General features: G+C 42.9%; 1 pseudogene; it reads right to left on the bottom strand.

The window, feature by feature from the left end:
• Nucleotides 1-33,159: 33,159 nt before the first annotated feature.
• LOC125747774 (contactin-3-like) lies at nt 33,160-68,502 on the bottom strand (annotated as a pseudogene).
• Between the last annotated feature and the right edge of the window lie 3,587 nt (nt 68,503-72,089).

The following is a 72,089-nucleotide window of genomic DNA, read 5'->3' as shown; positions in this document are numbered from 1 at the left end:
CATGAATTAATCATCATTTGTTTAGTAAGTCTACAGTATAACTATAGTGAGCAAGTATCACTGTCCACATGATGACTTTGACTTTTCAAAGCATTGTTTTGCTATGCTTGGTAAATTAGGATAATTTACTATTTAACACCATAGGTATTATTTTCAGCTGCTACAATCTGTTTGATTACAGCAGTGTTATGAAATTACCTCTAGTTAATTAGAAACTAAAAACTCATTTTGAAAAGCTATTAAACATTAATCCTTGATAACAAAATTGTAAATATTTTAAATTTAGTACAAAGCTGGAAATCCTGGAATACATTATTTTTCACTTGGCCATCCGAGAAGCTATCATGCCACATCACTACAGATCACTGATATCCCAAAAGCTATCATGCGATATTACTACAGATCACTGATATATAATAAGAATCATATCCTGATGAATATAGATGTACTGTATATGGGAAAATGCAACAAGCATTTTAAAAAAGAAACAAAAAAAACATTTAAATATTTATGGGGCTGCATATACTGTACTAGCTGAATCTAATGACTGGGCTTGACAACATTTAAAAAGTAAAGCATTCAGCAAAGTTTCTTCTTTCAATTTATTCTAGGTCCTACTGCTATAAATTACATTTTAAATATAACATTAAATAAGTAGACTAACCTAACCATATTTTAACCATAAAGGCAAGAGATGAGGCAGCTAAGGATAAGAATCAAAGATTAATGACATTATATGAAAGAATAGGTACAACATCGTACCAGTGTGTCCAGGAAAGCAGCATTTATGAACTATTGTCCAGCGACAGTTTTTCTTCTTTGTAAATCAAGTTTGAAAACATGTATTGCTGATTTGCTGCTTCCCATTCAATTTACAGCATAAATACATCAGAAAGCTCACTAGAGTGGATAAAGAATGCAGATGGACTCCATTCTGTCATATGAAAATATGAAATATGAAATTTAAGTGTGCTTTCTGTCTGCTCGGAATCCTATTGGAAAATTGCTTAAAATAACTGACTTTGAGTTTGCTATTTTATAATATTTCAAGCTGGGGTTTCCTTTGGCTTATTTTATATATTTCATGTAGTCTGGAAATCCTAGACCAGCGTGACGATGTGTAGGGGGGCATCCTTCTGAATGACTCCTGCTAGTATAGCTTGTTGCTTGCCGACAGTTTAAGGCCTCTCATCCTCTCCATTCTGCTTCCTGTCCTTTTATCTGCAGTGATACGCTACGCCATTCTCAGTACTTTTCTATAGCTTTATCTGTGAACAGTTTATGACGTTTTCGAAGATGAAAAGTAGCTAGGAATTCTGGGCCCCTTGATAAAATGTCACCTTGGACCCCTTTGCCCCCACCTTGGTCTGGCATCCAAGACCCAAGCGGTAGATTGTGGGGCCCCTATACCCTGCTGGACTCCCTGAATCTGCCAGGGTATCCATGCCCCTCTGACATCCCTTATGAAAAGACATGTACACAGACAACATAGCTAATCTGGGAGCAAGAGAATGACATAAATTGCCATCGGTTTACGTTCATATATTTATACATAGTTTACACATTTTGACAGATTCCTGTGACAATAATTGTCTGGCATACATAAAATGATGAAAAACCTCATTTCTAGAATAGGGCTTTATTATATTTATTGTAAAGTGGTTTCTCATCTGTGCAGTGATTAGCACTGTTGCCTCACACCTCTGGGACCCGGGTTCGAGTCTCCGACTGGGTCACATGTGTGTGGAGTTTGCATGTTCTCCCCATGTCGTCGTGGGGTTTCCTCTGGGTACTCCGGTTTCCCCTCACAGTCCAAAAACATGCTGAGGCTAATTGGACTTGCTAAATTGCCCGTAGGTGTGCATGTGTGCGTGACTGGTGTGTGAGTGTGCCCTGCGATGGGCTGGCCCCCCATCCTGGGTTGTTCCCTGCCTCTTGCCCATTAATTTCGGGATAGGCTCCAGACCCCCCGTGACCCAGTAGGATAAGTGGTTTGGAAAATGGATGGATGGATGGTTTCTCATCTTTTTAGTGTTTAGGATGTGCTTGCATATATTTGAGGGACTGGAATCTATACATTTTAGCAGCTCCTTCAGGGGCTGCTTATGCTAAGAGTAAAACTGTGACCTTTCACACTGGAGTCAACGACTCACAGGCCCCTTTGCAAGGTTACACAGGTCACTATAATATGAATGTGTGAAGGGTTAGTCTAAGTGTACTGTGAATTCTAGATGCTTCTTTACTTTCGTCACTCATCTGCTTGTCCAGTGACAGTTTATTTTTGTGTGTTAGATTTTTATGATCAAATTATCTTATTGCATCGTAGTGAAATTAACTCATTGCTAGGCTAGTTGATAACTGCTTGTGTACGTTGACCGATAAATGAAAATCAAAAATCACATGCAAAATACACTTTTTTTATTATGTGATAGAAAAAGCACTCAACAAGCACAAACAAGCATTTTTGTAATGCAATTTAATAAAGCAAATAATGATTTTTGTTTCAAATTTTTGATCACATAAGAAAACACACAAATATCCAGGTTAATGGATTGATGGACTCGTGTCCCATCCACTGTGTATCCCCTTCTTGTGCTCCGTGCAGTATATAAAGAAGGAAATATTTATACGTAAATGGCAGTGTAAAATAACCGTGAATCCTTGTACTGTTCTGTGTACCGTACGCACACACTCTGACTTACGAGGGATATTACATGCTGTGAAATAGGTTTAAGCAAAAAACACCTTTGCAATAGCTCACATGAGGGAATCTGTGAGCTGGAGTACCTTCACAGTCATACGCTTAGTAGATCTATGCGGAAAACAGACACAGGACAATTTCTTTGGCCTATCTGATGCTCCTCTAAACCATTTCCAAAATAAATTGGACTCCATCGATACAAGGAAACATTGCGAGCATCATAAATCCAATTTTATCTCTGGCTTTGTATGATTTTTTTCAGTAGGCTGCAGATTGTATTTCCTTGAACAAAATAGCTGTGACTTGGTTGGATATATTTGCTCAGCAATGCTTCAACAGCATTTACTGCAATCCCAGGTGAGTGCTCTGCTGTTTCCGAGATGAAGACTGTCAGAATAAGCTGCTCCGTAGACTAACAGCACATTTCAGAGCCGTGAGCTGTCTTGGCGTCTGCTATACATCAGCAATGGCGTAACGTCAGAAAGAGTACTTCTTAAACAACACTAGGACAGAAAATCACCACAATCAACAAAAGATTGAAGTGAAATGGAAGAATCCTACAGTAGCAGTCCAGCATAGAATATTACTCTAAATTGAATTTTCTTGTATGTTATTATCTACCCTGTATACAGGAGAAGTCTGCAACTTTAGCATTTCAAAATACAATGAAACGACATAGCGTTGACCTAAGACCTTAAAAACAGCTTTACACAGAACCTGATACAATAAATATACCACGATAATGAATGAATGAATATATAAACAAATGAACCGATCGTAAATAAGTCGCTAACAGCGTATTCAGTATCTCAGACCAAAGAGCAATTACCTAGTTAAGAGTCAATGTGCTAGAAGGCATCACTTTATACCATGTGGTGATTATGCCTTTCTTGTAATGGAAAGTGATATAACATATGTATATATAATTTGACAAGACTGTTAAATGAACTGGCATGGTTGAACCAAAGACCAAAACTGCTCTTAATCTATTCACAATGTGGAAACTTCAGAAGGTCAGAGTAGGTGACAATAACAGCAGACCTGTTGTGGAAGCGCTATTTTTCTGTGATTTTGTGATCTCACAGCAAAAGCACATATTTTATCTACGACACATGCAGCATTATAGCCGTCGACGTTCAAGCGAGCCGGCAGTGTATTGGATGGAGACCGATGACTAACATGGGACCCGCTTTGAGCCTTGGCCAGCGAAGCAGAATGAGCTGTAATCTACACCCCCTGGAAGTCGTACAGAACCCAAAAATCTGACAGAGGGTATCCTTTCATTTCCCTCATACTGTAGATGTCCTCAGATATTACAGCTGGGCAGCAGCGACTTGCGTTATCTTTAACTCATTACTGAGTAATAGCTATGGCTTATAAAGCAAATTTTATGGGCTTTGTGGTCATCAGGAATACACAGGACCCCGAAACAATAGACAGCAGCATTAATTGAGGTCAAGCCACTGCAGTGCATGTTCTGCTAAGGACAATATCCCTGGTGAGAATGGCTGGGAAGGTGCCGGAATGAGCTTATTTTGCTCTGGAGGAATGTAGTGGTCTTTGGGAAAACCAGAATCATCACATCAAACCAAAGACATGTTTACAGTCTGCGTGCGTCTTTTCCCTGTTTGTCAAAACAAAGGAGGGGGGGGGGGCAGATTTGAAATCCCGTTAATTTCCTGACAAGTTCTAGCTAATTTTCTCAAAAGGTTGATATTCACCGTGTGACGATTTCCTTCGTACCTACAGATAGTTTTTCACCATTAAATAGAGCTTTCGGTCCGTTCATAAATGTTCATAATTGTCTATCGTCTACTGATCAATAAAGACTAATATCATAAATGCTGTTTTATGTTAATTTCCTTTTTGATGGATTTTTTTATATGGCTGCTTTATTAGGTATGTGAGATATGTATAATACATTTATGACTAGCAGTTAATTTGATGAATACACTTAAGAGTACTGCTTTGCATACAATAACTTGCACAGAATACAGTATTATGGTACCATTTAGTGTGTATTTACATAAATAATACAAATGACAAAATCAAGGTTATTTAAATATCAGAAGTGCAAATAAAGTTTAGGTAGTTAAAATATATGTGGCATATATGTGTATATATAAAACTTTATGTATAACACTTTGAATTTATTTTTACTAGTACTTATATTTTAATTACTTCTTTGTCATGTTACCTGCATATAGCAAGTGGCTATGGAAAATGGCTGTCATTATTGCTTAGATTGCCATGTATTTTACTGCAAATTAGATATTAGATAAGGTTAGATAAATACAGGTTTTTTCCCCCCACATTTACAAAGGAGCATTGTGTGGTTCATGGGGTTAGGAGATCATGTCTGCTATTCGAAAGTTGTTGGTTCAAATCCCAGCCACAACTGAGTGGTTTCACCACTGGGCCTGAAAGCAAGACCCCCAGTTGGTCCATGAATTCTTTCATACTGCTTTCTCTCTCTCGAATAATGCATGTTGCTTTGGGTTAAATAATGTAAGTTTCAGACCAGGTGAAAACTGCAAAGGTACGGATGACTAAATGGGTGTTTTTCATTTCTCCATATTGGCTGTGCTATAGTAATAACTGTACTTATTGTATGAATAGGCAGTAAACAGCTCAAAGCCAACTTTCCTCAAAAGATAATTTCCATAACCCAGAGACCTTTTGCGGTGGCCCAGTGACGACAGAGAGATCGGGGTCTGTTTAGATCCCACAAGGTGTGCTGTCTTTGAGCCTGTACCAAGTGAGGATTATGCCTCAGTACCTGCAGCTTTAGTTTTGGCGGCAACAACAAAGAGCAACCCTTCATGGAGTGTAATTCCGCTTCAGCACTCGTCAATATTTATTCAGCCTTTCACACAGTCAATTTCAAAGTCTTTTGATCAAGGGTGTATGTACATTTAGAACAATCACTCATTAGCCATACATTGTTGCATGTACAGAAGTGGGCATATTTGTTGGTACCCTTCCACAAAAAACAAAAACACAATCTCTAAAATAACTTGAAACGAACAAGTTTGATGGCATCCTTTATGGTTCATTCCATATTTAACACAAATCAGATTTTGCTTTTGAATACTGATTCAGTTGAATATTGTATATAATTAAACAAATGAAAATGGCACAGACAAAAAAGATGGTTTAATTTAATTTTTTGTGTGCGCCACCTTTTGCAGCAATCACTGCCAACAAGCGATCTCCGTACTTCACAGTGAGACGTCTGCATTTGCCAACAGGTAGTCTGGCCCACTCCTCCTGAGCAAACTGCTCAAGCTGTCTCAGGTTTGAAGGGAGGCATCTCCACACTGCAATGTTCATATCTTTCCATAGATGTTCAATAGGGTTAAGATCTGGGGTTATGGAGGGTCATTTAAGAATACTCCAATGTTTTTTTTTCCTCAGCCATTCTTCAGTGCTTTTAAATGTATGTTTTGGGTTATTACTGTAAACACTTAGTTTGGGTCATTATACATTTAGTTTGAAAAATGACTATAATGCAAGGATAAATAGTCTCTTTAGAGGTACCAACTAATCCGTCCATACTATTTCAGCATATCTTTGCGAAATAAACAACAAACCATTTCTTTTCACATTTTACTGGTTTACTCAATCACATACTAAAGGCATGTAGATAATGTACACATTAGACAGATGCTTTTAACTGAATCACCTTTCAGGAGACATGAAGCATTGTGTCAATGAACTGTAAGGGTACCAAGAATTTTGCCCACGTCTGTAGTGTAATGTAAGAGTTTAATGTTGACATCCTGAACATGGCATATATTCACATTGAAAATGTTTTCATCCCCCCCAGAGGGACTTATTCAGGTTTTTTTTTTGTATTTCTGGGTATTCAGCTGTGAGGTTGAGTTATTATCTAGCACTAAGATATGAATACAAAATAATTACATTTCCAAAAACGTCAGTGAAACCAGTGTTCATAATTATAGTGTTTTTGTATTTCTTTTTGTCCAGTACCATTGAGAGACAGAAACGTAGGGACCTGGTTTAACTCTCATCTGTTTATGTACAAATGCAATCACCCATGTGATTGAGTATGTGTCGTATCACTGCAAGAAGAAAAAGCTTCATAAAAATGCAATTCTCGTTTTTATAAGCAGTAAGAAATTATATATATATATATATATATATATATATATATATAAATCTGTATGTATGTACAGTGCCCTCCATAATTATTAGCCCCTCTTGCAAAGGTTTGTAAATAAGGTTACTTTTCGTGAAGTAGCTTTATCTCACATTGGAAAAAAAAGAAAAAAACAACCTTTTATTAACATATATCTATTCAAAGAAAAACAAATCCTTCATCAAGAATTAATTATTTTCAACAAAAACACGTTCCACAGTTATTGGCACCGCAGCATTTAACCCTTTGTACAACTTCCCTTTGCCAGTATAACAGCACAGAGTCTCCTATTACATTTTCAAAGGCTGGAGAATACAGAGTAGATCATCTGAGACCATTCCTCTTTACAGAATCTTTCCAGATTATCCAGGGTCCTAGGCCCTCTTTTGAGCACTCTCCAGCTCAGCCCACAGATTTTCAGTGGGGTTCTGGTCAGGGGACTGATATGGCCATGGCAGAAGCTTGATTTTGCGGTCAGCTAACCATTTTTGTGTTGACTTGGACATGGATCACTGTCCTACTAGAAGATCCAATAACGGCTCAGTTTTAGTGTCTTGGCAGAGGCAGCCAAATTCTGATTAAAATGTCCTGGTATTTCATGGAGTCCACAGTGCCATGTACCCTAACAAGGTCCCCAGTGTCAGGGCACAACATCACAGAGCCTCCACCATATTTTGCAGTTGAGATAAGTTCCTTTTCATTATAGCCATCCTTATTTTTTACACCAAACCCACATTGAATTCTGCCAAAAAGCTCCATTTTTGTTTCATTAGACTGTAGAACAGAGTTCCAGTCATAGTTGTAGTAGCGTTTTGCAAACTCTAGGTGCTTATGTTTCTTTTTAAGTGACAGAAGAGGTTTTTTTCCGGCATACCTTCTAAATAACCTGTTAGCATGAAGCGTATCATGTTTTTTTTCCAGAGATATGGTAACCCCAAGATTTTACTTGGTCTTGTCATTCACCAACAGTGATCCTTGGGGAGTTTTTTGTCTCTCTTACGATACTCCTCACTGTATGGGGGCAAAATAAACTTGGGTCCTCTTCCAGGCAGGTTTGTAAGAGTTCCAGCTGTTGTACACTTTTTCATTATTGTCCAAACAGTCGAAATGGGCATTTTCAGGCGAGTAGCTTTTTAAAAAAAATAAAATAAAAAAATACCCATTCGCTGACTTAAGAAGGTCAGCACACTTCCTTCTCATTTGGTTTGTATGTTCTCTTATCTTTCACATATTGATGGATGACTAAGGGAATTTGGCCTCTGTGTCACTTCATATTTGTACCCCAGTTAATCAGGAAGTCATGGATTACAGCTTGAACGTTCCTACACACTCTAATCAACTGAAATATGGATATTATACATGGGAAACATGTTTCAGTTACATTGTGTTCACTATACTGTAATTTCCAGGGGTGCAAATAATTGTGGAACACAATTAAAATAATAATTATTTCTCCATGAAGAATTTGTTTTTCTTTAAATAAATTTATTGCAACGAAAGGTTGCATTTTTCAAATATGTTTTTCAGTGTGAGATGAAGCTACTTCACCAAAAGGTGGATTTTTTCAAACCCCTTTTTACAAACCTTTTCAAGTGTGGCCAATAATTGTGGAGGGCACTGTATGTGTGTGTGAACATACAACTACTTTCTGAAAAAGAGTTAAGGACCAAAGTAATACAAAATGGTTTTTCCTTTTGTAACAAGCATGCAGTAGCATGTGGTTCCGCACTTGTATCTAGAAGGTCACGGGTTCGAATCCTGCGCGGGATAATCATATCGGTGTTGAGCCCTCGAGCTAAGCCTTTAACCTCAGAAACTGCTCCGGGGGTGATAGAAAAATGGGCGACCCAACACTCTGACCCAGAGCTTCACTCTCATGCAGAGAGCAAATCAGGGGTATAGGAGAGCAGGCTGCGATGTGTTTAGATTGAATTTTGTTGTACTTACTCCCTGTACAATGACAATAAAGGCATTCTATTCTACGAGTGATACAGTACATCAATAGAGAAAGAGAATCCAGGAGCATACAATTCATCAATTACACAGGTAATACCATTAATTTTCATTAGCCGAACACTTTGTAATGCAGAGTTCAAACTAACTTACACTGTTTAGTCTATTTTTTCATCCTTTTTCCATTCACTTGTGTTGATCCAGGGGTTTATTCCTGGATAGTGTCTAGGGTGCATTCATACCTACAAACTACAAACATGCAGCCTCTGCATTATTGAGAGGGCATTGGACTCCCCAGTCCCTAAACCTTAAAGTAACAGAATCATTAATGGGGGAGACAAGACGAAGGCCACAAAGCTCTACATACTAAATCACAATGCCACAGTCGCATTGACATAATAATGTCTTTTATTTAAGGATTTATTCGGGACTGACATGTTTTAAGTGAAAACCCAGTTTCACTAGATTAAAGAATTATTATTTAATGTTCCTTTGAAGATCTAATTTCAATCCTTTAAAAAGAAAAACACTAATTCAATAACCGTGCCAGTATTTTTGAAGAACTAGCAATTTATGGTACTTTGAAATTTGTTTGAATCGGAAAAAAGAGAAACTAAAATCAATAAATCATTTAATTTATTCTGAGCCTACGTACAAATGAGTCTTTACTGCACAATAAAATATATAATTTCCCCTTCAACGATACAGACAACGTAGTGAAGAATGCAATTCCACATAGCATCACAAAAAAAATGCCTTAGAAACGTAAAACCTTTGGCTGCTCCGGTAACTGAAGTAAGAGAAGGCAGATATCTGAAAGTCATTAATTCATTTATTTACATTTATTTTGCTGCCACTTTTACCGAAGGTGACAGAAAAATGAGAAAGTGGAGTCAGGCAGTCTCTGCAGTGACTGGTATTAACGACCCTGCTCAGGGGCCCAGTGGTAACATCACTCTACTGGATGGAAAGAGTTAAATGCTTGCAAGGTTCTTTTTGCAGATTATTGCATTTCATGGATTTTTAGAAACAAATTTTCTTGTTCAGATGTTGCCTAGAGAAACAGAACTCTTCCCATATATCCATAGAACATGTGCTTTTGTAACCAAAGGCAGGCCAAGCTCTCTGCCATTGTTCACTGCTTGAAACCTAGAGTCAACTCACAGGCTCCACTCTTCTTCTAGCAGGCACTGTCTGAGCTGGTATTTGAGCAATAAAGTAAACTGCAAGTTTACTAAGGTAATTACAAATGTAGCAAGGCGACATCGCTCTGTGTTTGTTATGCAATGACATAAACTTAGAACACTTATCATATTAACACACAGGGTAAGCATGTAGGAGATCTATGGACTCTTTCCCCACTGACAGCTGAATGACACCTAGAGTGCTGGCATTGGCAGTTATGTCGGTATATGTGAGGATGTGCAGTGTGTTTGTAGCAAACAGCAGGCTGTTTCCTTATCTTGCACTAGCGTCTCATAGAGAAGCCCTAGACTGAGGCCCATGCAGACACATTCCCCTAGCGGCCAGTTTATAGAAACATGATTGGACCGAGAAAAGTGAATTATCTCCAGTGGTTCCTACCTCCAGCTCACCAGCAGTGCCTCTAATTAAGGAAGTCAATAGTGACGGTACCTCTAATTATGATAATACATCCCCTCATTTCCTTTTCAAAGGAGCAAAGATTTTCTAGAGAGATCTTCCTGTAGAGCCAGTCCTCCAAACTCATTTAATTAAGGGTAGCAGAAAGACCATGTGCCCAGGTGGGTCGAGTGAGGAGCATGTAAAGGTAGAAGGACCACAGCATGTACGTGACGGTGATGAAGGAGCATCGCCAGTGTAATCATGCAGGTACTGCAAAGTGGGTAGGGCTGTCGAATGGGGGATTTGAGAGCCACTATCCCCCCTCCCCCCAGAATTTGGGCATGCCGATTTCTATGTTCCAAAGACACATAGTAGGTGAATTTGTATGGGCATTTTGTTGAGGGCTTTTCCTATCTGGTTATCCTGCAATAGGGTAAGATACTGCCCCCCTACTACAGTCCTATAATTTCTAAGTGCTTGGAAGATGGATACAATTTGGGCAGCGTATCAAGATAAAAAATGTACGTTTAAATGCAATTATTGTAATCATTGTATAAAATGACTGGGTTCTCCTTTCCCTCCACAGTCCAAAAACATGCAAAGGTAAATTGGAGATGGCAAACAGCCCATAGGTGTGAGTGAATGGTGTGTGAATGTGCCCTGTGACGGATTTATAGCCTTTCCAGGGTTGTTCCCTGCCATCGCAGGACACAGTCACACACCATTCACTTACACAGACAAAAAACACACATGTACCCACACACTCGCACACACTCACACATACACAGACACACACGCTTGTATTCATGTTTTTGTGGGGACCATAATCCCAATTATGACAACCTTACCCCTACCCAATCTTAACCTTAACCACAATTAACCACACAAAATACATATTTAGTATTTTGATTGCATTCACAGATTTAAAAAAATTGAGTTTTCCTTATGGGGACCAAAAATGTCTCTAGAAGGTTAAAATAACAGCTATTTATTACATTTTGGGGATGCTGTTCCTTACAATGTCATATGTATTCAAGAGGTTTATTCATCACGTATACAGTTATACACATACAACATGTAGTGGATTGCAACCCTGGTCACTCCGAGCAGCTGTGCATGATAACAAAATATGGAGAAAAAAATAAGGAAAAAAGTTGTAGGTGTACATGATCGCACAGACAAACACACACACACACATGCACACATTGTCTTATGAGGAGAGGTGAGCTGAGCTGAATCTGTTCAGCCTCGCGCAAAGGATATTACATATATATTGGGTACTTCAGTGTTAGTTTAAATGCTAGAACTCGTGGCCATAGGTGGAAACAGGCGGGAGAACATTTTAAACTGAATTTGAGAAAACACTTCTTTACACAGCGTGTAGTTAGAGTATGGAATAGTCTTCCTGTTAGTGTAGCGCAAGCTAAAACCCTGGGTTCCTTTAAATCAGAGTTAGATAAGATTTTAACAGCTCTGAGCTATTAGTTAAGTTCTCCTCAAACAAGCTTGATGAGCCGAATGGCCTCCTCTCGTTTGTATATTTCTTATGCTGTTGTATTAATATCTTTGTGGGGACTGTCTATTACTTTCTTTGGGCATAACCCTAATCCCAACCATTTACCCCTACCCAGCCCTTATCCCTATAAGCAGAGTTGTAGTTCTTCAGATCCAGTCTTGGGCCTGGGACTGGTCTTGAGACTGCTCGCCCTGATCCTGGCCTCGTCTTGGTTTTGTCTGTAAGTCTAGAAATATTACAAAACATATTATCTGAATCGATATGCAAATATACTTCTTTCCCCTCACTAAGCAGAAATTAATTTTCCTACACTGTCCTCTTGCAGAATCACTATTTAAAATGTACTACATATCCCACCTGCCCTGGGGGTATAATGCTATTGGATGGCTTCAGAGGGTGCAGGGGTTGTTGGGAAGAAACTGAGCAAAGTTTGTTTGTATTTTTTCTCGGAATTATGACTTTCATCTCAGAATTCTGACTTTAAAAAAAAAAGAATTCTGAGATGAAAGTCAGAGTAATACTTAATTGTATTACTGAATGATACAGAATAGGATTAGGGTCACCATGAAAATTTTCAAAATATTATTTGAATTCTGACTTTAATGTCGGAATTCTGACTTTAATCTCAGAATTCTGACTTTAATCTCAGAATTCTGACTTTTTTTCTCAGAATTCTGACTTTAATCTCAGAATTCTGACTTTTTTTTACTCAGAATTCTGACTTTTTTTTCCCTCAGAATTCTGACTTTTTTCCCCAGAATTCTGACTTTTTCCCCCAGAATCCTGACTTTTTTTTCTCATAATTCTGACTTTTTCCCCCAGAATTCTGACTTTTTTTCTCAGAATTCTGACTTTAATGTTAGAATTCTGACTTTTTTCCCTTCGGAATTCTGACTTTAATGTAAGAATTCCTACTTTTTTTCCCCTCAGAATTCTGACTTTTTTTCCCCTCAGAGTTCTGACTTTTTTTTTCTCAGAATTCTGACTTTTTTTCCTCAGAATTCAGACTTTTTTTCCTCAGAATTCTGACTTTTTTTTCAGAATTCTGTTTTTAATCTCAGAATTCTAACTTTTTTTCTCAGAATTCTGACTTTTTTCCCTTAATGTCAGAATTCTGCCTTCAAACTCAGAATTCTGACTTCAATCTCGCAATTCTGACTGTTTTTCCTCGGAATTCTGACTTCAATCTCAGAATTCAGACTTTTTTCCCTATGCTAATAGGCTAGGCTACTTAATTGTATTACTGAATGATACAGAAAAGGATTAGGGTCACCATGAAAAATTTCTAAATATTATTTGAATTCTGACTTTAATCTCAGAATTCTGACTTTTTTTTCCCTCAGAATTTTGACTTTTTTTCCCTATGCTAATAGGCTAGGCTACTTAATTGTATTACTGAATGATACAGAAAAGGATTAGGGTCACCATGAAAAATTTCTAAATATTATTTGAATTCTGACTTTAATCTCAGAATTCAGACTTTTTTTCTCAGAATTTTGACTTTTTTCCCCTATGCTAATAGGCTAGGCTACTTAATTGTATTACTGAATGATACAGAAAAGGATTAGGGTCACTTTAATCTCAGAATTTTTTTTCCCTCAGAATTATGACTTTTTTCCCCTCGGAATTCTGACTTTAATGTCTTCTTCTCAGAATTTTGACTTTTTTTTCACTCAGAATTCTGAGTTTCATCTCAGGAAAAAAAGTCAGAATTCTGAGATTAAAGTCAGAATTCCGAGACTAAAGTCAGAATTCTGAGATTAAAGTCAGAATTCCGAAACTAAAGTCAGAGTTCTGAGAAAAAAAGTCAGAATTCAAATAATATTTTGAAATTTTTCATGGTGACCCTAATCTTAATCCCTAATCCTGAGATTAAAGTCAGAATTCTGAGATTAAAGTCAGAATTCAAATAATATTTTGAAATTTTTCATGGTGACCCTAATCCTTTTCCATATTCATTAAGTAAGACAATAAGTGATTATTTTCTTTAAAAACGTTCCAAAACTGCGACTTGGTATAATGTTTGAAGTTAAGATAATTGTATGAAACATGTTAAATATTAGCATAGGCTAGGCTACTCTGGCCATGTTAATCGTTGGATTCCCTTAAAATCATGCCTTATAGGCTAACTAACGTTTCACAAAACATCATTAATAAAAAAAAACATCTTAAGGAGGGGATGGTACAGTATAAGTGATAGTGTCCATAGAAACCATTCATAGCCAAACTTGGATATCAAAACAAGTGTTTGAGATTGGTTTGTACGCGAAATGGTGTGTTGATGACAAGAATTTGAGCACTCTTAATTCTGCAGCATTCAAGGCCATTTTGGACAATTTCATGCTTTCAACACTCCTAAACCTTGTGGACAGCCTTCCCAGAAGAGCTGAAGGTGTTCTAACTGCAAAGGGTGGGCCAACTCCATATTAGAGCCTACAGTATGTATTAAGAATGGGATGTCATTAAAGTTCATGTGTGTGTAAAGGCAGGTATCCTAATACTTTTGGCAATATAGTGTATATAAAATATATAACCAGGTTATTTTGTTTAATTCTGGTTAATTTGCTAATTAGTTATCAGGGCACATGTATGTATAATAGAAAATTCACACAGTGGAAATCCATATACTACCGTACCGTCACACCGGCAATGGATACCAGTGTACTGCCCAAAGCGGAGAGAACAAGGGGGAAAGGATGCAGGGTGTACTCTATCGGTATCGACAGTTGTGTATCGCAATGATATCGGAATTGAAAAGATGTGGATTATCCCATCCCTAGATCTTATTTTGTTTCCAAATTAGGTATCATAATTATGTATTAATAGTTCAAGCTTCAATATCTGGCATTTTTACCAGTTTCATTTTTTAAATATAACAGCAAAATGTAATCCACTAGGTTATAGACAAGTACTGTTACAAGAACAGTGAGTTAACTTTATTCAAACACCTGATTCAGACAGTTATTTAAAGATCCAAGGACCTCTAATTCATTCCAAACTGTTTATGTTAATGAGTTTTTTTATGAATATTTGAACATTTTCCACATTGACATAGCTTATTAAGGCAATTGATTATCCTACACAATGCAATGAACTCATATAAGAGAAAGAATCCCTAGGAACAGAGGTTGTCTTAACCTTGAAAGTGACTCCATTTGACTAATGAAGCAACTTGAACAGTAGGTGAGTTAATGGAAAAGCCTACTATGACACAATATGGCAACCGTGGACTACAAAATCAAGGGACAATTGATAAGTGCAGGAGATTAAAGGCAGATGGATGGAGCATGAATTTAAATTGTTGCCCTATTGACAGAGAAGAAAATGTACAAAACAGAGCAGGAGGGAAGAGTTATGTGAATATATGAGGGAGGAATAGAGAAGAGGAAGGAAGGTCAGGAAGTGCATGTAGGACTGCAGCTCTTCTTCATTTTCAGATTTATTATAAGGTAATCTAGAAGTAATCCTGATATATATATATATATATATATATATATATATATATATACAAAAGTAACTGTAATCCCTGGAGCAACTAAGAGGTCAGGGTTTGAAAATATTTTTCGAAATAGTTTTGTGTTCCCTCGCAATAGTTTTATGATCCGACTAAACTTGCCCACTTGTTATATGCTGCAACCTGCCTTCAAGGATAAACCTAAGTAATACAGACATGCCCTGTAAAGTGTGCTTTAAGCATTACGCTATGGGGGACATTGTACACCATGTAAGTGTAATATTATGTGTTTTTATACGTATTTATTAATAACTGCACTGTCTCCATTCACTGCCATTGACTAACCGAGACAGCTAGACTACTGAAGGTCAAGTGCTCATGCAGACATTGAAAGATATTACAACCAGAAAACTGCATATGAAGCAAACTTTACCACAGTGTTGGAGTGAAGGTATAAGTATCCGCAGATCCATACATACATCAAGCCAGAAAACCCAGCAGGGTTACCGGAAAGTGGTTTCGGGTTTAAACCTTAACTATGACACTGCGGTAAAGTTATAGCTTTATATTCAGTTTTCCGGCTGTAGTATCTTTAAACAAAAGCAAGCAACGCCCCTTGGTTTTCCAGATTTCTTTATTTTAAGTAACATTTTGATGTTTTGTGTGTGTGAACTTCTGCTCCGCAAATCTGATCAAAACTTAATGAGCATAGGAGTAATAAGAGCGCATTCCACGTCATAAGAACTTCTCATGTACATTGTGATCGAAAATGCTGCTTTTACCGAAGACAATGTATAACCATGGTTCCAAAAACGTTGGGACGTGAAAAATGTAAATAAAAACAGAACACAATGATTTTCAAATGATATTGTTATGCTTCGTGATCGCGGGCGAGGCGAACGGGCAGGAAGTAGGCGGACAGGCGGAAGTCGGGGTAAACCAGGGATTTAATAAATAAACAGGGAGCAGGAGACATGAAACGCCAACTAACATCAATGACAGACAAAGGCATCAGGCAAGACGTGGACTTAAAAAGACAGGACTGGTTGAAAATAATGAGACACAGCTGGGCACGATCGGGAAAGCAAACGTGGATAATCAGGGGGCGTGGCACACACGAGGATCGGACGAGCTGGGCGTGACAGAACCCCCCCCCCCAAAGGCGCGCACTCCGGGCGAGACGAGGGAAACAGGACCAGGAACAGAAGAACAAGACCATTAACGGGGCACAGGGAACAAAACCGACAGACAGAACTGACACAAGGACAGGAAGAAGGACAGAACCTGACACAAGACGGGAAAAGCGGACAGACAGACAAGAAATGGGGACACGGAGGGAACAGGCGGAACAAAAGGGCCAGGAGTGAAAGGAGGGAACACAGGGGGACGAGGAGCAGAGACAGGAGGAACGAAAGGACGAGGACCAGAGAGAGGAGAGACGGAGACAGGAGGCATAAAGACGGGAGGCCAGGGAGAGAAGGAGGGGGAATAAAGGGGAGCCCGAGGGAGACCCAGCGGGCGACGGGCGGCAGCCAGAGGGGCCGTAGGCGGCTGGAAGGCCGGAGCCGGAGATGCCCGCGGAGGGGCCGAGGAGGCAGGGCGAGGGACCCGCGGAGGGGCCAGGGAGGGAGCGGGAGGGAGCACCGGGGAAGGGGACGAAGGAGCCGGAGGGGCCCCTGGCGAGGGCAAGGCGAGGGGGGGAGCCGCCACAGGCGGCGACGTCGTCGGCCGCGCAGGAGCGGGTGGAGCTGCAGGTGATGGAGGAACCGCCGTCGGGGAGCCCGCCAGCGACCGATCAGGCACCGGAGGGAGGAGCGAGGCCGGGCGTCGAGGCCACAGAGGGGGATCCGCAGGTGACGTCCGACCCGGAAGGCCAGGACCCGCAGGTGCCCCCCGAGCCCCAGCGCAGGCAACGGAGGGCGAGCCAGGGGGCAGGGCGGGAGGGACCCTAGTCCTTCGTCTGTGACCCCTCCCTCTACGGGACACAGAAATGAAGACCCCCTTTCGGGGTTTAGTTCGCCAGGGTGAGGGCGATGGGGTCACAAGCAAGGTCCCCGAGGGGTCCCATTCGAGCTCCTCTACCTCCGAAGAGGGAGGAGCTAAGATGGAGTCCCCTGGGACCTCTTCAGGAACTGGGGCAGAAGGGATTGGAGTAGGGTCGGGGACAGGAGTAGGGCTAGGAACAGGAGTTTCAAGGGCCACAGTCACAGGAATCATGGGGCGAACCACAAGCGTGGGCGCTGCGGGAGCTGCTGCAGGCAGAGGGAGCGCCTCGGGCTCTGCAGACGCTGGCAGGAGCGACTGCGCAGGATCCGGGTCTGCATGCAGAGGGAGCGGCTGCGCAGGCAGCGAAGGGAGCAGCGGAGGCGGCTGCGCAGGCAGCGAAGGGAGCAGCGGAGGCTGTTCGCCCGCGGGCGCCCCATCCCAAAGGCGCACTTCTCCGGGCGCATCTAGAAGGAGAGGCTACACGGAGCGGCTGAATCCCCAATCACCCTCCAGTACAGTCCCTGGACGGCAAAGAACTGATTGGCGCGGGACGCTGCCGCTTCCGGCAGAGGCGAGGGGAGCGGCTCAGGGTCTGGGAAAACGAAGGGTTCCTCCTTCCCACTCCCAGTCGGGAGCCAAAGCCCGGCGAGAGAGCAGGCTCCCAGGCGGATCGTCGGCGCTTCAGGTTTCCTCCCTCTCCTCCTTTTCTTCCTCTTTGTTTGGTCTGTCATTCTGTTATGCTTCGTGATCGCGGGCGAGGCGAACGGGCAGGAAGTAGGAGGACAGGTGGAAGTCGGGGTAAACCAGGGATTTAATAAATAAACTGGGAGCAGGAGACATGAAACGCCAACTAACATCAATGACAGACAAAGGCATCAGGCAAGACGTGGACTTAAAAAGACAGGACTGGTTGAAAATAATGAGACACAGCTGGGCACGATCGGGAAAGCACACGTGGATAATCAGGGGGCGTGGCACACACGAGGATCGGACGAGCTGGACGTGACAGATATATATTCATATTTCATTAAAAATAGGACAAAGACAACATAACTTTTCCAGTCTTTTGTTGTTCTTGTCCTTCTTTGAAACGTGTTCCTGCCATCTAATTCAAACTGAGCATTATGTTTGTCATTAAACAATAACGTTTCTCAGTTTTAACACTTCGGACCTGTTCCACAAAGCAGGGTTTCTTGGTTTGCTGGATAGCTTGATTTAAGGTAGTCTGGGGTAAATGTACATAAGTGAACAAAGATTCAAGTCCATTTAGTCCAGACTACTTTAAACTTATCCGGCTAAGCAAGAAATTCTGCTTCCTGAAACAGGCCCTTGGTGTCACGGGTCGTGGTGCGCGAGCGCGGCGGAGAGCGGCGATTGTGCGGAAGGAGGAAGCAGGCAGGCAGGATACGGGACGAACGGGGTTTATTCGGGAATACGGGGATCTCACGCAAACAAACATCAATGAACATCAATGACGGACAAAGGACTCGGGTAAGACACGGACTGAAATACACAGGACTGATTGAAAATAATCAGACACAGCTGGGTACAATCCGGGAAACACACGTGGGTAGGCAGGGGGCGTGGCACACAGGAGGAGCCGACGAGCAGGGCATGACAGAACCCCCCCCCAAAGGCGCGCTTCACCGGGCGCGCCAGGGAGGAGGCGACAGACGGGACACGGGAACCGGGACCTGGAGCAAAAAAAACAGAACCATCAACAAGAGACGGGAAACAGGACCGAGGCACAAAACAGGGCAAGCGACAGGACGTGAGACAGGAGCTGACAAAGGGACGGGAAGGCAGAGAGACAAATCAGGAAGGGAGAAACAGAGGGAACAGGCGGAACAAAAGGAGCGGGAGTGACGGGAGGGAACGACGGGAAACCAGGAACAGAGCGGGGCAGAACAAAGGGACCAGGAACCGAGGACGGCGGGACAAAGGCAGGAGGAGGAACAAAGACAGGCGGGACAGAGACAGGAAAGAAGGGAGAGAAGGCGGGGGAACAAAGGGGAGCCCGTGGGAGCCCCAGCGGGCGACGGGAGGCAGCCGGAGGGGCCGCAGGCGGCCGGAGCCGGAGGGGACCACGGAGGGGCAGAGGAGACAGGGCGAGGGACCCGCGGAGGGGTCAGGGAGGGAGCAGGAGGGAGCACCAGGGAAGGGGACGAGGGAGCTGGAAGGGGCCAGGGCGAAGGCAAGGCGAGGGGGGGAGCCGCTGCAGGCGGCGACGTCCTCCGACGGGCCGCAGGTAGGGGCCCCGCAGGCGACCGAGGAGCCGCCGTCGGGGAACCCCCAGGCGACCGACCAGGCACCGGAGGGGAGAGCGAGGCAGGGCGACGAGGCACCGGAGAGGGACCCGCAGGCGACAGCCGACCCGGAGGGCCAGGACCCGCAGGCGCCAACCCAGCCCCAGCGCAGGCGAGGCAGGGGGCAGGGTGGGAGGGACCCCAGCCCTGCGTCTGTGTCCCCTCCCTTTACGGGACACAGACATGACCCCAGGTCGGGGTCGAGTTCGCCGGGGCGAGGGAGAAACCGTCACAGGGGGAGAAGGGACAGGAGCGCGGTCAGGACTTGGAGCGCGGTCAGGAACAGGAGGTGGCTGCAGTGGGGGCGCCGGCCCGGGAGCTGCAGGTTGCTGCAGTGGGGGCGCCTGCCCGGGAGCTGCAGGTTGCTGCAGTGGGGGCGCCGGCCCGGGAGCTGCAGGTTGCTGCAGTGGGGGCGCCTGCCCGGGAGCTGCAGGTTGCTGCAGTGGGGGCGCCGGCCCGGGAGCTGCAGGTTGCTGCAGTGGGGGCGCCTGCCCGGGAGCTGCAGGTTGCTGCAGTGGGGGCGCCTGCCCGGGAGCTGCAGGTGGCTGCAGAGGGGGCGCCGGCCCGAGAGCTGCAGCAGGCAGCGAAGGCGGCTGCGCAGGCGGCGGCGGCAGCAGCAAAGGCGGCTGCGCAGGCGGCGGCGGCAGCAGCAAAGGCGGCTGCGCAGGCGGCGCCGGCTGCACGGGAGCGGGGTCCGCCGGCAATGGCGGCTGTACGGGAGCGGGGTCCGCCGGCAATGGCGGCTGTACGGGAGCGGGGTCCGCCGGCAATGGCGGCTGCTCGGGAGCGGGGTCCGCCGGCAATGGCGGCTGCACGGGAGCGGGGTCCGCCGGCAATGGCGGCTGCACGGGAGCGGGGTCCGCCGGCAGTGGCGGCTGCTCGGGAGCGGGGTCCGCAGCCCTCTGGAGCTGGAGGAGCTGCCGAACCCCCTCTGCCATTTTCTCCAGATCCCCCCGGTCGGAGGCGGGAGTAAACGCGGCAAAGTCCTTTTGGAGCCGCGTTATAATGTCCTCTGCCTCCGGACTCACTGGAGTGCCCAGTCCCTCCCAGATCCTCCAGAATAGCCCCTGGAGGGCGAAGAACTGGGAGATGCAGTCGGCCGTCTTCCCTGGTTGAGGCGCGGACGGCGCCTCCGGGGTGGCTGCTGCAGGGGGGATGAGCAGTGGGTCCGGGTATTCGATGGACCCCTCCTTGCTCTTCTGGCGCCTGGTGGCAGCGGGAGGTGGCGCGATGTCTGTAAACACAGACGGCGAAAACACCGGTTCCCGCTCCAGGTAAGGAAAGAGGAAGGGCTCTTCCTCCTCGTCCTCACTCGAGGGCCAGAACATGGAAACTGGGCAGGTACCTCGCTGGAGCGGCCCCCGGGCTGGAGACCGGACGGGTACCTCTTCCTCCGGAGCGATCCAAAGCCTGGAGAGCGAGCAGGCTCCCAGGCGGATCGGCTCCTCAGGGATCCTCCTTCTTCGCCGCTTACTTTTCTTTTTCAGGTCCGTCATTCTGTCACGGGTCGTGGTGCGCGAGCGCGGCGGAGAGCGGCGATTGTGCGGAAGGAGGAAGCAGGCAGGCAGGATACGGGACGAACGGGGTTTATTCGGGAATACGGGGATCTCACGCAAACAAACATCAATGAACATCAATGACGGACAAAGGACTCGGGTAAGACACGGACTGAAATACACAGGACTGATTGAAAATAATCAGACACAGCTGGGTACAATCCGGGAAACACACGTGGGTAGGCAGGGGGCGTGGCACACAGGAGGAGCCGACGAGCAGGGCATGACACTTGGTATATTGTCTTTGTTTTATTTTCAGTTAAATATGTGTTTATATGAGTTTCAAATCATTGCGTTGTGTTTTTATTTACATTTTATACAGTATCCCTGTCATGCGCGGCTCGTACACTACTCGTGTGTGCCACGCCCCGTGATTACCCACGTGTGCTTCCCTGATCGTCTCCAGCTTTGTCCGCTTACTTTGGTTAGTCCCGTCCTATTTAAGTCCTGGTCTTACCTGTTCCCCTTGTCCGCCATTGTGGTTAGGTGTGGTTTAATGTTTCCTGCTCCCTGTTCCCCCAATAAATCCCTTAGTTTGCCCTGATTTACGCCTGTCAGCCTGCTCATTGTACGCCTGCCCGCACGATTGCCGCAAGGTTCTCCACCGATCGTGACAATCCCAACTTTTTTAGAAGCGGTGTTGTATTTAGAAACATATCCTGCAAAGTTTTTTTTTTTTTTAAATGGACACTGTGTCTGGTCATGTACATGTCGCTCCATGTATGGATGGGTTGACAATCTCCGATTATCCCTTTTCGATTGCAGTTTTGCAAGCTATGTGGTTCACCCATAAGAACGCAGTGACTTGAGAGGAGTGCACTCAGTGGATAATGCGATGTCACATCACTGCCACCTACTCTGAGAGACAGCCACTCCAACTCATCACTACCCACTACACGCTTTATTGAATGTGATTGTTGATTTTATGCCTCTCTCATAAAAATGTGGGCAATAGCCAACAGTAATTTGACACCTTCTTATGAGCAAAATTGGCTTTAATGTAACTGAAAGTGACACATGTTTATTTCAAGTGCAAATTGTTTTGAATGCACACTTAATATCTTTCATTTCAGATGACTGTTAAATTCCGGTAGGAAAAACTGCAAATATATACTTAAAGAGATAAACTGTTGATAGAATGAAACCAAATCCGCTCTCAGTTTAACTTGATATTGGGGATATGGCTTGACCATCATAGTGCCATATGCTTTTTAATAATTCTTTAATTTTAAAGGATAATTCCATGTCTGTTTTAATCACAGATTATGTTATTGCTTTGATAAATATCCAATAAAAATGGTTCTTCAAATAGCTTTGGTAAACATCTCACTCCAAACGCCCTAATCCTGATTTTATTGATCTACTTTACGATCACCGTGGTAGCTTCAGTTATTCACAGAGTGGTAAGCAACGTTCTTCTGTTACTGCTTGACTGAGCTAATCTTTAAAAAAGAGAGAGAGAGAGAAAGAGAGCAGACTACACTTTCAGAGACATCTGCAGCTATACGTAAAAACGATTCCAGCCAAATGCAATGCTGAAGTTAATCTTCAGCTCAGATAAGATTGAACCAACACAGTGGTATGTGCATTTCCAACTGGAAACGCTGAGCATCACACAGCCCGTCCTGCTACAGTCCTATACAGTCTAGCACTACCTGCTTTGGCAGTGGGTCTGCCTTACTCATGGACATGCCACAACATTTTATCAAGTCTGCAGAGCACAACTGCAGAATAAGGAAACATATTGACCAGACTGTTCCTGATCTACAGCACCACCGGTTCTTCAAGCCCCATTTTTGGAAAAGGAATCTGGAAAAGTCCAGAATAAACCAGAAATTCAACAGTTTTCCTTTCTGGTCAACAGGCAATACTGTATCCTTTCCTCATTCCTCTATCAAGTTATTTTCAGATTCTAACCTGCATAGCAATAGCAGTAACATTTCATCATCACGCTCATCATAACTATGATTATGATGGCCAGTGTGGAGGCTAAGTAGGATTGCACTGTTGCCTCGCACTGTCACGATTCCTTCCCTTAGCCCCGTGTGTTTGTGGAATTTCCATGTCCTTCCAGAACTTGTGTGAGCTTCTTTTGGTGTCCTCTGACAGAACAAAAAGAAAAAACCTACATTAATTGCTATCTCTCTATCCACTGTGTTTGTGAATATGTGCCATCCAGAGCACCGTAGTGTAACAGGATGTGTTGGGAAAGCAAAAGTACAGTAATAGTGATTTGGAGAAAGTTCTTCCACAGGTGAATGTCTGTTTATTTCAAATTGTAACATTCTGAAAAAAAATCTTCAGGATTGTTCAAGTAATGTGATATATTCACATGCTTATGCAATAGAGTATATTAAGGTGAAGACAGTGGTAAGGAAAACTCATTCATTAAGAGCAAATTAATTACATTTCATTACATATAAACATTGAGGAATGGTAGTGGTTGTACATGCAGATGAGAGATGCTTTTATCAAGATTCCCACTGGTTTATACTCAGGCTCAGATTAAAGTTTTATTTAATCTCCTGAACCTATTTGATGTGAAATGATCATAAAAGCTTACAGTCACATCAGTGCATAGTATCAAGTTTTGAACATGGCTTTTTATTTTACAAAGTCAGACATAAGAAAGAAAAATTTAATGAAATGATTCAAAGACAGTCATGTTTGAATATTTCACTAAAGCTGCTATACCTGTCACATGTTCCTTTGAGAACCAGCTTAGTTGGATCTCATGGAGGTTATGTATTACTGAGGGCCCTGCACGGTCTACATGCCCAGGCGAGGAGCTATGATTCACTCAGGTAATGGTACTCATGACCCCAGCCATCCTCCGTAGAGGTGCATGTTCATTCATGCGGGTGCTTGAGGAGGTAGGACCTCAACTCATGGACGGCCAGTTTCACGGGCAAGGCCTCCTGTTTGCATGGCTGGGTACTGGCACTCAGCAGGGCTGAGATTCTGGAATATATGCAGCATTTGGCGTTCCTCTGACGCATCAGTACACAAATGGGCAGCTAAAGTCAAGTGTTACCTACCAAAAAAATTTGGTGAGACCTAGGGTACATATGAAATGAGCTTTACCTAGATACGTCATCAGTTCATCTATTTGAGGCATGGGGTAGCTGTTGATTGGGTGACTTGTTCAGACAGCGAAAGGCATTGTGGACCTGTAGGGCGCTGTCCAGCTTTGCAACCAGCTCGATGGGACTGGACCATGAGCTTTAGGACTCCTCAGTCTCACTCAGCTGCAGCATCTTCTCAGCTTCCTCCTTGACTGCCCATCACCATTGCATTCAATATTGTAAAAATTGAAAAGGTGGGTATGACCCGGGAGGCTGGAGAACTGATCCTGGTAGCCGTCAACAATCTTCCACAATTCCTGATACCTGCGCAGAGGAGTGGCAACTAAGGCATTTGGCCTACCTTTTCCACCATAGTGTAAGGGCCCTTCCACCATAGTGTAAGGCTGGGAATGATGAAGTGTTGGAGAGAAGGACAAGGATTTAAGTGCCAGCGTGGAAGCAGAGTTGGGTAGGGCGGTTGTAGACCACGGACGATCGGTATGAGCTTTCAATCCTCTCTGTGATCCCCTAAACATGCTCCACTGCACTAGGTCTGCACCATGTGCAATGATACTGTCTACATTGTATGTTACATAGATGCAATTGTCACATCACAAGGACAGTGATAGCTGAGTTGAGATTAGACTTGGACAATATCTAATTATACTGCATAGAGTATTTTGACAAGAAGTGCTATTCTGCTCTTTTGAAATCTTGGCTATAAAATATGGTGAGTGGAGTGGGGCAGGTTCACGTAACAAATTTTTATACTGTCCTAAGAAACAAAACGTTAACATGCTTTTCGAATTAAATGATTATCTAATACATGTTCTAAAGTGACCTGAATTCAGTGTTAGTGTAAAGTTTGCCACTGCTTTTGCATCAGCTCTGCCTGCACTCTCTGAGCCAATCATAATCATTCTCGTCCATCCTGTCGGACTCACTCAGTGTGGTGTCTTTGTGAGAGACTGTAGCCACACCATCAACTTATTTTATGCAGTCTATTGGTATATTAATTTCTATTTGGCAGTTGTTTATTTAGAGGAAATATTTAGTTCATTTTTGCTTAAAAAATATCTTTTGCAAAAAAAAAATCACATTGTAATATTTAAAAAAAATCCAATATTGTGCAGACCTGTTATATGCAAAGGAGACATTCAGTTGTTTTATCTGATGAAATAGTACTTAATGCATAATGATAGACATCCCATGCGATTATTTCCCTATCAACAGGATCCCGCCCCTCTAACATGCCCAAACTTGTGCCATTTGAGCTGAAAGAAAGGACTTTTTAGCCTTTGTTATTTTAATTTTCAGATTATTTCATATTATTTTGGAATATGTGTTTGATTTCTCTCTTCATGCTTAAGTCCTTCTTAGTTTCATCAGCAGTCAGGCCAGCTTTTTGCATGATACTTGCTTTTTACTGTAGTGTTTTAGTTTGTTATGTAAATATTACCACTAGCTACCTTTAAAATTCTGCTAAAACACTGATTTCCTAAAAATTTTTACTTTGATTTTAAATACACTCGGTCATTTAGAATATGTGTGATATAGAGTGATATATAATTGAATTATCTGGGTTACTTTTGGTTTATTCATGCAACACCATTATCATTTGTCACTGGCTGATGAATGCATTAGTCAGGGCAGGTATTCAAAACTTCCTTGTGCGCATGACTTCCTGCTGTCAAGCACATTTCTTTGTTTGCATTGATTTGGGCTCTGTGGAAGGAACCGTTTAGCATCAGATGCCTCCCGCCTGTAGCTGACTCTCAGCAGTGCCTGAGATCCATGGAGACTCTTGTGGGCTCACAAACACTGACGTGCACAGAAAAGAAAAGTGAAGGACTTTCGTTTTTGAAGTGTTTTGCCACTTTTGGAACGACACAAAAATGATAATTGCATCATCTGCAAAATAAACAAGAATGATGATTAATAAGATAGATTCTTTAATGTTTTGCGCGTATGGCCGCGCTGTCCCAATCTATAATTGTGGCACAAAGGAGACTGCTGGTCGTAAATAGGTGCAGTGTGATGGCAGCTGAAAAAAGGGGTTGTCCAGGTTAATGGCGGAGATGCATTAGCTGATGAAAATGCAGGGAGACGTGTGATGGGGGAGAACAGAGACGGAAATTTAATTGCTCTTGTGGGTTCCTTTGTAGTGAGGTTTATAAACGTGCTTTAGCATGATGAAAGAGACACCTTGCTTTCCCAAATGAGATGGCAGGACAGCAGGAAATCCACTTAATTTACACACCTGTAAAAAGTCCTGAAGCCGCACTGAGTGAGTTACGGTATTTAGAGATTGTAATTGTTTTCTTAAATGAATACATTTTTCAGCAACGTGTTGACACAACACAGAGGACATCCAAACATCCGCAGTTTGGTTTCCAAATAAACTATTTTTTAATTATCCAACGATAGATGTTTTACCGAGATGAGGTATACCTTTTCATACATTGACCTCTTGACAATTATTGCCGGAAACTTTCATTTACTAAGTAAAATTTGAAATACTTCACAGCCAGCATGTAATAAAACACATCGAGGATGATTGCAGTGAGATGATATTTATGTCTGTGTGAAGGGTTTCACTACAGATTTTTGTCACTGCACCTGTACCCATACTGTTTCCTTTCTTTTACAGGCAATGTGGCTTAAAGACAGAGCTTTTCATCAAAATATTGATAAATATATTCACAGGAAGTAAAAAGAAAAGTAATCCAAATGCAGCAATAAATTGTTCCCTGATTTTTCTCACTGCGTATCATATTCAGTTTTTACAGAAAGCTTAGGCCATAGGCAATAGCTAGCCAATAGATTCCTTAGGGTGATGACATCAGTCCCACTAACAGCTGATTGCCATGGTAACATTGTACACCGCATTCACATATTTTGTCTGAAAGACTAAAAACAACAGAGATATGCTATCAGATACTGTACCTGAATGTCTCAGTAATCTCTGTAGTGTAAGAAAGTGAATTAGAGTTACATTGCGATATCACAGAAATATCACATTATTCCTAATTCTGTGAGCAATGCAGTGGAGTTCACAGAAGAACACTATGGAGCAAAGGCAACACTCAAGGAAACAAAATCAATACCCAGCAACAAATGTAAAAGCAAAAATAAGACACACTGTGGAAACTTTTACATGTGGGATTTTGGGTTTGAGAGAATCATTTTAACTGCCCTGTGTGTCTGTCAATTCGTGTTCGTATTGATTTTAAAAGATGGGAAATCATTCAACTTGACATTATCTGCTCTAGAAATCGCAGTGCTGAATTACCAGTTCAGCCTGAGTTCATGCCTTCAGGTTCAGTGGTGGCAGAGTATGACAGGTCTCAAACTGGCATTTCTGGGGAGCGTGCTAGAAATGACATCTCTCTGCCAGCAGTAATCGCTCTTCTTGGAAGGGTATTCTGTGTCCAGCATTATTTCCTCGCAATACTTTCTGGACGTGGGTCTGGATCTCACTCCAAACCTCATAATATAAACTGTAATGACTATGTATCATACTGTTTATTGAATGTATCGTGATAAATGAACCGCACCCATGACGTATAACTTTAAGGTAGGATACTTGATTCCCATTTACTGTTTCATCTTTTCAAGATTTCCAACACTGAATTAAAGTCATTAATATAATTCTAAATAAGTTTGAAAACTAATTTAGTCTAGGTGTCTACAGATCAATAAAATCATCTACATAAGTCAACAGAAATGAGCAGCTGCTCTTATTTGCCTGTGTTTTATGTTATTGAAAATGACTTTCAGTTCAGTTTTATTTGTATCGTGCATTTTCACAACATTACATTGTTTCAAATTGCATTACATTATCACTGCCCAAAGCCACCAGTGAGCAAGACAGAGGCGACAGTGTCAAGGAAAAACTCCCTAGAAGGAAGAAACCTTGGGAGGGTCAGCAGAGGAATCCCTAACCCCAACCAGACCCAAAGGGGAGCCCACCCTCCAGGGGGCAGCAGAGGAAGCCCTAACCCTAACCAGACCCAAAGGGGAGCCCATCCTCTAGGGGGCAGCAGAGGAAGCCCTAACCCTAACCAGACCCAAAGGGGGAGCCCATCCTCCAGGGGGCAGCAGAGGAAGTCAAAATCAAATGAGCAAGATGGCAAAAGTCCCAATTCAAATTTTAAGATTTGAGTTTCAAAGCGTGGGACAGGCAGGTGATGGCAGGCAGGTGATGGTAGGCAGGTGATGGCAGGCAGGTGATGGCAGGCAGGTGATGGCAGGCAGGTGATGGCAGGCAGGTGCTGGCAGGCAGGTGATGGCAGGCAGGTGATGGCAGGCAGGTGCATGCGCTGCTTTTGATGGCATGATCGAAAGTGACCGTGTTTCTCCTTCAAACAGCGCCCCCCTGTATACGGTATCTGCTGCCTAGCAGCTGTGCTACTATGCAGGGAAACCTTACAACCGTAATATGCAGCCAATCTTCTGTACACAAAAAAGTTATTTTGTCTCTAGATTAGGACTATGTTCAGGATACGGATTCCCATTCTGTGCTGTAAGTTAAAGACCAAACATAAAGTACAAAACGTGTAAGAAAATGCAAATGTTAAATGCATGATGACTGAGGTAAAAGTTTCCTCACATTTTTGATCTGCATGGTCTGTGTCATAAACACTGCCTCTAGTGGGATACCCTCACCTGAGCTGGAGGCTCTCATTCATTTGAGAAACACTGTTTCTCCGGTCAGTATTTTGTTTACAGAGAGAACATGCATTACAATAAGTGTGCTGACATTTTCTCAGAAAGCAAACAGAACTTTTTTTTTCTCTCAAAGTTATCCTTGCTGCCTTGGTCTATTTATTCTTCAAAGTCTCTATTTATTCTTCGTTACTAGGTTTGTGAGCCATAAGCAGAAGGATGTACAGCTACCGTATGATAACAGGTATCATGTTTTTCTTCTCCTTCTGAAGCCAACACAAGCAGTAAATCAAAAATCAAGCTTCAAAGAAGCTTTGCATGTTGCTCAGGGATTTTTGATTTACAATGACATCATCTAAACATCTAAAGGATCACTTAATGATAGAGGTGTAGGGTGTTTCTGCACATGTTTATATATAGTTTGCACCTGGAGATGATAGAATGCATTTCAGAATTTCTTTACTCCCAGCACTATAGATAAACCTGCAAATACCTTCAATCTCCGTAGAAATCTGCAATCTTGCTGATGAATCCTTCTCATCAAAAAGTACCCTGAGCTTGTTTTGCGTAAAGCCTAAAGCCCATGACTCTATCCATAGCAGTGACAGAAAAAAGATTATCTGTCCCATTCTGTCAGTGAAACAAAATCAGTTAAGTGAAGGAAGATTCAGCAGCTAATGTGAGCCCCCTTCCCTGCTGTCCTTAGAGCTGCAAAAACATGACAAGATGAAATTAAATTTTGAATTTAATTTGCCAGACTAGGATAAGTGGTTGGAAGATGGATGAATATTTTGATTATGTTGATTATATTTGTAATGTTACTTCACGTAATCTACATTGACGCTATACTTCCAGGAGGGCGGTGTGGTAGCTCAGTATGCAGTGTTGTCGCATCACACTGACTGGGTTGGGAATCGCTTTACCACCACTAATGCTGAATTTGGAGTCTACGTCTTTTGCTGCAATGCATTGCATCCAGGGCACCCTGTCCCTCATTCCTCAGGCTAACTATGACCCTCTACTGAAAAAAACAGTCATGGGAGATGCGTGATTTATGCTTGTAGTGAAACAGAAATGTGACTTTAGCATAAAACCTACAATTCTACTCATTGAACTGCAGTGTTGGTCAACCCATTAGGCAATATAGGTGGCCACTAATGATGGACAAGATGATGCCTCATGAACCACTTGCTGTATTTTTTGACCCCCACTAGATGGCGTTCTTGGGTTGCTTTGGGGCACGCTTTGTGGCCCTTTTTCAACAGAGAGAACCATCTAGTGGGAGTCAAAAAATACAGCCAATGGTTCATGAAGCGTCAATTTATCCATCATTATTGGCCACCTAGGGCATATCATCCGAGGGGGTGCCACTAACCCTTCGGTAACTGAACTGCAACGCTCACCCAAAGCTCCAGATTAGCTTCAAGGGTCACTGTTCACCTGCACAAAATGCTCTTGTGGCCATTTTTAGTTGTTAGTTTTGTGTTGGTTGATCGTGGCTGGTGTGCAAGAAATTCAGTTCTATGCTTTTCAGCAGTTCAGTAATTTGTTTATATAAAAAGACTTTAGGTTAATCTTAGTGAGCTGATATTATAGAATGTGTAGCTTAACATAATTAATTTATGTTAAATTAGTACATACTTTATTATGTAATAATAAAGAAGAAAGTATAAACAGTAATCCTAAGCATCACATGCTAAATATATTATACAACTGTTGAACACTGGAGTAAAATAAGTTTAAGCAGTTTAATCCTGTATCCTGTGATGGACGGCATCCCGTCCAGGGTATAACCCAGCCCTGTGCCCTGTGATGTATGGAATCCCGCCCAGGGTGTACCCCAGCCCTGTACCCTGTGATGTACGGCATCCCGTCCAGGGTGTACCCAGCCCTGTGACGGACCGGCATCCAATCCAGGGTGTACCCCTGTGCCCTGTGCCCTGTGATGGACTTGGAGAGGCCCATGATGCATGGATGGATGGAGAGATGTTTGGATAGATGGATGCAGTAAAACTGAAAGTGTGTGCTGTTCTAAAATGTAGAGGGATGAGTATCATGCACAAAAGAAATTGATCTGTAAAATGAACATATTGAAAACGGTTTATCCTAATGGCTTATCTGTCACCAACTGGTAAGAAAAAAAAGAACATTCTAAAACAGAATATTCTAAAAGAGTGTTGCTCAAGGAGAGTGCACTTCTGTCGCAAGTTGCTGAACTTCATAATCACTTAAGTGCATGTCTATATCATTCATAAAGCACCCAATCTGAACTTTTTCAAAATGACGATGAGTATCATGCATTAAAAAATTGATCTGTAAAATGATCATACTGAAATCTGCTTAAGGAATCCCTGCGACCGATCTGCGATTTTACTCTAATATTGCCTTGCAAAACGATGCCCCTGCTCTGTGTGTGCAGCTTGCATGTTTCCTTTGTGTTGTGAAGGTTTCTTGAGGGTGTATAAGGGTGTGGAGGTCTGTGTGTGTCCTTCCTCATGTCCTCCGCTGCCTGCCCCCTCTCCCCCACCCAGTACAGAATAACCAATTGGAAGATGGGTGGAGGGGTGAATGGACCGAAAAGGCACAAAACCCTCACATTTTAACTCGATTTTAATCGTTCATACACTCACAAGATTTTCTCAGTTGGAGAAAATGATTCACAACACTTTCACCAAGTGTCAGACTGTCATTTCTGTACACATGGATTCAATTTAAGCTGTTTCTTTACTGTAAAATCCGCTGAAAATCAAACCAGATTGGAGTCACAACCAACAGCAGTTTCCGTTAAAGATTTTAGCCTGAAAGCAAAATAATTGGCTTCTGTATGATTAATCTACATAGAATTAGAATGCTAGCACAGATTATTATCCATGAGTCATTCCCCAAAGGATGTTACCCCCAAATATACTGAAAATCCAGATGAAATTCGGCCTGACTCACTCCGATCATGTGGAGGTGGCTTTGACATTAGTGCTCGCATCTCCAGTACTGGCTAAATATAGCTGAAACTGCATTAGATGGTATAGGATCCTAAGATGGTGTAATGTTGGGGAATAGAGCAGCTAAACTTTATTCCAAAATGTTTACTAGACAGAATAGTTGTGATTCCCTGAAATACAGCATTCCAAAGCAATGTGTAACTATGAAATTAAAGTCACAAGTTTAATTTGCATTAAACATGAAAAGGGGAAGGAATAATATGTGCTCAGAATTGGCTTTTTCCAATGAACTTGATGCAGGGTGAGTCCCTACATACATCCATCAATTTTACATGAACACTTTTCCAGTGCTGGAAGCTGAGGATGTGAAATGTAATAGGATATGAGCAGAAAATAAGGTTTTCTTACTTACAGTTACTGCTACAGGAACCCATGTTTTCATGCATTTAAACATGCCGTAAATATAAACATGATAATTTGCTGACTGGGAGCTGGGTGGGGGGGGGGGGGGGGTAGCCATGCCCTGTATTTCAGAAAATACTGCACAAATCATGGATCTAGCATTTCATTTCATCACTATGGGATGATGCCATTAAAAATGTGACAGGTGGCAACTCTAAGTTTAAAATTGTATTTAATGTGGTTAATTGAGGTGAATTTTTAGCAGTGCTTTAAAGAGTTCCTGACTAAAACCCTTGGTAATCAATTGCCGTGGAAATGCAAACGACAGGCTAAACCAAGCCACTCGCTTTGTCCTTACTCAGCATTCTATAGCCTCATATTCCTCTTGCCTACACACCCACCTGGGCCCCACGGACATCAGATACCTGAAATAATTCCCTATATTTCACACCCTCCTGGTTCAGGAGAGAGGTTGATATTAAGATCTGGTTTCATACCAGGCACCCTGCTGTTGAAGTTTTCTTATTGGGCAAAGGCAAAGAGCACTAAATTAAGGGCAGCATCTGACCATCCACCCTTGGTTGCATCAGGAACACTGAGTGGCAGCATCCCTGATGTGGGCAAAGTTAGGAACAGAGACAGCTGGTGACCACGTCAGACCTGCTTCAGGTAGCAGACATGAAATCTGGATATCTGCCATAGGGTCAGCAGCTGGCAAAGTCTGGATGGCCACCTCAGGAACATAAACGGACAGTGCTATTTATGTCACCCTGACCACTGACTTGTAAACTGGTGCCTGCTGCATCAGGATGACTATGGCTGAGCAGGCTAATGACTGGGATGTCCAATGGGGCACAGAGGAGCAGGCTAGCAGCTGTCTGACAGAGCGTGGAGGAGCAGGCTAGTGCCTGGGACATCTGGCAGGGTGCGGAGGAGCAGCTTAGAGGCTGGGATGTCCGGCAGGGTGCGGAGGAGCAACTTAGAGGCTGGGATGCCCAGCAGGGTGCGGAGGAGCAGGCTAGCAGCTGGGATGTCCGGCAGGGTGTGGAGGAGCAGGCTAGCAGCTGGGATGTCCGGCAGGGTGTGGAGGAGCAGGCTAGCAGCTGGGATGTCCGGCAGGGTGTGGAGGAGCAGGCTAGCAGCTGGGATGTCCGGCAGGGTGTGGAGGAGCAGGCTAGCGACTGGGATGTCCGGCAGGGTGTGGAGGAGCAGGCTAGCGGCTGGGATGTCCGGCAGGGTATGGAGGAGCAGACCAGTGGCTGGGACATCTGGTAGGAAGCAGAAGACCAGGTTAGAGGCTGGGACATCTTGCAGGGTCCCACTAGTACGGTTAAGATGGACACAGCTGTGTCTATACAGCTGTCCGGATTCAAGCTAGTAGAACCTTTGGGCATTCATCCAGCATGTCTGAGTCATCCCAGCCTTAGGGCTACACCCCATCCTCATAACTGCGTCTCCTCTCTGGGTTCTGCACCGTCTGGAGACTGTCACATACCAGGCAGGTAACAAGGAGAAAATTATTGCCAGTATTTAATTTAACCGTGAATGCTGTGTCCTTTGCCCGGCGAGGGGCTGTAGGTTGGTGCATCGTGGCAGGGCGTGGCTGAGGTGCCAGTGGGCGCAGCAGTTGGCAGCCTTCGGGGGGGAGGTGGCAGGGCCCGGCCTCACACTCAGGATGGGGCAGCAGCTGTTTCCCCTGTTCTCTGCGCCGGTTCCTCCCCATTTGCACATTCGATCCTCGCCTTCTCTTCCTCCCTGTGCCCTGTGGGCAGTCTGCTGACCTTTTTGACAACTGGGGCTCTGGGGGTGAACCTCCTCCCCCAGGACGCAGATCTATGCGCACTAGAGCCCCCCCTCCCTTCCTCCCAGCCCTTTTTGCTGCTGGTGCTCCATCACCTTCCTGAGATGTGCCATCCCACAGGGGTCAGTGCTGGGGCCAGGATTATTTTATGGTTCTGCTTAGGTAGATGTAATCCATCTATCTTCTAAACACCTATTCTGGACAGGGTTATGGGGGGTGGAGCCTACAGTGGACAGCACAGGGCATGAGGCAGGGCACAACCTGCAGGGGAGGCCTGTCCACCGCAACACATACATGCTACGGGCATTTTAGAGACTCCATTCGGCCATACTGCATGTCTTTGTAGGAGGAAGCACACACTGCACAGAGAATGCATTCAAACGGCACGGGGGGGGAGGGAATTGAACCTTGTGTGACCCAGGTAAATTAAAGAAAGTATGAAATTCAATTTCATACTTACGCTGAATATATAAAAATGTTTGAACAGTCCTAGTCTCTTTAACAAATTGCTTTAATAATGCAAAGTCAAAAAAAAAAAAACTGATGAGAGAAAATGATCTGCCTTTAAACCCTGAAAGTTTTATTACATGGAAGTAACAACAAAGATCAGAGCATCTCACTGTCGCCTGTTAACCCTTGTTTTTGTTGCGTCATGGTGACATTTGGTCTGTCCCTCTCACACTCATCTGAGTTCTCGATCTCCCTCTGGCTATGCTTCTTACCGCTCGGAAACAAACTAAAATGCAAGATTCCTTTCTGATCGAGATACTGAAAATGAATAGATGCATTTGTTTACGGCAGATCAGAGACGTGCGATGCCTTACTCTCAGCGAGTACAAACTGCGAAAACTTGCCCTGCAGCAAATTTAAAATGATGCGAGAATTGTCAGCCAAAGCAGAAAATATGACCACATTACACCTGTTCTTATATTGCTCTACTGACCTCATGTTACGTTCAGAATGGGTTTCAATATTCTCCTCCCTTGAAAGGCTTTATAAGACTTATCTAACTGAGCTGATTAATGCCTGAAATATAGAATGCAATCTCAGGTCGAAAGATGTGTGCTTTCTATCTTATGGTCGGTGGCAAAGGCTACAGCTATCAGACTCCTAGTCTATGAAACGGTACAAAAACCAATATAAGGAGTGTCCTTTTTGTATTTACATCCAGACTGAAGAGCTATTATGTTAGCCTAGCTTAGCTTAGCATGGCTTATATGAATAATGCTGCAGGTGCTCTTGCTGGCTTTACAGGGACCTTTGAAAACTTAAAATAATAAAATTAATGTAATGTAATGTGGGGGAGGGGGGTGGGGGGGTGGGTATGTCTAGCTACTCCCCCAGTAAGAACATCTGCACAGATGCACACATGGTTCTAGTCTGCACTGTTAGCAAGCCCGCGCCTGGTCTCTCTCTTATGTGCTCGCTACTCTTGCATCTTTATTACGTAATATTTTTATAGATATAATTGTCAGATGAAGTTGTACATTTAAGAAGTGCTTCATATAACACAGGAGTATGTGTGGAACATGACTATAAAAGCTATAATATATCAAAATGACAGATGGAAATTGCAGGTTACAGCTAATGTAGTAACAGCTAAATACGAAATAGGGACTGACGGTGAAATTCTCTGAGGAGAACTGGACTGTGTGCATGAGAAGAAAAGCCTGTAAGCATCAGTGATCAAACCAGTGGAGACCATTGTCAAAATAAACATGCATTTCACTGTTAGAAGTCTAATGTCTAATAAGACTTAAACTGAATTCTAATAAGACTTAAAAATGTGTTGAATTGACTGAATATTTATTAAATGATCTGTATGGTACGCCTACCCAGTGTACTGTATACTCCAGCCTTATGCCCTGTGTTGTATGAGACCAGGTACAGTAAGTGGCTGGAAGACTGATGGATGGATTGATGGATGGATGGATGGCATGGAAAAGATATCAAAGGGGAATAGTAGCATTCAGACATGGTAATTTATCACTATTGCAAGGAACTGGACAAATAAAAAAACATTTGAGTTTCATTCCAACACTGACCAATGATTTCGCATTCTACCGAAAGTCACACTCCTGGTGTTCATCATCTATACCGAATAAGTGCAAACATATGAAGTCACGCACATACGCTCACCTTTCCGTGTCTGAGCTATGTCTGCCGTGCGATCGTCCTTTCTCTGCCCCACTCTTCATATTCTTCATATTTGCTGTGTATGTTTATTTATGCATTTTACAATGATAATGAAATAATAAATGCACTAAGGAAAAAATGCATTGCAGTGCATTTCCAAGGTGCATTAGTCCGATTTATAAAATATGTAATATGAATATTGTAATATATAATACTAATATTTATTATGATCTTTGTACTGGACAGAAATGAATAAGCAAATACAACATTTGAGCATTTTGTTGTCGTTAGCAAGAACAAGCAGTGTGTATGCATAATGCATTATATTATGTAATATTGTAATACTATTTTATAATGCATTTACTGTGGCAGCGCCTTTCCCCCTGATTTATTCTAGGGCCTTGAGGACTGAGGCTCGTGGCCTTGTGGCTGGTGTAGAGCGCGGAATGACCGCGCCACACAGATGCCATTGCCATGCGCGGAAATGAAAGCACGCAGTGTTGTAATTTCCAATTAAATGGGACAGTGAAACTGACATGCAATTTTATCTTTAATATACAGGTGTTTGGAGAAGCTGAGGATAATTAATGAGAAACAGTGAAACCCCAAGAGTCTTTTGAAGGCATAATAGGCACAGTTCACCTTAACCATTCATTATATCAGCAGTTCCATTCCTATCATTTTCCCCAGCAATTGCAACGAGAGACAACCCTATTCTATCACTGAAATGATTAATTTCTATTCTGGCCTTTTACATTTTCCCTTCCTTTGTGTATCAAAGAATGATCTTCTCCTTCTCCTCTAGCTATGCATAGAAATCTGGCCTGAGTTCACTCTCTTGCTTGTGACCAGTGACGTATCCTAAGGACCGAACTTGAACTTGCCTTTCTTACCCCATCCATCTAACTAACCTGGGCTGCACCGGCCAGGCTTACAGGGGAGACTAACCTGGGCTGCGCAGGGCAGGCTTACAGGGGAGACTAACCTGGGCTGCGCAGGGCAGGCTTACAGGGGAGACTAACCCGGGTTGCGCAGGGCAGGCTTACAGGGGAGACTAACCTGGGCTGCGCAGGGCAGGCATACAAGGGAGAATAACCCAGACTGCACAGGGCAGGCTTACAGGGGAGACTAACCCAGGCTGCATAGGGCAGGCTTACAGGGCAGACTTACCCAGGCTGCGCAGGACAGGCTTACAGGGGAGGCTAACCTGGGTTGCGCAGGACAGGCTTACAGGGGAGGCTAACCTGGGCTGCACAGGACAGGCTTGCAGGGGAGGCTAACCTGGGTTGCGCAGGACAGGCTTACAGGGGAGACTAACCTGGGCTGCGCAGGACAGGCTTACAGGGGAGACTAACCTGGGCTGCGCAGGACAGGCTTACAGGGGAGGCTAACCTGGGCTGCACAGGACAGGCTTGCAGGGGAGGCTAACCTGGGTTGCGCAGGACAGGCTTACAGGGGAGGCTAACCTGGGCTGCGCAGGACAGGCTTGCAGGGGAGGCTAACCTGGGTTGCGCAGGACAGGCTTACAGGGGAGGCTAACCTGGGCTGCGCAGGACAGGCTTGCAGGGGAGGCTAACCTGGGCTGCACAGGACAGGCTTGCAGGGGAGGCTAACCTGGGTTGCGCAGGACAGGCTTACAGGGGAGGCTAACCTGGGCTGCGCAGGACAGGCTTACAGGGGAGGCTAACCTGGGCTGCGCAGGACAGGCTTACAGGGGAGACTAACCTGGGCTGCGCAGGACAGGCTTGCAGGGGAGGCTAACCTGGGTTGCGCAGGACAGGCTTACAGGGGAGGCTAACCTGGGCTGCGCAGGACAGGCTTACAGGGGAGGCTAACCTGGGTTGCGCAGGACAGGCTTACAGGGGAGGCTAACCTGGGCTGCGCAGGACAGGCTTACAGGGGAGACTAACCCGGGTTGCACAGGGCTGGCTTACAGGGGAGGCTAACCTGGGCTGCACAGGACAGGTTTACAGCCTTGACAGGATGCCAGTCCACAGGAAAACACACACGCACGCACACACACACACACACACACACACACACACACACACACAGACCTGTTATGATATCTTTGTGGGGACCCCTTATTCATTTCTATGGGAAAAATGCTAATGCGGTAAACTGGTCTGCATAAGGTCAACAAACCGGTATTCCTCACGTTATGGGGACATTTGGTCTATCTGAAGTGTTATATAGGATTGTGCCAAAATAATGACATTTGTTTTGTGTTCCATTTAATTTCAAATTTTCTATTTCTGTAAAAGGAAACAAATGGCCACTATTACCGTCTTATCAGTATCAGGCTGGGTAAGCTGGATAATCGACTATGGACTTGCAACAAACTGCTTTTCAGTTTTACTTAATTTTTATATGCAGATTTTATAACTTTGCCTAATTGTGCATATGGAAAGCAGCTAATGTTCCCGTCGCCTTGCTCTCTTTTAGGTGCAGACATTTTAATCCTTTGGCATACCTGAGTCAGAGCGGCTCTCTGCAGATTAATGTGGTTATCCCGACACTGAGCTGTCAGGGCGCCTGACACGTCTGGCTGGAACACCTCCGCGTGCTCCAGCTGAAGTCTACTTTCCTATTCTTCATATTTTGTAGTCTGACTTTTAGAAGTATTGTAAAGTTAAAAGGCAGCTTCAGACAGGTACACTTACTAAATGCACATTTCTTATTCAAAGAAAAAAACACACAAAAAATGCTAAAGAGGACTTATTAATATTGAACAGTAGAATATTACAAATTCAATGACTTTGAATGAAATACTGCTTTATAAACAATGTGAAAACATTTGAAATCATACATTCATAGAAACACCTATATTTATTCATTTGTATACCATACAGTATAAGATATACAGCATTATTTTATTTATGTTTAATAAAAATGCCTTTAAATAATGAATCATGTTCTTTTGTACTTTTAAGCAACAGCTATATCTTTTCAAATTATCATAAAAAATGTTTTGATAGATTAAGTTAAATGTTTAATGGCCAATTACAATAGATGAAGACATAAGTGCAAAACCTGATGAATATTTCACACAGAAAGGTCATCCATCCTCGGGGACAGCAAGTCTTTGCTGGTCTGGGCAGGCAGGGTGAAGGCGGATCTGGAAGCAGGTAGGGATATAGTGCCTGAACTTGGAACAGACTGGTAGTCCTTTTTGTCACTGGGACACACAGCGATCTCCAAAGGGAAGGTTTCAGGAATTTTAAAAATGCAATGGATTTACGGTCCGTTTCTGGGATGATGTATGTAGAACAGCCCCCATGCAAAGAGCAGGAGTTGGGCTTTTATCACCTTCTAGAGGGAGCTTTGCTTTAAATTTTTCACCTCTCGGTGCAGGTCCAAGCGCCTCACACCATCTCATATCGACTCGCACCTTGAGATCGCATCAGTGATCTCCGCATGTTCTGCAGATTCTAGCACAGCTACCATATGGGGTCATTAGATGGGCTCTTCTGGGTTATCCTCGGAAGGATTTGAGGTCACGGCCAAGTCCAGTTTCATTTGGTTACATAAGAATGCTTTGCTGCACGTATAGTTGTCATATTAATAGTATGTTAACCCACCTCTCCCCAAAACTGAAAATGCTCTGCTTCACGACATCCACGTCTCTGAGGCTGTGGTGAGGTTCCCAGGTGTTTGACAAACACTACAGATTGCCTTTGTTGCGCACAGTGTTCGGTCCAAAACCTTGCAGAGGTGTCAGTTTCTGGGTTGCTGACTTTCACGCCTCTGACGTGACACTCGCGCGTTCAGACTCTCATGCTCATGCGAGAAATCATAGGGCAAATCTATATTATTCCCTTATAAACCTAAAATTAGCCACATCAAAAGCGTTGGGGTAGTCTGCAAATCCCACAGACTATTTACCAGGTAATCAAACAGATATATACACGTAAATGTGTGTGCAGACTTGTCTCTAACTGAAAAGGTCACTCCAGTCAGCTAATGAAAGTTTTCTACTGTAGCCTGCAGCTTGTCCTGGGCCACTGAAGCTGGTCTTTGCTGCCTTACACAGGCTTCACAGCAAGCCGGAAGCACCCTGGGACTGCGGTCACTGATACGTGGTGAGGGAGGACTTCCATGTCATAGAGATGAGCTACAAAGAAATACTTACGCATGAATGTGTGGGTACAGCTCTTCCTTGTTACAATAACGAACAGCCTCCTATTTCCACATAATACATTCTCAATTACTCCTGAATAAGTAGTTTTAATTTTGTTTTGATATCGATAAAATTATTATTCTTTAAAAATGAAGCATTTTTGTAGGAGAATGACATTTTTCAATATGAAAATTTATATAACTGCATAATCATCTCAGAGATATTCTTACATATTACCCCAGTGGTATTAAACCAGCGGTGCATATCTGCTGGAAATAACAATCGTATTGCTAAAAAATAAGCCTTTACTATAAAATATATAATATTTCAAGTTCCAAAAAAGGAGTAAACTGATGTTGGTAAGCAAAGCTGTTAAAAGGAATTCCAATAAATTATAAATTGTGTATTGACATATATATATATATATATATATATATATATATATATAGGGGGCGGTATGGTGGTGCAGTGGTTAGCACTGTTGCCTCACACCTCTGGGACCCGGGTTTGAGTATCCGCGTGGGTCACATATGTGTGGAGTTTGCATGTTCTCCCCATGTCGTCGTGGGGTTTCCTCCAGGTACTCCGGTTTCCCCCCACAGTCCAAAGACATGCTGAGGCTAATTGGAGTTGCTAAATTGCCCATAGGTGTGCATGTGTGAGTGAATGGTGTGTGAGTGTGCCCTGCAATGGGCTGGCCCCCGATCCTGGGTTGTTCCCTGCCTCGTGCCCATTGCTTCCGGGATAGGCTCCGGACCCCCCGCGACCCAGTAGGATAAGCGGTTTGGAGGATGGATGGATGGATGGATGAATAATGTTGACCATCTAGTACAATCAGATCAGGTCAAGGTCTGGGATATATTACATGGTAAGCTAACATTTGTAACTTGACATGTTGAATGTAGGAGAAACGGACAGGGGCGAAGATCCCAGAGTCTTTAATAAGGGCCAGATCAATATGGCCAGACGGCTGAGTCAGAGCAGCTCTGAAACGGCAAGATTTGGGGTGCTGATGGTCAGCCATACCTCCTGAAAGTCACCTGAGAAGCGGAAACCATCATCTGCTGACAGGGTGATGGGTGACCAGGCCGTGTGAATGACAGCTGTCCTGTCTAGCACATTGTAACGGAAGGGCTACCCCCCACCCAGCCCTAACCTTAGCCATAAGTAGGCAAACAGAATATGAGACTTTTGGCAATATTAGTTTTTTGATCGCAGTCACAGATCTTTTTGGGGACCTGAAAAATGGTCTCAACGACATCAAAATAACAGGTTTTTATTACATTGTGGGGAACATTTGGTCCCCAAAATGTAATATAAACATAATCCACACACAGGCATGTATGTGTGAATGTATTCAGTCTCAAAGATTACATAGTCATCTTTCAGTCTGAATGTACTTATATACCTTGACATTATTCCACCACTTCACAGTATTGTCTTTCCAGACGGGGCTTGAACTAAACTAAAGTCACAAGTTCTGAAAAGCTTTAAGCGAGGCAAGCAAGCCAGTGGGAGCTGGCTTGGAAATAAGAGAGCTAACTTTTACACTTACGATGCCCCATGATGAATTTTACAGTTAAATGGCCCCCTGCTTGTAAAGTATCCAGATAACGGAGTGCCAGCTGGTTTGAGAGGAGAACTGGGGAGGAGGCGAGTGAGGGGGAGTGCAGACTCCTCTGGAGAGCTTCTGCTCACTGCGAATGCAGACTGTGTCTGTCTGTGCCCTCCATTAGCTTCCCTTCTGCCCACTGCCAGTGCGGACTGTGTCTGTCTCTGCCTTCCAATAGCTTCCCTTCTGCTCACTGCCAGTGCGGACTGTGTCTATCTCTGCCTTCCATTAGCTTCCCTTCTGCTCACTGCCAGTGCAGACTGTGTCTGTCTGTGCCCTCCATTAGCTTCCCTTCTGCTCACTGCCAGTCCGGACTGTGTCTGTCTCTGCCTTCCAGTAGCTTCCTTTCTGCTCACTGCCAGTGCGGACTGTGTCTGTCTCTGCCTTCCAATAGCTTCCTTTCTGCTCGCTGCCAGTGCGGACTGTGTCTGTCTCTGCCTTCCATTAGCTTCCTTTCTGTTCACTGCCAGTGCAGAATGTGTCTGTCTCTGCCTTCCAGTAGCTTCCCTTCTGCTTTTTAGCACGTGGGACGTTTTATTTAAAGGCACAGGGGTTATTAAAGCATTCGCATTCTGCTTGTTTTATACCTTTTATTTTTTGCCATATGATTCTCTCCAATGGCAGTGCTTAGCTTCATCTGACAGCAGTATTTCCTTAATTGTATAAATATACTGAATAAATTGTTATAAAACTTGAAATCATATTTCTGATATTTTGAATTTGTTTATGTTCTCGTCTGGGTTTTACTCACTGATGATTGTGAATTAGGTCACACAAGAGACTTTGACTGGAAAGGAAAAAAATGATTTTTTCCCATGAAGACTGCAGGTGACTGTCAATGAAGTCTCCATTACTCTGTGCTCAGTAGCACTTGCAGTATGCAGGCAGGTTTTTTTAATAAGCAGGATTCAAAACAAGAGTGGCATTTAGTCTTCTGTTAAAGTCATGTCACTTAGTATTCTGAGTTTTCACAGTTACTAATTCTTCGTGGGAACTCTGACCCAGCAAAGCTCAGCACAGTTACTCTCATTAATTAATATAGCTATGATTATATCCAAGCGTGAGGTAATGAAGATGTAAAGTCTTTACTGAGATAGAACTAAGATTGTAAAACGTATGTGGATTTATCTTACATGGATACATCTTGAAGATATTATAATCATCACCGTGAAAATATTGGCATTGCAACAAAAATGGCCCCTTGGATGAACACCTAAAACAGAAAACAAACAAATAAATAATACTGTATATTAGCAAAAAATTGACCGAGATCACATTTTTACATTCATACCCTGGCCCTTTAGGAAACATGGCAGGGAGTTTGTTCTATACACTGTAGATATATAACTACATCATATTTTATCTGCTTTAAATGTAAATACAAAACAAACAATCATACAGTAAATGCAAGGCACATGCAGATATGATCGAACATAGGAAAAATATCGTATAAATGTATAGAGGTATGAAGGAATGAATTAACTGAATCCGTTCAGTTGATAGAGCTTTAATGAATGAGACGAGACAGGGTGAAGTCTTACTGGACACCAGGGATATCCTGATGGGACCAGTGCCCATGCCCTCACCCCCTTACTTATCAGTTGGAGGAGGAGGAAGAGGAAGGAGAGGAGGAGGAGGTGGAAGTCATCATTAGAAGTTAACTGCAGCCTCTAGTACACTGCTCCAGCTTTGCCTGCCCTGACGGTAAACCACCTGGATGAAAAAGCGAAAACACTTCGCCAGTGCCTGCACTGAGATTGTCGCCGGCGTTGTAATGATTAAGGAACTTGGCTGAACATCAACTGCAATTGTAACCGCTTTAGATAAAACTGACTGTTTGACCATCGATTTAACTGCGACTGCAGCTATGAGGCTAGAACTATTTGCACACACCATGAGGGTTTGGGCTTCAATCCGCATTTCAGGCTTTTTCTTTTCTCCCCTCTCGGTCTACCAGTTTCCTCCATTTTTTTTTCATTTATCATTTGGCAAGACAAAGGTTATTCTTAATTCTTCAATAATGTAAAAGACATTGATTATTTGGCGTCCTAAATGGGAGAGCGGCAGACATTGTTCACTGATTATATCCCTAGTACCTCCAACTACGAATCTTACAAGTAGGTTTCCTCAAAGAAACAATACAGGTAAACCACTGCAAATAAAATACAACTTTACATGGAATTCTACATGAAAATCCATCGCCAGCAACCTGGATGAAAACACATTTTCAAAACCTTTCCAGTACATTTGTTATTACTTCTCTGCAATATCAGTGTTTAACTTATATTTTAAAAAGTTAGAAAATATGTCCACTAATATAAAATGAGAGCACTCAAACTGACCGAACTGAACAGAGCTGAAGTAGTCTGGGCTACAACTACTTTTACTTTAAAATGAACAGACTCTTAAATATTTATTTTATATAAGTTATAAAAACATGTGAACAATAAAATAAAGACTTAAAAAACAATAATCTACTCAGAAAAAAAACAGGTAGGAGAGACTTAAAAAGCTAACTTACTGGATGCAAAAATGACATCTTCAGACAATTTAATGATGGCATGAACTTAAAATGATCATCAGTGGAGACTGTGGTGAACCCAGTGTGCAGTGATCCTGATACTGCATGTGAGGCACTTTCATACAGAAACAGCTTCTAAGAGAACCACCAGCTCACCTTCACACACACATGAGCGGAGCTGCTTCTTTTCTCTCGAAACTCTTTAATCTCTCACTACTGCTTCGGCTGTCAGCGAATGGAGGCTGCTGCCTCATTACCCACAGTGCACTGTGGCCTGCTCACCCAGGGCTTTGACTTACGGGTCTTAAGCACAGATTTGCTAAGGACTGCTGATGTCACTTCACTTTAGTGACATTCCTCAAGATTAATGCCGGCCCTAAATGTAAATCAAATAAACATTTTTATTTAAATGGTTGCTAAATTTCATTTTTACACAGGGCATAAAACATTACTGGTCAATATAAAATATTTGTGGACAATGTTAGTGTTTTTCTTGGCCAATGCGGCACAGCAGGCTGATTTGTAAAGCAAATGGAAATTCCTGTTGGGCCTCTGGCTGTGGGGAACATTACATCCGACCATTTGATCGAGGCTAATGGCTGCTGTTACAGCAGGGTGGAATGACGGCAATATACCAATGGTGGCTCAGTGTTTATTTAAGCTGGCAGAATAATACTCGCTTATCTTGCTTTGCTTAATTATGCGGTCCTGTCTACTATTGGAAAAAAAAATCAATCAAGGCGTAAACACATGAAGAGATGTTTCCGGGGGTTGAGGTGGAGGGGGACTTCCTACAATGAGACTGTTACCTTGAATCCTGTTAACTCTGATTCATTCCCCACCTGCTTTCATGGGATTCCAGCTCAGAACAACTTTAGTTTGTCAGGTTTCACTCAATTTTCCCTGGTGCCTGACTTAGCAGTAACGGCAACAAAAAATTTAATATTTATAATAAACAGCTAGATATATTTTAGTAAATCCTGCTCAGTTATGATTTAGTGATGTTAAAACTGAGGATTACCAGTGTCTCAGCTGAGGAGCATGCAGTAAGACATACCAGGCCTTTAATATATGATGTGTTGTGAAATATGTATTAGAATTGTCAGGATCTTTTGAAGGGGAATATCACAATCATATTCATTCATATGTGGGCTACGGTCTACATTTAAGCAGATTCTCTAATCAGAGGCCGCTGAGAATCCAATCTGTGAATGTCACAAAACTAGGAACATTTGGGATTAAAAAAAAATCTGTGAGAAACTTTAGCTCTGATTTAGGTTTAATTGATGCCTATTCATTTTTGTGTACGTTTAATTTCAAGATTATCTTATTAACTGAAATTACCTCACAGATATCCCCCAATGAGGATTTTGGATATATTTTATCATTTTGTGTATGTTAACAATGACAATGTTCAAATTCATACGCAAGGTAATTGCGCAAGTTAAGACGGTAAGGTTGACCATTTGTGAAACCATCTAGATCTCTCTGCTTAACAAAGCTCAAGTGTCGTAATCTAACTATCCTTCTTACTTTTAAGGTTCTCACAGTACTGCAGACTTTCTTAAAAAAAAAAAAACTTTCCAAACGCTCTAATCTTCAGTTTGAAAACATTGCATTTTCTTTGAATACTTCCAAACTACTTTTGTGTATGGTACATATTAGAATCTGTCCTGAAACCTGTACATCCAATTTTGCCTCAAACTGGTACTGTTGCAATTATTTTCATAAAAAAAATTTATTACTCTCAGTAAAAAATTTAGCGGAAATATATGCAGTCAATGCTGCTCAGCTGACTGCTCAGGACAAAAGGATGGAAGTCGGATGCATGGATGGATGGATAAATGGAAGACCATTTTACTGTAGTTCAACACAAACAAATAAAAAATGCCGACAAGTTTAGTTCATATTAAAGAGACGTATCTGTCCTCCTGGACGCAGACTCACGTCGCCTCCTGGTGGTAACACTGACAGGGGCACTTGGAGGGTGAGAGCCAGCACAATGGCGAGCCTGGGCTGTGATGAGGTACGCAGTGCTGCCCTTCAGACCTGCGAATCTGGCAGCTGTGTCTGCCCGCTACTCCCTCTCCAGTCCCCCTTCCTCCCAGTCGGCCACCTAGGCAAACAGAAGCAGCCAGCAAAGGACATACGCTGCCTTCCCTCTGTCCCTGCGGCCACACAGCGTTTGTCAAATTAACACTGCTATAGGGGGGAAATTCATAAAAATCCCCACAGCAGCTGGGTCATCTCGAGTATTATGAAGAGGCTGATCCCTCTTCGCCATCGCAGGCAGAACACGGGGATTCTGGGCCAATAAAGGGGCCTTGGGAAAATTCAGGAGGTACGAGGCAACCTTACAGGGAAGGCAAACAACAAAACGAAAAAAATAATTAAATTAAAAAACTGCTAAACTGTTCAGAGAATCAATGTGGCTGTAGACCTTGCATCTTTATACCTCTTTTTCTGCATTCACTTTTCTTGCCTTTTTTCCCTCTTTTGGTTGCCTCATTGTCTCTCTTCTTCAATTTATTTTTTATCACTCAATGCAGCATGTTTTCTGCGTCTGCTTCTGTGATGCTAGACCGTTCAAGCGAATCAGAAAATTATTAAATAAGGTGACTAATTTTGAAAGATTATTCTTCATCACGCTAAATGCGACAGTTGAGCTGAGATTATACACTGTCATGCAAATGCAGGCACTGAACGAGTTGCCATACTCTCAGAAAGGGCCTGTCTCTCTGCTCTGATTCATAGCCCCGAATTTGTCCATCGCTGGCTTTCCAGTGGTCTGGTTCTCTGGTAGCTCTTGACTTACGAGGCACGCCGTACCCATACCGCTCTGAAGGTTCTACGCAGGATGGATGGGAAAACTCTACACATCTGCTAGCTTTTATATTCACTTATCTCATGCACAATTCTTTCTTCATGTTTATGTGCTCAAGCTTGTTCTTAGGAAATCACTCAGCTCTGAGGCAGAATAAGTGATTAATACATTTGGTTTCAGTCTTTTAACAGCAATTAATATAACTATTGGCATTTTCCTCTCCAGTGTAAAGCCGATTCATTTCATAATTAGTTACAAATAAGCAGGGGAGTAAGAGGGGCATGGATACCGAGCCAGATTCAGGGGGTCTGCCACCTGAAAGGGGCCACTGGATACGTAAAATTACTTAGATGGGGGGGGAAGGTGACATTTTCTTAGGGGGGCCAGAATTTGCAGGTACACTCCTGCAAATAAGCAAATGAATATCTGAACACAGTAGAAGCAACGCTTCTGTACAGTACCTTCCCCAGCTGAATAAACGGTGGCCGCGTGACTCAAGTTCCTTCTCCCATACTGCTATAGACATCAGCTTTCACCTAAAATGGGGAGAGAGGTGGGATGCTCTCATTCCCAAAGGTGTATCTATACATCAGCAGGCGCCACCAGAGTCTGTATCCAGGTTTTTGTGCCCCAACGTCCCTGAACCCATTCCCACTGAGCAGCTCCTCTGGGACCGGATAGAAGAGAACTTCTGTATAGGTTATACTCATATGAAGGCAAGAGAAGTTACACCACAAGGCGCCCATATGCTGTTGCCCTAAATTAAATCGGATGACAGAAACTAAACCTAGCTACATGCGCATATTGTATCATCGTCATGTATCATACATATTATTACTATAGTGGGACAATTCTGTCATAGTACAAGTTAATAAATGAATATATACAGTAATAAAAATGCTGTTAGTAAATCTTAGCTTCCATTTGATGACCAGCTGCTCCTGACTCTCCACCACCACTGACACAGAGATGTGCAGCTTCAGGCACTAGACACAAGGCAGCGATGCATATGAAGGGCTACTCTTCTGGGGTCCTTAGAGAGCTGGATGGAAAGTTACCACAACTCCCCGATAAGTTAACTTTAATTAAGGAAAGCTTAGGGTTAGCTGTATGTAATCTTAAACTATAATGATACATTGAGCCACAGATTATGGAGATTGTGATTATTAGGGAGGATTCCGATCATGTGTGCGTAGCTTAACTGGATTCTCAATGTACTGATGTCCAAAATATCTGTAATTTTAAAAGTGCAATGTTTTTAAATTTTAGCAGACAAGAAAATACATTAATCCCCCTTTAAAATTTACCTAAGCATACAGATTACAGATATACATAAATATGCAATTTGAGTCAAATGCTGTGTAAATTCCTTAATTACTGACTGTGACTGCACACCACAAATATACCGCATAAAAATCCCTAATCTGCATTGTGCTTGAACAATCTTTTTCGAAGCATGAAAGTAGACTAGGAATTCCTGCCGCTTTGGTCCTCAGCAGCTTCGACGGCCTGCTGGGGTCTCCTGTGGTAACCACCCTGAATATGTGATTCCCTAGAGGTTCAATTCAGCCACAATGGATACGAAACATCTGTCTAGGTCACAGAATCACGAACGAGGAATTCAAGAATCAGAGTCGAAATACATGGCAGTTCTCATCCACATCTGTTGCGCCACCATACTGGATTACCTGCCTGTACTGTCCATCTTCTAAATGATTCATTGTATCTTCTATACGGTGCCTTTTATCAAAGAGGATTAAAGAGAGGCAAACAAAAATCAGAGCGATAATGAATTATGGAATGTCACTGGAATTTTTATACATGGAAGTCATCACACTATTTAATCTAATAGCAACAAATCAGTATTCGATATTTTTCTGATGGGATTAAACGTGTGAAGCCACTATCCCAGCTGCATACAGCTGCATCCCAGCATTTGGTATCATGACTCTGCATTAACTGTCCATACCCGTTTTCACTCCCATCCAATGGAATAGGGTGTATGGGCCTGTACGATGTTTGCAGTGACAGGGCTGTGGTTATCGGGGTCGGTGCCCCAAGACAGCTGGGCAATCATGTCCATGTCCTCAACCACAAGCCCTTCTAGAGTACAAGGAGGCCCTGAGACACAAAGACTGCAGACACAATTCGTAAGGGACCTTGTAGGTCTATTGTACACATAAAAAGAAAAAAGAATAGCCAGTTGGGATGGTGTATAGCTCAGTGTGTTAGGATGCCGTGCTTTTCATCGGAAGGTCACCAGATCAAATCCCAAGATCTACAGAGTGATTTCACCATTGGGCCCTTGAACAAGACCCTTAACCCCAATGGCTATAGGAATTACCTGACCCTGCTTCCTAAATTTCATGTTACTTTGGGTAAAAGGATCTGCTAAAAAAGTGATTATGTAAAGTAGATAGATAATGTAAAGGAGGCTTCTCTGACCATGAAAGTTTAGATTATTATTCAGGAGACAGATTAGAGATTCTCCATCATGGGAATACAATAGATCCTCATGAACACAAAGTGTGAGATTTAAGCATTGATTTTGGATACTCCTAACTTCACACCAAGCTGTGGATATTTAACATCAAGCCCTGGAAGCACATTATGTAATACAGAATGTTCTACCAAATATTGTCATGTTTCTCGATGCATTATTCCATCCATGTTCCAGTCAAGCATGCTGAATGCATTACAGGAGATTACCTTCTACAATCAGCTCTGCCACTGCAGATGTGCCGTCCACTGCTATGTGGACCATGCACACATACTTTCCCACATGTTTTAGTTGAATGTTCCTGAGCAACAGATCTCCAGTAGAATCTTACCAACAGAGGATGAGAAAGACGTGCATCCAATGTAAAATGGAAGGAAGTCCCGTATTGTTGGTTTGTATCGTAAGAAACATCAGCCAGTCAAACTGTGGGGTGATGGAAATGTCTACCAAGGTGAATCTCATCAGCACAAACTCTGAAATTGAGGCCGATCTGAAATTCTTCTCACTCTATAGGATTTATCAGTGGGAGACATGAGTGGAGTTAGAGGGTGGAATGGAGAACTTCTCGGTTAGGTAATGCTCGGAATTTAAAAAATCCTTCATATGCTCAGACTGTATGCCATCCCAGTGTACGCAAAGTAATTACACTAAATCGTTTTGTGGTCCAGCCAGACACAGACATAATTCTCTTCTTAGATCAAGCTTGTTCTCATCCAATGAAATAATGTCAATCCGTCCTCCCTCTCCTCCCAAAAAAAAACATTTGCAGGTACATTAATGGACAGAAGTCTCTGCATATTCTAGCTATGCTTATATATGTAAACAAGGTATATAGACTTCTGACATTCTGCTTCTGCTTTTTTACATAGACTGCTTTCCCATTAAAGAACCATTTAAACATGGGATGTACAGTACAGTGGGATCTCGAGCAGCCTGACACCACGCTCTCTTCCACACTGACATCTGAGTTTCGAGGCAGAACAATGATCTTAGTTGGTTCTGTAGAAGAAAAATCTATATTACAGCACGCAAACCACACATACATACATAAATATTGCTGTATAACCAAGAGGTTTGTAGTAATTAGAATATTATACCATATTACCATTATAAACCACTTGGTTAAAAAAAATAAATGTTTCACGACAGCATTTGTGTGTCCAAACAGTCCCAACACCAGCTAGGAATTGTGTACGTGAGTGTACCTTCAGTACCTCTGTGAACACAAACATCTTTGTGGATCGCACATGAGGAGGCGGTGTGTAGAAGTGCCTTTAGAGGTCTCGTGTTCATTTATTTGCACAAACTGTGACATTTGTGTGAATAATAAAGAAAGGGATGAGGATAGCTCATTAAATGGGCCCTAATTAAAATGAAGTGTGATAGTGAGGAGTGGAATAAGTGTCCGCACTTTTCTTTGAGGTCGCTCCAAGTTTTAATGACAAAAGGATTAAAGACGTCTTTGCCTTTGGACACCTTTAGCATTCTGAAGAAACAAATAAATTGTGTAACGCCTTACTCAAATTGCCTCGAAAATGGAACATTAAAGTTATACAATCAGCTTGTAAGATGAAGAACATCTCCCAGCCCACTTTTAAAAAACAACAAAATTATAAAAGTGCAACGCTTGCATTTTTTTTTTAAGTTACGCAAGCAGGACGACGTGTGAATGGAGGAGACAGAAAACTCCTCCACAGATGCGGGAGATTTTCTCCACTTTCCTGTATGACCAATAACTCACAGCTGACAAAACCTGAGATGAGTTATGCCTCTGTCACACTAGCGGGACCATAAAACAACTATATATTTCATTATCAATTTCATGGTTGGGTTATTAGGATCCCCCCCCCCCACCCTGCCATGGTTTGAACCTTCTGCTTAAAAAGCAGTGGATTTTTGGTCCAGACAAATACCTTTTACCACCAGCATGCTGGAGCTGCTCGAGGCGCTGAAAGGGCTCAGCGCCATGCAGGTGTAGAGCTCTCAGTCGGTCTCACTGACACTGGTCATTCGGCGGCTGCCGTCCTCCATAACCATCTGCATGATTGGTGGAGGAACAGAAGTGGCTGCACTACTGTGAGGATGATAAGGGCTCACCTTGGAGACAGATGCACCCCCCTGCAGCACTTTATGGAGGAGATGATATGTGCAATACGTGACTATTTCCTTAGGAAATGTATGCAGATTAACACGGTTCAAATGCATTATTAGAAATCTGGATATAATGACAATAATGAACCCATCTATCACTTTTTAATCATTTGCAAAATATCTGAATATTTCCCACCATTCTTGCATACGGCAATTGTGTATGTTTTTATGTTGGGTGAATTTGCAGTGGAATGGCATGATACCGGCTCCTGAAAAGATTAAATGCGTGTATTGTAATATGATGCACAGCGGTACATTAGGGTCTAAGACGAGAGAGGTAGGGGTAGAGAGGTGCATTGTGGTACGGTGATTCAACCTGTAATGAATCTTGAGCTAGAGTCTTATCACCATACAGCATGTGTGCGATGCTATCAATCCACCTACGCTTATTTCTGAAAGGTAATGGAACAAGATATGGATATAGGGCAGGCTGAGTCGCAGAATTGTCTGCTAAAAATAAAAACACAAAGATTTAGATGATACTAGGAAAAAAATACACTTAATTAGAAAATATAGAAGATTTCACTCAATTACGATGATACACATAACTTTATTCCTGCATGGGAATCTACCAAAGGACCACTTTCCAGAGGTGTGTCACTATCACCACCATCATCTATCTGGAAAGTATTTATCCTGGTCAGGGTTGTGTAATATGCTAATATTGTATGTGTTTAAAAAACTAGTAATATAGTAGTATTCATTTAATTTTTTGTCATAATGTTATTTCTAGGAAGTTTCTGCTGAAAATATAGTGTATAAAACTTCCATGCTTCCATTTTCTGAAACTGCTTATCCTAGTCAGGGTCGCGGGGATCCAGAGCCTATCCTGCAGGCTACAGGAGCAAGGCAGGGAACAGCCCAGGATGTGGAACCAACCCGTCACAGGGCACAAAGCAGGGAACAACCCAGGATGGGGCGCCAACCCATCGCAGGGCACAAGGCAGAGAACAACCCAGGATGGGGCACCAACCCATCACAGGGCACAAGGCAGGGAACAACCCAGGATGGGGAACCAACCCGTCACAGGGCACAAGGCAGGGAACAACCCAGGATGGGGAATCAACCCATCGCAGGGCACAAGGCAGGGAACAACCCAGGATGGGGCACCAACCCATCGCAGGGCACAAGGCAGGGAACAACCCAAGATGGGGAACCATTCCGTCACAGGGGACAAGGCAGGGAACAACCCAGGATGGGTAACCAACTCGTCACAGGGCACAAAGCAGGGAACAACCCAGGATGGGGCACCAACCCATCGCAGGGCACAAGGCAGGGAGCAACCCAGGATGTTTGACGCACACAACATACACACGCAACACATGCACACAGCACTAGCCTGCATCTCGCCTACACAATTAAGCACACATCTACATATACTTGCACGCACCCATTCAAGCACACACTAAGATTTTATATGCTTGTATAGTTGTGTTACTGTTTGCACGCTTTAATTTTGTTTATTCCTTTCTGAATCTATCCACTTCTTTTTTTCTTGTTTCTGCCTTTTTTTTCTCCTTTTTCTTCTTTTTCCTTCTTTTTTTCCCCCTCCTAATACTGTATGTTCCTCCTCTACGGCCAGCTCACCCACTGCAATGTTTTTACATGTGTTAAAAATCCATCCATCCATTTTCCAAACCGCTCATCCTACTGGGTCGCGGGAGGTCCGAAGCCTATCCCGGAAGCAACGGGCACGAGGCTGGGAACAACCCAGGATGGGGGGCCAGCCCATCGCAGATGTGTTAAAAATTAAATAAATAAATTAAATTAAAATAAAAAGAAATCGATCAACATGAGGGGCCTATACAGAGCTTATAGAGCCCCTCATGGTAAAGCAAACATGTTTGGCACAGCAATGCATTCAGACCATGATTCTGCTTGCTAAAGCACCCAGGATGGGGCGACCAACCCATGGCAGGGCACAAGGCAAGGAACAACCCAGGATGGGGCGCCAACCCATGGCAGGGCACAAGGCAGGGAACAACCCGAGATGGGGCGCCAACCCATGGCAGGGCACACTCACACACCACTCACTCGCAATGTGCACTGATGGGCAATTTGGCAACTCCAATGAGCCTCAGCATGTTTTTGGACTGTGGGGGGAAACCGGAGTACCCAAAGGAAACCCCCACAACAACACGGGGAGAAGATGCAAACTCCACACACATGGAACTCATGTGTCCCCTGTGCACCACCGGGCCGCCCTGCACAAACTGCTCTCATACCAAATAGTAAATACATGAATTATTAATTCACAAACACACATTCTTCTTGATATGTTTATTTTTCCACCCTGCAAACTGCGTTCACCCTTTATACTTGTTTCTATGAGAGCCTTTTCAAAACCAATCAATTCCAAGTTAGGGGCCTGGGTGGGCAGCTGGTGTGATTTATGGAAATGCTAAAGGCACTTAACCATGCGTATTGATTTAGCAAAATTCACACAAGAGACACTAAGGGGTTTCTTATTTTTCTGCTTTATCACATAGGATACAGCAGTTTCCTAAGTGTTGCACATTTCTAGATGACCTAATAGTTCATATCTGGTAGGAACAGCTATAAAACTATGATAATTTCACTTATTTCATAGAAATAAAGAAGTCATCCTGCAGATGAGCACAACGCGTTGAGGCAGACGGTCCAGACCCGGTAATGGACTGTCAGGATAGTACCAGCAGGCCACGGAAGCATCAAGCCTTGTAGGCACTGTTACGGTTCTTAAGCAGAAAGACGTAAGTTCTGGGTGAGGACCTGCAGGCGACACACAGACTGCATGCTCAGCAAAATGGTGGGCAGGTATGTAGAGATGGAAGACAACAGTAATTGAGAAAAAGGTCCATGTTAGAGAGACAAACTGATAATAGAATCCAGTTCTTCATCATCATTTCCTATTTTTGTTATTAATAGCGCAAAGGCCTGACACATCCGGGGAAGTGGGTTTGATTGCCGTCCTGACGTTCTCTGTCTGGGGAGTTACAGTAGCATGCGCTTCCTGCGTCCATGTGAGCGACAGCTCTGTTTTCCTCACAAGGCCAAGCACATGCAGGGGTCCGGGCACCGTGTGAGCGTGAATTTTACGAAAGCCCACAGCGGGAGTAAAACCACAATATCGTGACTGTTGATTCCTCTGACGTAACGTAAATGCCATAAAGAACAGAATTAGCACGCTGGCTATTTAATTCTAAATCTCGCATTACCAAACTTTTCTCCTTGAGGGTTGAACTTTGCCTCTCAATTGCTTTATTGCAGTAATTATCTGGTCAATCCTCTGAGGCACTACCGTTCATAAATAATACTCACGGATAATGGAAACCAGATGATGGCATACATATTCAAAGGACGTAGTATTATTTGCACCAAGCACCAATATTTATTTATTTAAAATAAATTTCACATGATAATATCAGCGAGGGTGGCAGGGTAGGTCAGTGGACCTCCAGGGTTGAAACTTTGGATCTATCCTCTGCTCCATCCCTGCTGAGCTTGCATGTTCCCATCAGCTATTCTACTTTGCTCCTGCAGCCCTGACTATCTAAGCTGCCCGCAGCATGTGCCTGGTGACAGACACCCCCAGGATGCACCCCAGTTTTCTTTCCAGGCTCCTCTGGAAAGAATCACTTCTTTAAAAAATAAATAAGTACAGACGCTCCTCTACTTACGAACTTTCAACTTACGAACTTTCAGACATACAAACGAAGAGGACCGTATGTCCAAATTGTGCTCATTGGGCTGCCCTTTCCTGTCTGCAACATCAATTTGTTTTCTGCGTGCCAATTCCGCCCAGTACGACTTCTGGCTGCTACTCCTGTCACGCAGCAGCGTAGCCTGCGTACTCCCAGCATCCTAGTTCTTTGTACTAGCATATACCCTTAAAAAGATGTTAAATAATGATTTACGAACATTTAAAATTACAAATGGCCGTTCGGAACATATCTCATTCATAAGTAGAGGAGCGTCTGTACTTGCTAATGAGTAATAAGTACTGACCTTCAACACTAACACTGTACAAGAAGTGGATAAACTGCAGCTCCTACAGGAAAACTATAGTGGCCATCAACTGATACCATCTGCAGTGAATAACTTCACCAGGTGTACAATACATGAGGCAGCAACCAATAAAAAAACATTTAACCATTAAGACTGGCAGTTAAGCCCTTACTCACCCCTAGATAACATGTTTAGAATAAACCCACGAGACATATAGGGATTCCACTCTCGGTATGAACTTCTGGAGTGCTGCCAAATGGAATTCTGGAAATCTAATAGCAGTGAGTGAAACGGCTCCTTGCCCAGAAGCACTAAGGCCTAAACGAACAGCTGTGCTAATGAGAGCCGCATTTAATATGAACCTGCAGTATAAAATATATGTGAAGTGAGCACTTGAGCAGCAATATCACCTTCCCAAGCGAGAGAATGTCCTCAGTGGCTGTGTCAGTGCTGCAGCTAGCGGTCGTGCACCTCGTGGTTTTTACCACATACAGTAGGTCTCCCAATGGCCGCGTGGGACCTGTTACGGGCACTCAGGAGTGGTACCACCAGAAAGGTTCTGCACCTGCGGCCACCCTGCAGGGATCCTCCATCCTCCTTCCAAGAGAAAGACGCCTTTTGAAAAGGTGTGGGGGCGACTACCCACCGCCCTCTCTGGACTGACACAGACAGCATTACTGCGCTCATAGAGAAATCTGGAGGAGATGCTCATAGGCAAAACAATACTCAGGACCCCCCCCCCCCCCCCCAATGCCTAAGGTAGGGCCACAAATATTACATTTAAATGTCAACTCTATAATGGATTTATAATTATGCTAGTACATTACACTTAAATGACTGACTTGTTCCGACTTGATTGCTTTTGATTAGCCGTATCTAAAGTGCATAATATGTCAAACTATTTAATCATGTCAACACATAGGTGTCTCGCGAGCTGCTTGAGTGATGTGATGTTTGTTCTAATGTCAGATCTTGTATTACACAATCCTCACCCACCAACAACCTTGAGTTCAGCGCTGGCATAGATTTCTCCATCATCCTTCTCTGCCAAGCACTGGTACATCCCAGAATCCATCAGGTTGAGGTTATAAATGGATAATTTACCACCATCTACTTGGATTCTGTCCTAGTGAAAAATATGCACAAATGATTCAGTCCATATATAAACTGTCATTCATATGAATGCATATATAAGTATGATAAAATTCCAGAGCTGATCATTTAATACTCATATCAAAACACTTTTCCAGTTTTTTTCATTACTTGTACTGTTGTATTTATATCATCCATCATCAATAAAAGCCTCAATTTGTGACAGTCTCAGGTAATCAGTCAGTTACAAAACTAGTCAAACAATCACTGAGAACACTGACAAACATGTCAATGTTCACTGGCATGTTTCACTGGCAATACAACCACTAAAATAAAAGAGAAATTTGCAGCGGGAATATTAAGAGATGACTGTTGCATACGGAAAAATGAAAACAGTTCACACTCTGGAAGTTTGCTGGAAGATCCTGCATTTGCACATCCATTTATCATACTGAAGAAAGCTAAATGCTGTGGGAATGACAGCAGCGCATTCCCTGGACAGTCCAGTTACCCCTTCAAACCCCAACACCTCCCATAGAACCATCTACAATTTAGAGCCCTCCTGCACACTATTCAAAAAAATCTTTATTAAAAGCTTTGTGTGACTTGTCTCGATGTAATCACATGTACCTTCACACAGAAAAAAGGACCAATTTATATCTTTGATTGTACAATTACTTACCAGTGGGGCACTTAAGGATCCGGAAATTGTATCCTAGCTGTAGGTACAATTGGCAAGACATTTTTGTACCATTGGAGGTACATTACCTTGGATTACAAAACTGCACGAGAGCGGTACCCTGACAGTGCACTGACACTGCTTTCACTTTGGTATGATTTGTCTCAAAGTGAAACAGCCCCCAATTCATCACCTGCACAATGTTCAAGGGAAGTGTGAAAAAGGTCCATCAAATACTTTTAGAGTTACTATCTTCACAATATCAAGAATCTTCTGCAGCCTCCCTTTCCCTACTTTCCCAGCGCTGCTCCTTCAGTTTTGGTGCAATTTTTCGCGATGTAAAACCAAGTGTAGATCTTCATCCATATAATGTTTATGTGAAGTGATAATGCAGTAAGACCCATCATATACTTTTTGAATTATCAATTTCATAATGAGGGGCGGCACGGTGGTGCAGTGGTTAGCACTATTGCTTCACACCTCTGGGACCCAGGTTCGAGTCTCCGCCTGGCTCACATGTGTACGGAGTTTGCATGTTCTCCCCATGTCGTCGTGGGGTTTCCTCCGGGTACTCCGGTTTCCCCCCACAGTCCAAAGACATGCTGAGGCTAATTGGACTTGCTAAATTGCCCGTAGGAGTGCATGTGTGAGTGAATGGTGTGTGAGTGTGCCCTGCGATGGGCTGGCCCCCCATCCTGGGTTGTTCCCTGCCTCGTGCCTCTTGCTTCCGGGATAGGCTCCGGACCCCCCGCGACCCAGTAGGATAAGCGGTTTGGAAAATGGATGGATGGATGGAAGCTCAAAATGCCAAATGTCTTCTGCAGTCTCCATTCCCTTTGCTGTCACTGATGGTGTTGCTTCAGTTTTGGCGCAATTTGTTTAAAAATTCGATCAGTTCCAGAAGAGTAGAAGATTGCTTTTAAGGGGGGACCAAATCAGCACCAAAGCCCCACCCCCCTAAACACATAGTACTCCCACAGTACTGGTAGGGGCATGTTTTTACCATCCATACCTAAATCCACACCATTGTCTTCACCAACACAACGTGTCAATATAATGGGTTAGATACTTTTTGAGCTTCACACTAAGCAGACTGAGTGCCTGATACCCCCCTTCTCTTTGCTATCACGACGTGGTGCTGCTGCAATTTTGTTATGAATTTTCTCAAAATTTTATCAGTATCAGGTCTTCTTCCCATAAAGTCTGTTTTCAAAGTCTGGAAAAAAATTTCCAACTACTTTTTGAGTGACCATGCTAGCTAGAAAGGTCCAAATTCCATATGTATTGTTGGTGTGGAGAATACAAATATGACGCATATACACTATACTGTATATACACACTATACTTTGCCACTGGCCATTCTTCAGCCATCTGTACAGTGGCTTAGGCTTCCCACTGGCTCCACGTTCCCAGGAAAGGTCTGCTTCAAAGGCCACATGGGTGTCTTTCAACGTCTGAATCCATTGCAGCTGTTCAACATCTGTAAGGGAATACACTAAGCTCGGGTTTCACATGAATTCAGCATATTAGGGGAAGTCTGAAAACTGTTACAAAGCACATTGTAAGGAATACGTGCACAGCTACTCCTTGAACGAAATCAGTATACTGTATACATTTGCATGTACTTTTCGTACCACCTAAGGGTGTAATTGATAGCCTGTTTATTTCTTTTCTCCATGCACAGTAGCGGCTAGCAGAATTCATACAGACAAGCAACAGCTTGGAAATCGTAAAGCAGAACGGTAAAACACAACAAATTAAATTGACATCTTATAGGTTTCATGGCACTCTTTAATAAAATGAACAAAATCATTATCAAATCCCATTCTATGATTTGTGAAACAGCCATTCTAATCAGACTTACTTTGCTGAACTTTGGACGAATCGAGATAAAGCCACTCTGGATGAGTTATGAGGTATGCTTAATTATCTGACATTCGATTAGATGTCACTCTTTGATCTAACTGATAAGAGTCAGGGAAACCCAAATGCACTTCACAACAGAGACAAGAATTCTTATACATAATAAAATATTTTCTAAGCCTGAAAGCAAATATTTCTTTTTCACACTTTTAAAAACAGCACATCATTTTAAACTTCTAATCTGGCAAAAATGTCAGTGAATGTTGATATCATAGACAGTTAGCTGTCATTTTCCAGCACTTCATGCCCTGGTATTCTCTGTCATGCATTCAAAGGAGCCAGCATCTTCTGGTTGGAAGTATGGGATTTCAAGGGTGTTGTTGTGGCTGTTGATTTTGATCTTTCAGGAAAAGGATTTCTGTCTGTTCTTCTCCATGTCAAAGCAGGTACTGGGCTACAGTACAGTAGATCAAGCAGAAAGGACAGGTAAGTCACCTGCTTTTCCAAATGAAACAAAACGCCTGTCGTTCAAGGGAAAGATATGGCGAGTGGACACTGGAAAAACATTCAAAATATCTTCTCCAGCTTGATCCATATAGAGTGTGGCTATTGAGGGTTAAGTGCCCGTTGGAGGATGACAGGCATTTCTCTGGACACCCTGCCAGGATGCTGATATAACTTGAGACCTACTTTTCCCATGCAAAACATTCCAATTTCACAGACGATCCCTTTTGCGGAGTAGGCTTCAGAGCTGCAGGGATGCAGAAAGAAAAGATTTTAAAGATGTTAACCGTTAGCGTTATAAAGTTCAGCTTCTCAGACTAACTTCACTGCAACCTGTGGCCCCGTGTGGAAGATGAAATGAAGGACAAGAAGAGGTTTCCCATCTACTTTCTGATTTCCCATCCATTGTAGAGTTAGGAAGATATAAGGAATAGATGATATCTACACACCTAACTGTGCTATGATCAGCAATTGAACTTGTCCATTCATGCAGGAAATTAAGGTCAATACAAGTGCTAAACCCAGCATGTTTGTGCGTTTTGTGACTGTGGGAGGAAAATTCAGACATACTGTAGGCATTAACCCCACTGACAAGAGTACAGAGCACAAGTCAGCACTACCTGGAATAAGGAATGCATTACAACTGCATATGAGAAAAAAAAAAAAAACAAATGTTTTAATCAGCTGAGACAGTAGTTCATCCATTGCTCACATTCAGTGTACCACAGCATTGTGCCACTGATACTAGAACAATAAGTACAATTAGCAGCTCACCATCACTGCTCAGGAGCACTGGCATGGGGGAGCTGAACCCTGTACTGTTCGTCATCAGGTGTCTCACTACACAGGTATAGATTCCTACCCCTGAAGCATCCACCTTTGCGATGTACAAAATTCCTGTCTTCTGGGACACAAAGCTTCGAAGGTGTTGCTGAAGAAATTTTGATTTAATTTAAATCTCTAAAAACAAACCAAAATTCAAGGATGAAATAACACACTCAGCTGTAAAACCCTCTCACTTACCGAAATACTGAACCATTTCCTTCTGGTCAGCAGCTGGTGCTCTCTCTGGGTGTGACAATGATGCAAAGGATGAGAATCAATATAGAATTTCCCCCTCCAGCTGAGAAGACTTTAGAAGACTTTAAGATTGGGCTAGCACCCTATCGGTGCTCTCTGGAGACTCTTCCTCTGGCTCATCTCTGAAAATCCGCTGTCCTGGTGAGCAGTGCATTTGACGAGAAAATGTCCCAACACAAGGTCCACATCATGAGAGCTTCACATTAGCTAAATGGTGGAATTTCTGAAGCAAACACATATGCTCCAGGAAAGACTGTGTCTGGAGAACAATTGGTCATTGCTGGGGGGAAAACTGCCCTGGTTTTATTTATTTTTTTTTATATACTGTAAGCATTTTTCTTGGTCAAGCTGTTCCCTGCTATTTTTTTGCCAAAATGCAGCCATATTAATTGTGGAAACCATTTTCATTGCGGAAGCTTTGCCTTGATGACAATAAGATAATGGCTAATTTATAATGTGCTCTGTTTACGAAATTACTGTCAATACAATCATTTAAATGTAATTCTGTACAAGGATACTAACTCAGATACTACATGGGACACTTTTTCTATAAGCACTTTCACCAAAGCTTCTACATCAACAGGCAAGACCAGCCAACAAAGCCAAGAGCTTTACTGACTACAAAACAAGGAATGGAGTCCAAAGAAACAGTCAGCAAAGTACCAGGTCTCCTGAACCAGGTCACCACCGGTCGGGGAACCCAGGTTCCTTAGCCCCACATGGAGGATGACCAGGTGCTTAGTGTTGATGGGATTTGGCAGGAAAGGGTTTCCCAGCATGAGAAGAAGTGCACAGAATGCAGGTGAGTAGGGTCAAACACAAGACAATGGAACAGACTCACCCAGTCAAGGGACAGGATAACCAAGAAACCAGATGAGAAAAACCAGCCCGAATATTCACCCAAGTCAAACAACCAGACAAACCAGACAAAAGTGTAGTGAAGCAAACAAGACCCAAGGGCCAAACAAAAGTGTGAGGCAAGCTGTGGTGGCTGTCTGTTTACACAGTCACTGGAACTCATTAACTGCTGGTGCTTCTGGGTGCTGTCGATTTGCATTCCCTCTGGAATGCCCAAGCCTGGAAGTGAGTTCCACCTGATTTGTAGACCGTTATGAAACCAGAGCTCCATTTAACAAAACAGAGCATGTCAGGGTCTGGGGACATCAGGTCCAAATGAAGAAACTTTTATTAGAGTGAGGAAGAGGGAAAAAAAGGCATCATAGTGAGAAAAATATTATATCCTAGAGCCTCTTTTCTGTTGCCTGGGCAGTTAGTCGCTTTTGCCTCCTTGTGGGACAGAGTGAATTAAAACAATTAAAGCTCTCAGAGTGCGGTGACAGAAATGTTGAAAACGGCGGAAAGTCATCAAGTTTTACGAAGGATCTCATAACGACAAAAGTAACATATAAGAGTCTTTGAGAATGAGACGTAATGGAGGTAAATAGCTAAGAAAAAGCAGAGCGTGAAGTTGTGCTTCCTGCCACTGACGGAGGCAGACGGCAGGGAGGGTGCGCTAATCAGCAGCGCACACCTGAGCGCCCGTGCAGCTCTGCATGGGAGAAATGCACCATTGTAGACGCAGTACAACACTGCCCGAATGGCTCTGATGCCTGTATTACCTGCTACTCTTAAAACGTTTTTTTAAAAAACCTGCACTCTCCCCACACACTCCATCTTGCTACACTAAAAATGACTCAAGGAGAAGGAACTTCACTTGTGTAGAACATCCTCACTAACATTATCAGGGGAAAAAATCGGCAGGAAACAGACGAGGACTTGTTTGGTTCGAGGGTGGTTAGGGAATGCGTACTAACGGGATACATTAGCACTTACACGCTATGACTGCTAAAGTCTTTGAGCCCTTTGACTCCCAGTGACATTTTCACTGAACAAGGTCATTCGCTGTTGCATTGTTCACATGACCTACATACAGTATTTATTAGTAGTTGAGCGGAAGTTGCCACGAGAGACGAGTGTAACTCCGAGGATTGAGACTATGCCAGAAAGGGCGTACCTCCAGAGTGATGCAGAGGAGCACGGAGCAGCACCACAGCCTGACCCTCTTGCACATTTACCACGCTCCCGGCTTGCTGCTAAAGTTCTGCATATCTGTGAGAACAAAAACACGTCTTCAAATAATCCAGGCATGCGGCCCTGCCATTGTTTGAGTGACTATTACATCATCTTACAGTCACTCACAGCATACTCATACAGTAAGTGTTTCTGGCAGAAAATACATAAAGTACAAAATACATCAGGCCTTCCATCTCACCCCATCGTGTTAGGCTTTTATGAAATAATAGATGAAAAAATCCTAGGACAGAAACTACACTTCGTGACTAAAAACCCTCAAAATGTGTAATATAGTGCTCTTTGAAAGGAAAAGCTTATCTTGAGAATAAAATCCTAACTTACATTTCTCATAAAACATGCAGGGGCCACAGCACAATTGTGCCTTGCTTCCTAAGATAATTCACATTCAGTCTTTCATTTTTTAAAACATGTGTCCATTAGACAGCATTGGAAAGTGTGTTAAAAGCCTGTAAAGTGGGGAAAAAAGAAAAGGTGAGAACTGGATTTCTGCCAAAAACAGTCACTGTGCCATAGCTAATGGCTAATGTGCCCTTAGCCTTCAAACTGATTTCAATAATCTATTAATCCACCTCTTTTAATATTAGTATAAGGTGGTGGAACAAGCTATTACATTTTCATCCAGAGTGACCTAATTACTTCATTTTTAAAAACAGCTGAATTTTATCAGACAAAACCTTAAATGTGAGCCACTTAATCAGTAAATGTCTTTGCAGGCCTCCATTTGAATTGGAGCATAAACTGTGCAATGAACTTTACTTCAGACTCTTTAGTTTATTTGCATGTTTTGTTTTTTTTTATTATGCATAGAACTTTGTGCATCACATGCGATACCCAGGGCATGCATTTTTTGTGGTGTGACATGGTATTGCATACCTGCATATGTAAGTAATACAGATAAAAAAAATAAACAAACACAATAAAATAGCTATTATGCCTAAAGTGGCATTGCTATAATTAAAAACAGCCAGATTTTAGTTTCTGTTCACAGTTCCCTTGTAACCTGATTGCCAGTTAGACTTATTTTAATTATGGCCAAGTTATCCTCAGTAAATACATATATCTTTGTACATATAAATACTTCCAAGTCAGCTAGCCTGTTTCAGTCACTCTGGCTTTTCTGATGGTTTTTACGCTAATGATTATGCAGTGGTCTAACCATTAAACAGTGCCCAGTGTTGCTTCTTTGAAACAGCATGTGGCAATCATCCATCCATCCATCTATCCATCCATCCATCTATCCATCCATCCATCCATCCATTTTCTGTAACCACTTGTCTTATTCAGAGTCGCAGGGGGTTTGGAGCCTATCCTGGAGGCTACGGGCACAAGGCAGGGAACAACCCAGGATGGGGTGCCAACCCACCACAGGGCACACTCACTCTGTGGAGTTGGTAACTGGAAACCTGGAGGACCCAAAGGAAACCCCAGAATGACACGGAGAGAACGTGCAAACTCCACACACATGGAACCTTGGCAGAGGCGTGAGGCAATAGTGTCAAGTACAGCACCTGCATGCTACCAAATTACAGGCCTTTCATGGATTATTTCAGACTAATGGGCAAATATACATTTTTGGAAATTTTTATGTCTAGTTGGAGAATCTACAAATTACCTTTTGAAAAAAATGAATTATTCTCACTCATATTAAATGTTTATTAAAGAACAATTTGATTTAACATCAGCAACCAATTGTGCATGATGCAAGTTGACTTAACGACGAATATCACATTGATGCTTACTGCCAATTAACTGCATGTAAGCGTTTGCTTTTCTGTCTTTTACAGGAAGGGATGAATGAAACTGATGGAAAGAGGCTGGTTACTCATTTTCAAGATTCTATTTAAAAGTAACATTAGCATTTTTTAAATCGGAATGCACCTGTAGTGAAAGCGTTTAAACTCAAAAAGCAACAGAAATCAGGCCTGCCGCACTTCTTAAAATGGTCTATCACTGGCAGGAAGTCAACCTTGTGACACAATTAGAAGAAGCTCTCTTACATGCAAACTGCACTTTGGCCTTCCTGCCAGTGGTGCCTAGGGGATTACTGGCGATACACTGATATATTCCTCCATGTTGCGTCGCTTCTGGGCTGTTAATCAGCAGGTTTCCTTCTGTCAGCCTGCACTCTGAATCACCGCCTATCGCAATGTCTTCTCCATTAAATTTCCACCTGTGAAGCAATTTCAGTCCATTTTTTCATACAATACAAAAATTTCAAACAGATTCATTACTTTCTGAAGTATGTCTGATAAGCACTAGCCATTTATCAGCAATAAAATGTCTGTGTTACGTCACACGTTTTCAACTGTGGTAAATCTTTAAGCAATTTGACTAGAATGGCAAAATTACTCACCTATAACCTGGCATTGGGTTGCCCTTGGCTTTACAGTTAATGAAGACCACACTGTCATCACAGTTCAATGGAAAAATAATGTCACTTGGTTCTTGAGTAAAGCGAGATCCATGCAGTAAAATAATTTTTAAAATGCAGTATTAGAGTTAAATTTGTAACAATATACAAACAATGCAAAAAAGGAATAATCATCCATCCATCCATCCATCCATCCATCCATCCATCCATCCATCATCACGGTGAGACTGATTCCTATCCCAAACAGTGCAGGTCAAAAGGCTATCAAACTCCAACTCCCTGGATAGGATTCCTGTGGGGCAATGTCTTCAACCAAGCACTTGGCATTTTTCCAAGTAATTTGCTGTTTTAAATGACATCTTACATGGAATCTTTATAAATCTGTTGACATAAATCCATCAATTTTACAATGCTTTTCCAGTACTGTGGTAAAATAGATATAACTTATAAATACACATTTATTTTATATTGCTGGAACTGCAACAAGAAAGTAAACAATAGAGCAGCATGCTGGCTAACTGAGGAGCACCGGTGCCTCAGACAGGGCAGAGGTTTGAGCTGTGCTCCCTCTTTGCATGTTTGCATGATTGCATATTCTCTCCCCATGCATGGGTGCCTCAGACAGGGATGAGGTTTCAGCTGTGCTCCGTCTTTGCATGTTTGCATATTCTCTTCCCATGCATGGGTGCCTCAGACAGGGCAGAGGTTTCAGCTGTGCTTCCTCTTTGCATGTTTGCATGATTGCATATTCTCTCCCCATGCATGGGTGCCTCAGACAGGGATGAGGTTTCAGCTGTGCTCCGTCTTTGCATGTTTGCATATTCTCTTCCCATGCATGGGTGCCTCAGACAGGGCAGAGGTTTCAGCTGTGCTCCCTCTTTGCATGTTTGCATGATTGCATATTCTCTCCCCATGCATGGGTGCCTCAGACAGGATGAGGTTTCAGCTGTGCTCCCTCTTTGCATGTTTGCATGATTGCATATTCTCTCCCCATGCATGGGTGCCTCAGACAGGAATGAGGTTTCAGCGGTGCTCCCTCTTTGCATGTTTGCATGATTGCATATTCTCTCCCCATGCATGGGTGCCTCAGACAGGGATGAGGTTTGAGCTGTGCTCCCTCTTTGCATGTTTACATGATTGCATATTCTCTTCCCATGAACGGGTGCCTTCAGACAGGGCAGAGGTTTGAGCTGTGCTTCCTCTTTGCATGTTTGCATGATTGCATGTTCTCTCCCCATGCACAGGCGTCCTCTGGACACTCCGATTTCCCCCTACAGTCCAAAGACATGCAGTTAGGTTAACAAGTGTCTCCAAACTGCCCAGGAGTGTGCAGTTCTTTGTCTGTGCCCTGTGATGGACTGGCATCCCATCCAGGATGTACCCCAGCCCTGTACCCTGTGATGGACCGGCATCCCATCCAGGGTGTACCCCAGCCCTGTACCCTGTGATGGACCGGCATCCCATCCAGGATGTACCCCAGCCCTTGTGCCCTGTGTTGCCTAGCAGCTGGAAGATGTATGGAAGAGAGCAAGGCTGTAGGTTTGGTTTCGACATTGGTAGGGTCCAAATCAGCCCCCTGCCCCCCTAAATACATACAGTACTCTTGCAATATTAGCAGGGACACACCCCAACCGTCTACACACAAATCAATGCCCTTGGAGGAAAGAAATCAGAGGCACTTGATGTATGAAAGGCAATAAAATTTTTGTAAAAGTCACTTATTACTGCACACAGTGACTAAATAACACACCAAATTTCTGGTCTATTCAAATAAAAAAATGATTTAAAGGAACCTAATGGTTTTAGAAAAAAAGCAGGTAATGAAATGATATGTCCCTTTGATAATTTCTAACGTACCTGCCCATTACGTTCCACATTCATCTCTCCAAGCATTTTGTATGTCTACTGCATTTTCTTTTTTTTTTTTTAATTATCTCAGTGACAACTTTCGTCCACAGGTCCCTGACCCTGCCAAAGCAAATGCTAGGGCTACCTTTTGCATCACAAGCTAATTGACAAGGAAAGAAGAACCGAGAGGGAAGGCGAAGATCTTTCATCTGAGGCAATGGCCTTCCTGCCACAGCTCACAGGCAGTTGCCTGACTGACGTGTAATGAATTAATAAACCTTTCACTTAAAGACCCATTGATTTAAGAAACATGGTGATATCGCCCCCGAGGTAAAAGAAAGCCTTGTTTTCTTACATGATGTGGTAACTGGGTAGATGTTCTTTGACGGCCTTGAAGCAGCACTGGTGACAGTGGTAGGGACTGGGGTACCATGTTAGCACCATCCTGCAGATGCATGGCTGAAAAATCATAACGGCATGTAGCAAACAAAGGAGGACAATCGCTAAACAGCACAAAAGCCCAGCCTCAAAAATGACCAAAGAACTGAATCAGCTCCTTTGTGACCCAGTCCCAACAATAACTGCATACGGTGAACTTCAGAGAGCTGTAATAACAGGGCGGGCAGCCACTGAGAACAGCTAGTGCTCATTTATGCAGAACAATAAGTGGCAAGTGTGTGATCCTGCACATCAGGTAATTTGAAAGTACAGCCTAATACTTTTTTGAAGTTTGAGGAAGTCACTTCCTTAAGTATAAAAAGAGTTCTTAATGAAAGATGAGGGACAGTATAATCCGAGTGGCATTATATAAACAAGTTACTGTCAGGAAAAAAAAAAATCAAGATTTACTTTAAAAAAATAAATGAGAACAATAAAATGACTACATTCAAAAAATGTGATATGGATCCCTTAAAAAGTCTGCATATCAGGTGTTATATCAAAGATACTTGTGGGACACCTTACCTGCAAGGCTTTCCATGAGTGGCAGGAGGATTAACAGTTCCCATGGCAACAGCATCCTCAGTCTCCAAGGTCAACAATTTTCTTCCCATCCGATCATCAGAGTGCAGAAGGCTTCCTCTGAAAACTCCAGCCTTTTTTCTGTGTAGGGGAAAAATGGCACTGGGAAATGCATCTGTTATATGCATAGATTGTGTGTTTTTAATGCATCTGGAGCCCTGGAAAATCAGCAGGCCATTAATAATTCATTCATCCAAATAAATGGAGCTGGGGTCCCACGGCAGAGCTGATACTGAATGTACACACAATGCAGCTACAATATCTCAAAGGAGCCAGTGAGCAGGAAACTCACCAGCTTACAGCGGCACGAGACAAGTGCAGCTCTCTGCCGTGGGCAATGTTGGAAAAAAAAGAATAAGTGGCATACTCTCACTCATTTTATCTAGCCATTTATTGGCTGAAAAGACCAATGTGAGGTATATGAAGCAGTTTAAAAGGGCAACAAAGATGACTGTGAAGTGAAACATGTGAAATTAAGCTGCCCTTTGTTTAGGAGGGCTGGGGGAGTAAATCTATCTGTTCCTTCACAGTAGATCAGCCAGACATGAAATCCACTCTGAACTATGTGGGAAAGCACAGCAGCCCAGAGCCCCCCAATGTGTACATTCCAATATTTGCCTCCTGTATACATTCTCTTTACATGGCAGCCATTGTTTTTTCCCCCTCACCTATCTATGCTCTTATTACGCTGTTGTTTCCAGGCTATACCAATCAGTGAAGATACAATAACTCTGAAAGTGGTGAATAAGCACTTTCAAATTCTTTTCAGAACACTTTAATTCATTAAAGTGGTATTTATACTGCTGTTTGGGATACGATGAGTATGTGTGTACGAAAAGGACAACTGAATATTTATACTAGAGGGAAGGTACAGTCAACGATTTCCTTTCCTTATGAGTGTCGTTGTGAGTGTTGATTAACCATTAAATGTCTGGGTGACTCTTTGTCATGAAGGTAATTTCCAGCAGGACCTCGGCTCTCCGTGACCATGTCCTGACAGAGTCATCTGTATTGAGAAGTAAGCATCTGAATCCACACAGGAAATCAGCGGTCCTGTAACCTGTGTGATTGACCATCTTCCGGACCCTCCCTCTGTGAAGATGTGGCATCCCAGCTCACAAGCTTGACTTCTTAGAGAGGTGCTATTTATTATTTTACAGTATTAGTTTTAGTACAGAAAGAACGACAACTAAACTAAACAATCAACTAATAAGCAAGCCTAATGCTCTGTTTGGGAGTTGCGGAGGGCGTTGTCCATCAATTTTCTGTAAGCACTTGTTCTATCCAAGGATGAGGGCGGCCAAGAGACTATCCCAGAGGCTACAGACACAAGGTAGGGAACAACCCAGGATGGGGCACCAACCCATCACAGGGCACAAGACAGGGAACAACCCAGGATGGGGCACCAACCCATCACAGGGCACAAGGCAGGGAACAACCCAGGATGGGGCACCAACCCATCACAGGGCACAAGGCAGGGAACAACCCAGGATGGGGCACCAACCAATCACAGGGCACAAGGCAGGGAACAACCCAGGATGGGGCACCAACCCATCACAGGGCACAAGGCAGGGAACAACCCAGGATGGGGCACCAACCCATCACAGGGCACAAGGCAGGGAACAACTCAGGATGGGGCACCAACCCATCACAGGGCACACTCACACCTACTACCAACATACTACCAACTTGGTAACTGCAATCCACCTCACAATGTTTTTGGACTGTGGGGGGAACCATAATACCTGGAGGAAATGCCACAATAACACGGGAGAGCATGCAAACTCCACACATGAGAAACTATGGCAAATAATCAAACCCTGGTCCCAGAGGTGTGAGGCAACAGTGATAATCACTGCACCATTATGCTGGCCCAAGGGGGGGGGGGGGTTGTCTGTGTGATAAAATTATAAGATAAAATAATACTGACCAACAATGCAATTTTAACTATGAACATATAGACCTTTGGGCAGCCCATACAAAAATTCTGCTTTAACATCAGTTGAAGTTTCCTCAAAAGGCCAATCGTAATGAAAGTTATGTAAGTAAAAACCACTGACCCAAAGACAAATACAAGCAGATCATGCTCAGGATGGAAAGATGTCATGTGAGAATGATTCTGATCATGATGCTCAATTATTAATTCCAGGAAGACCTGAGGACGCTGACCTTCCCAGGCTCTGTTCCCCAGGCGCCCCTATTGATTTCATTTCCATTTTTTGACCTGCTGCCTTTGTCTGTCACTCCAGGCATAACATTGCTATAATTCACAATCAAGTGTAACAGAGCAAGTCAATAGCAGGGACCCTTTCTGTTGTACTACAGCCGTGTTCTTAAGGCAACAAATCAGTAAAACTGTTGTTTTCAGACAAAAAAAAACTCATACAATTAATACTTTTCAAAACAAATGAACACTGAATAATTATGTAACACTTAAAACCATCTATAACATATTATTATAATAATCTAGAATTAATAAAACATTACAGCATCTTAATAATGCTTTATGAATGCATTATAATGCGTTATGAATGTGTTCATTGATTCTTGTAGATATGGCATTCATAGGAAGTGTTACCAATAATCTTAATCATTTTAATCTCAATCATTTCAGTGGCACAGATTCACTGCTCTGCTCCAGCAAAGGGAGAGTGAAGTTTGACTGATTAGGAATCTTTGTAAGTTTTATTGGTGTGAAGTCATTATGTAGTTGCAACAGCAATGCAACAGTCCGCTGGCTATGTGACGCAATGCAAAGCTACTTGAAACAGCAGAGTGTGTGAAGCCAGTTGGCGTGGGATGAAAACCACACGACCCAGGTAGGAGATAAGAAGGACCTGAGCTTTCTTATTGATGTAACTGCTTTTGTGAAGTGAACAAGGGACCGAGAGATGGAGTACTAGGCACACTGGAAAGTTAACAAAGCATACAGAAGAAATGCACTGTTTTTTGTGATGTTAAACAGTTTTATTTCAGAATTATTTCTGGGGAAAAGATATCTTCATATAAATAGCCACCCAGAACAGGGCTGACCTACCCTCCTGTATGGACTGTGCCCGGTCACTGCTTCCCCGTCCACAGACACATTCAGAGAAAGTGGGAAATACTTATTTCATAAAATGACATAATATTATTGAGCTAAGATTATATCACAACAGTGACACAAATGGTACACTTCAGATAAGGGAACCGTTTTTTCCCTGCTGTGAAAAGAGGCATTGAAATTCCTGGAGACACGGCCTTGAGCATCAACACAGTTGAATCACCGACTTTTTTCATTGATTTAAGTTGAAGCCCAGCATCTGTAGTTCATATTGATGCTCTGAACTTGGTCAGGAATTACATTAAAAATAATTGAAGTTCTACGAAACTGAATCCCCAAGTCTGTCCTTTACATGAGGCACGGCACGCAGTCGTTGAGCTATTTATTTACATGAGGTAACTTAGGTGCTTTTATTTAACTATATAGAGATTCATAAAGTCACACTGAAACTGATGGGAAAAGCAAATGGAAAAGACTTTTAGAGGAAAATTACAATGTTGCTGTAAACTTGTCCAGACAAATTAACAAGTACAAGTTCTGTCAGTTTTCCA

The sequence above is a fragment of the Brienomyrus brachyistius genome, chromosome 8 (assembly GCF_023856365.1).
Source record: "Brienomyrus brachyistius isolate T26 chromosome 8, BBRACH_0.4, whole genome shotgun sequence".
Lineage (NCBI taxonomy): Eukaryota > Metazoa > Chordata > Actinopteri > Osteoglossiformes > Mormyridae > Brienomyrus > Brienomyrus brachyistius.
Note: the sequence above shows the minus strand (reverse complement) of the source record. Positions and strands in the feature narration are given on the sequence as shown.